Raw genomic sequence first — 72089 nt, forward strand, 5'->3', positions numbered from 1 at the left:
TGGTATACATTCTGTCAAAGTATACCTTTCCTCCAGAAACCAATACTCTCCAGTCCATACTGCTCTGGAGCTGTTTCGCTCGTGACGTGTGAAACCTCGTTAACGAACACTTTGATCGCTGACGATGTAACTATGCCCCGACACAATCATTATTGACAACAGTCGAGTTTGCCATCAACACGCAGGACGTCTCGACAACATCCCGGTGCACTCGTTCACACCAGCTATTGAGAAGCGAGAACCTTCATTATTGCGTATGAGGGTGCTATGAACAATGTCAGTAAGGTTTCATATAATATTCGTAAGCTGCTTGGAAAGAGAATAATCGAGTCCCAGTTCGAAGTACCAGGATACTTTTATATTAACCGCGAAGATTGCATACAGTAAAATCTTCAGCAACCCATGGTTTTCGTACGAGTCGACAAACAGGACCGGGTCGACAGCATGGTTAAAAACACATCGAACATGCATATCCACAATCAACGATGGTGCCTTCTGCCACAGAGCCCTATCACACGCTTCTCTGTGGAGTCATATCTTCCATGCACCAGGTGCTGGACCTCCACTCACCGGGAGTCCCAACAGGACATAAATAATAGGGTCACAATTCCCTGTGTACTCAACTCAACTTTTTATCGGCGTTATGGAAGCAGCTTTTCAAGAGATGAATTGCCAAAGAGAAGCAGGTGATAAATGATCTCACCCTGAAAACGAATATAATGGTGGACCAGTCATCAAAATAGAATTGAATTGGGATTTGGAACAATAACCAGCGGCAATTGGAAAAGGTGTAAAGATGTTAGGGAAGACTGAAGAAGCCATCTCTCTCTCCGAACATCGCATTGCCATCTCTTATCTCCAAACCGAGGGGTTGCCGTGCTGTAAATGTCCCCCTTGTAACCTATACTTGCAGTCAGAAATGAATGGGTCGTTACTCTTAAATCACTGGATCGTCTGACCTGGACTCGATTATTTACAGGCCGCGGTGATACAGCTGGGGATACAGCTGGAATATTGCAGATTGTAACGTACACCGACAAAAACCAACACGGACATCGGCTAAACCTCGCCATGACAAATAGTCTCACCTCTGTGACAGCATGGATCAAACATGGATGACGCAAAGCTATTTCCATGTGTAACTGTCGAGTCTGTGTCACACATCTGTCTCCATCTGTGACCACAGAGTCCATGTGACACATCTATCAGGACACACTTACGTTCCCACAGAGTTACACAAAGACAATTGGAATGTTATAGAATTGTAACTTTATTGATATATTCATGTAAAACAATACGAGACATAATCACCTCTGGCAGTGAATATGGAATGTTAAAAAAAGAGCAAACATCTGCCAACATCCAACAGCAGATAGGTGGTCAACACACGCACCTGTCAGCCAAGACACACACACACACACAGTCTGTGAACATCCACACCTGGCAGACAGCCTGTGAACACCCGCACCTGGCAGACAGCCCGTGAACACCCGCACCTGGCAGACAGCCCGTAAAAACCCGCACCTGGCAGACAGCCTGTGAACACATGCACCTGGCAGACAGCCTGTGAACATCGGCACCTGGCAGACAGCCTGTGAACACCCGCACCTGGCAGACAGTCGGGAAACACAAGCATCTGGTTGACAGCTAGTCAACACACGCACCTGTCAGCCAAGACACACACACACACACAGTCTGTGAACATCCACACCTGGCAGACAGCCTGTGAACACCCGCACCTGGCAGACAGCCCGTGAACACCCGCACCTGGCAGACAGCCCGTAAAAACACGCACCTGGCAGACAGCCTGTGAACACATGCACCTGGCAGACAGCCTGTGAACATCGGCACCTGGCAGACAGCCTGTGAACACCCGCACCTGGCATACAGCCTATGAACACACACACCTGGCAGACGTGTGAACACACACACCTGGCATACAGCCTGTGAACACACGCACCTGGCAGACAGCCTGTGAACACCTGCACCTGGCAGACAGCCTGTGAACATACGCACCTGGCAGACAGCCTGTGAACACCCGCACCTGGCAGACAGTCGGGAAACACAAGCATCTGGTTGACAGCTAGTCAACACACACACCTGGCAGACAGCTGTTCATCTGGCCGAGACCCAGTGAAGTTACACACTTGGCAGAAAGACAGTGAACACACACATATCCTTGTAGACAGTCTGTCAATATGCACACCTTGCAGAGAGCCAGTGAACACACGCAGAGAGCTGAACTATTCACACCTACAGCTGGTCAACAGTCAAAACAAACCCAGAAATCTTAAACATGTACTCAACACACACCCATGACATAAATCTCGCCTCCACCCAGCCACAGCAGGTAGCTGCAGTACCCTGTGCTGCTCCCTGACTCGGATCTGTCACTACTTACAGCCTTTTGGCTGTTCCTCAATACACCTTAAAGAGATTCCAAATTCTTATCATTCTGCACTAACAACCCCACATGAAGTACATCAATTGTGAGCCACGAATACTGCAACACAACTTGCACCATGAAAATTGCCCCAGAGATGTCTCCATCAAAATGGAATCATCAAATAGACACCAATTTTTGGGCCCAATGACCCTTGCTGGTCTGAATTCTAACTTGATTAGTAAATATACTGGTGATCAATTCATAATATGCACATTTATATTTTAAGGCAAATGTTTTACAAAATGAAGTATGTTCAATTTGCCATAAGGTCATGATGCATGCATATGAAGTACAATACAAATTTCGAGCGATCTTAGGAAACATCCATGGTACTTAGCTCTGTGCAGCAAGCCAAGATCCCTCCGTGTGTAGGGAGCAGCACAGAGTTACACAGTTACCCCTGCAGCAGCAGCAGCATCTCAACTCATGGCACAAGTGCCAGCTCTCACACCTCACCCCGCCTACTAAAGTCAACGTTCTTGAACACAACAATATTCACCTGGTGAAAACAATGAGTAGCAAGTGTCTTCAGACTCAAAAGAATAACCTCAAAACTTCAGCAATATCTTCAAAGTTCATGTGAACCTTTTTTTAAAAGAAACTATTTCTCGTAAGGGCAACTCTGGTGACACTGGCCAGGGCCTCACTGAACACCATCCCTCTACAACGTCTGTACAACTGTCAGGATGAACTATACCTTGCTTGACTTATAATGTAAGACATGTCAACTGAACACAGTCATAACAGTCTTGATGTTAATATACTATGTACAAATCTGATAATACTATTATTACAAGGGGCAATAACTTGTAACATTGACAAAACATTACAAAACTTGCATCATCACAATTCTTCTCACTATTCAGTTCACACATACTTTGAGAAACCCACTATTGATTAGGTTCTCTTCAAGGAAGGTGTTTATATCATTATTTCTTTTCACAGTCTGTACGTAGCATAGCAACTGAGTCAGCCTGTAACAGTCAGTAACATAGCCTGATGCTACTGGGGCCAAAATCTAAATATATTAAACATTTCATGGCAGTGACTATTTACTGAAGTATTGACATTCATACATTGGTATTGACAAATCATCCACATTAACAATTTACCAATACATTGATATTGTGACATGGCTTCCCTAACAAAACGATGCTTGTAGTCATGTCGTCTGGTGAACGACTGCTCTGAACTGTGAACTGTGAACTGTGAAAGGAAACCAAAATGTACTGCACATTACATTACAACTGAGCCATGATCATCATTCCCCTGAATTTCACTATTGATCTTTACTGGCAATATTTAATGCTCTGAGTGTTGAGTATTGTCAGATTCGTTGTCTATTAAACAGAACATATCCAGGGCTTGATGTAAGAAAACAGAGCCTTGTTGCACCCTGTGTAAACTTAGGTATTAACCTTGTTGCACCCTGTGTAAACTTAGGTATTAACCTTGTTGCACCCTGTGTAAACTTAGGTATTAACCTTGTTGCACCCTGTGTAAACTTAGGTATTAACCTTGTTGCACCCTGTGTAAACTTAGGTATTAACCTTGTTGCACCCTGTGTAAACTTAGGTATTGACCTTGTTGCACCCTGTGTAAACTTAGGTATTGACCTTGTTGCACCCTGTGTAAACTTAGGTATTGACCTTGTTGCACCCTGTGTAAACTGACCTTGTTGCACCCTGTGTAAACTAATGACCTTGTTGCACCCTGTGTAAACTTAGGTAATGACCTTGTTGCACCCTGTGTAAACTTAGGTAATGACCTTGTTGCACCCTGTGTAAACTTAGGTAATGACCTTGTTGCACCCTGTGTAAACTTAGGTAATGACCTTGTTGCACCCTGTGTAAACTTAGGTAATGACCTTGTTGCACCCTGTGTAAACTTAGGTAATGACCTTGTTGCACCCTGTGTAAACTTAGGTAATGACCTTGTTGCACCCTGTGTAAACTTAGGTAATGACCTTGTTGCACCCTGTGTCAACTTACGTAATGACCTTGTTGCACCGTGTAAACTTAGGTAATGACCTTGTTGCACCCTGTGTAAACTTAGGTATTAACCTTGTTGCACCCTGTGTAAACTTAGGTAATGACCTTGTTGCACCCTGTGTAAACTTAGGTAATGACCTTGTTGCACCCAGTGTAAACTTAGGTAATGACCTTGTTGCACCCTGTGTAAACTTAGGTAATAACCTTGTTGCACCAAACAAAAATCGGTGGTACCTGCTGCTCAGAATAAAATTATGTATAATGCTTGAGGTTTGATATTTATCACTAGGAACATGACTATAACAAAATAATTATCAAAGATCAAAGATCATTATTTGGTCAAAGATCATTTTATCGTACTTCATAAACTTTCATGACCTGAACAGAAAGTTATTCAATCACTGCCCCTTTAGTCATCAGAGTCACTGTTCCAAGCCAATTCCCCATTATTCAGTTTTCCAGCTGAAGTCTGTTTTATTTGAAAAACAAAATATTAACATGGTATAAGTTGGTATAAAAAGGGAGGTTGCATTCTGAGTTTCATGTTGCACCAGTGCAGGTTCTAAATGCTTAAATCAGGCCATGGTACCTATTCAATACTCACAACTGTCACTCTCAGTTCAGTCTCACTGAAAATAGGAATAAATTACTGAAAGTCAGTCTATATCCTTGCAGCTCCAAGCTGCACCAAATCACTTCTTGCTTCTGAAATAACGCAGTTACTTTACACTTCGGTCTCCTGTCCTCAACATTAATACCGGTAATTTTAATGTGCATGAAAACATCCAAATACCTCCATTATTAATAGGTCAGTATTCAATGGATGCAAAACAAATATATAACATTGAGCAGTCAGGAATGTGACAGAATCAAGAATTGAAATGAACGTCTCATCATCAAGAACATATGGAGACAGACAAAGAGGGGACCTTCAATCTGTACTCCTCCATTACACCCTGACATGCCTGCTTCCTTTCATGTACACACACACAAGTCAATTCTCAAACACATACACAAATAATACACTAAAACTACAGATAAAACTAACAGTAGAATACAGCAATGAATAAAACAAACAAATGCCAGTAAATCATGATAAATGGGCAAAAAAAGACATCATCCAATAAAACATGTTCTTAAAATAGATGCCAGCCATTGATCTCTGTAAGGGAGGTAACTGTGATGCCTGTGATCAATCTGGATATTCTGTGAACTTTGTCAAGTAAAAATTTCATCAATATCTCATTCATTATTCATGAGAGTGCAAACAGTGCCAAGTCATCCCAACCAGCTAATGGTTACAATAGCAACCACAAATGTTTAGCTTAATATCTGAACTTGACTTACTTCAAGAAAGCAAGGACTTTGTTTATCAGGACACACACTGAGGAAGAAGATGCTAATGCCACAATTACTGAATCTTAATTGACCAGCTATGCATGACATTACTGCATATGCTACAATTTGGTTGCATTAGTTGGACCTGCAGTTGACCTCCTCCATTCCAAAAGAATGCCATCTACATGCAGATCACTCCTCCATTCCAAAAGAGCCATCTACATGCAGATCACTCATACATTCCAAAAGTAAGACATCTACATGCAGATCACTCCTCCATTCCAAAAGAGCCATCTACATGCAGATCACTCATACATCCAAAAGTAAGACATCTACACGTTTCTATGGCCAAACTCTCTATACTGAACAAAAATGTTAGTTATTATGAAAACTTTGTATACACCATACACCACGATAAAATCAGTCTTCACACCATAAAATACTCTTAAAAACTTTCTTTGTTTAGTGTAGAAAACCATTGTGAAAGCACACCATGAAATCTAAAACATTGTTTGATTTCTCCACCAAAACAAAACACAGTAAACCTTCAAGCAGACACAAAACACAAGCAACCTTGTCAGCTGAAATGGAGACCGATGGAGACAATATGTAATCAATGAAGGATGATTTAGTTTGACTTATTAGCACCAAATAACATTTTGATATGACTTAAATGAAGCATGTAAAACAGAGTCGAAATGATTTCCTACCCTAAAATTCAGATCCAACATAAAACAGCATCAAAGGTACACACAGCACTTTGCAGCAATCACTGTAAACTCTAGAGTTAAAGTACTGTCGGAAATAGAAAAAAACTGTTGTTTTGCATATATATCTACAATTTATGTAGTTAATATGTGAAAATGTGAAATATCTGTTAAACTAAGTTCGGCCTAACTACAGTCTCAGTGGTAGGGAGATGGGAAATGTAGAAAAAGGACTTTACTGAGGAGAGATTAGTGCAGAAATGAGCAATGCAGGTTTTTTCTAAGTCGAAAGCGACTTATTTGGAACAGACCATGGCTTTATGCAAATTAGTGTGCGATGATATTGTATTACAAATGAAACTTTTTAAATGCCCATTTTGAGATTAAAATTAGTTTCATTATAAACGAAAGCTGACATAAAAAATAACAACTTTAAGACTGAAACTATTAAGGGTGCAGCTACCAAGGAATCTCTCTATCACTATAAAAAGAGGCGCCGTCTCAAAAGCAAAACCAGGACAGGTGTTGCAGATGGTGGTGGGGGTCGGTCTAGGGGATAGAAATATCCGCTAAGATGAGACAATCCTTTAGGGGACTTAAACTGGGGAAATAAACGGAATATCATAACAATTTACTAATAACATCCAGTCCTGTCGATCTTCGGCTGGTCATGTCACCTATATTTTTAGACATTTAATACGATGGCTAATTTATTCTTTTCTATGGGTATCATACTCTTTTACATATCTCAACATAAACTTTATTAAAGAAAGACACGTAAGATGTTAATCAATAGATGAGACATATACAACGCACATGTAAAAGCATAAAATATCTTTGAGATGACCCCTTGGGCCTGTATGCAGCAAATGTACTTCATGCCAGGTGAGTCAACGGTCCATCGTCATACCTGGCTGAGCAACCTAATTGCCATCTATAGTCTGATCTATTGTTTTCAGCAGCTATTCATATTTTTTCTAAGTTTTGCACGATGTTACGAGTAAACATGCTTTTCTGGATGTCCTATTACACATCCTACTGAACGCTCAGTTAGGCCGATGTGGGTTATTTCGACATATGCTATTTGCAATTGTGTAAATTTTTGGGGACAATTTTCGACAGTACTTTAGTTGACACACTCACACTTGCTACATGATATCCTGCCATTACTGAATTGTGTCATACCTCTAGACAGATTGATATACATATCATCACATTGTTTCATTAACCAAGGCACTCCCCTCAACGCTTTCACCATCAGGATGGTGTCATTAACCAAGGCACTCCCCAAGATACTCTATCAGGATGTGACACATATCTTCATATTGTGTTATGGTCTATGGTGCCCCGCTAGCTGCTCCACACCCTCAGGACTTCTTCCACATGTAGGCCACATGCAGCGATGGAGACCACCACACTTCTTCTTTACTTTCTGAAAACAACTTATCCACTGCCAATGCCAGGGAAGAAGAAAAGGTGAGGCTTTCTGAGGGTGCTCATGTACTCCGACATCTGTGTCATGCGGTCCATGTCAATCTGTGGACAGCGGGACACCTTCTTGGACACCAGGTGGTTCACCTGAAAGTAAACAGTCTGATCTTGAGATCTCATGCTCCACAAGTTATCCATGTTAATACAGGCCCATTTGCACTGAGCAACTGTAGTAACAATCTTTCTCAGGCACACCTATCTTGTGAATTAGGACCTACATTTGTGTGTGATTGAGTTTAGTTTTAGCAACATTTAGTTTTTAGCAACATTCCAGTTATATTTCGGCGGGGGACACCAGAGATGGGCTTCACACATTCTACCCATGTGGGGAATCGAACCCGGGTCTTTGGCGTGACGAGTGAACGCTTTAACCAACGGGCTACCCCACCACCCCAGGACCTATATGAAGTCTCTCACCAGACACCTGTCTGTATATAATAGGACCTACATTAGGCCTCACACAAGACACCTGTCTGTATATACTAGGACCTATGTCAGGTCTCACATCAGACACCTGTCTGTAAATACTAGGACCTACATTAGGTCTCACACCAGACACCTGTCTGTATATACTAGGACCTATGTCAGGTCTCACATCAGACACCTGTCTGTATATACTAGGACCTATGTCAGGTCTCACACCAGACACCTGTCTGTATATACTAGGACCTATGTCAGGTCTCACACCAGACACCTGTCTGTATATACTAGGACCTATGTCAGGTCTCACATCAGACACCTGTCTGTATATACTAGGACCTATGTCAGGTCTCACATCAGACACCTGTCTGTATATACTAGGACCTATGTCAGGTCTCACACCAGACACCTGTCTGTATATACTAGGACCTATGTCAGGTCTCACATCAGACACCTGTCTGTATATACTAGGACTAGGACCTATGTCTAGGTATGTCTCTCACATCAGACACCTGTCTGTATATACTAGGACCTATGTCAGGTCTCTCACACCAGACACCTGTCTGTATATACTAGGACCTATGTCAGGTCTCACACCAGACACCTGTCTGTATATACTAGGACCTATGTCAGGTCTCACACCAGACACCTGTCTGTATATACTAGGACCTATGTCAGGTCTCACACCAGATATACTAGGACCTATGTCAGGTCTCACACCAGACACCTGTCTGTATATACTAGGACCTATGTCAGGTCTCACACCAGACACCTGTCTGTATATACTAGGTCTCACAGACACCTGTCTGTATATACACCTAGACACCTGTCTGTATATACTAGGACCTATGTCAGGTCTCACACCAGACACCTGTCTGTATATACTAGGACCTATGTCAGGTCTCACACCAGACACCTGTCTGTATATACTAGGACCTATGTCAGGACTCACATCAGACACATGTCTGTATATACTAGGACCTACACTCACACCAGACACCTGTCTGTATATACTAGGACCTATGTCAGGTCTCACACCAGACACCTGTCTGTATATACTAGGACCTATGTCAGGTCTCACACCCTATGTCGACACCACCTGTCTGTATATACTAGGACCTACATCAGGTCTCACACCAGACACCTGTCTGTATATACTAGGACCTGTCTGTATATCAGGGTCTCACACCAGACACCTGTCTGTATATACTAGGACCTATGTTAGGTCTCACATCAGACACCTGTCTGTGAGGTGAGGTGAGTGAGGGGTTTTAGGACGACACATGTCTGTATATACTAGGACCTATGTCAGGTGAAGCTGGTTTTATAGTGCTAGCAGACACCTGTCTGAATATATACTAGGACACATTATACTGTCGAGTTGGTCAGTCCTTGTTGTTCCACATTAATGCGAGAGCCAGACAGGGACCAACAAGTACCATATTCTCACATCTTTTGACACCTGTCTGTATATACCTTCCACTCTATGGGCGGGGTCTCACACCAGACACCTCTCACTGTATATACTAGGACCTATGTCAGGTCTCACACCAGACACCTGTCTGTATATACTAGGACCTATGTCAGGTCTCACACCAGACACATGTCTGTATATACTAGGACCTATGTCAGGTCTCACACCAGACACCTGTCTGTATATACTAGGACCTATGTCAGGTCTCACACCAGACACCTGTCTGTATATACTAGGACCTATGTCAGGTCTCACACCAGACACCTGTCTGTATATACTAGGACCTACATTAGGGCTCTCACCAGGCATTTGTCTGTATATACTAGGACCAACATTAGGTCTCACACCGAACACCTGTCTGTATATACTAGGACCTACATTAGGTCTCTCACCACACACTTGCTGTATATACTATGACCTGCTGGTCTTACACCAGACACCTGTCTGTATATCCTAGGACCTACATTAAGTCACACAATGTAGAAGATCTGGTCTGGATTTCAGCAACCCATGCTAGTTGTACGAGATTACTCATCAGATTGTTTTGTCAGGCCTACATGGTAAGGTCTCTCACCACACACATGTACTATGACCTAAGGGTCTGATCACTAGACCTATCACATTGTGTCTGTATATCTGTTTCAGGCAACCCAGACGCTTTGTCAGGCTCACTGACTAAGATGATGCATGACATCACATTCAAACTGTACGCATTGAAGCACATGATGCAAATCACTTGATTTTACTAATTGAATATATATACTGGAATATTGTGGAGGCATTAAACAACAATCAAACAAGCAGCAGAGATCTTAATGTTATACCTACCCTATTCAGCATAGTGCAGATGTCCTCATTCTTGGCATGCCTCATGAAGATCTGTACGACGGCCTCAATGTACCAACTCCCTCGCTCCCGATTACGCCACGCATAGTAACCTGCCCACATCAAACATTAAACAGTCAACTGACTTCAGATAAGGTCCATGTGTCATTGGGTTTTCAAATCAACTGCCAGGCAAGCCTGGAAGAATCATACCATACAGACTCATCATCCAATCAAAATTCCCATCTTCATGAAGTCTGCAGACGGTAGCAGGGATCCTTCAGTTATCAACAAGAAACAGAACCAGAATTCTGTGTAGCTAACCTGAATTATGAACAATTGTTTTATGATACTGACACCATCATTTCTCGACAAATTTCTGTATGAAGAGAGGTTTAACTGAATCAAGTCAAACAATAAAAATCCTTTCTGTTGCAGCATTGTCTACAACACTGAAGTGGACAACCAGTCAACCAGTCAACCTTAAACAAGAATGATGGCCATTATCATTCACACAAACTTTCAGCCTGTGGTGTAAGCTACTGTAAGCTACTCACCATACTGGGTGGGGTAGCAGATGACCATATCGGACATGGTGGGCAGCTGTTTCCAGGGCTCGGGGCAGACAGGAGGACCCCCATCTGTCTCGTCTGCCTTCTCCAGCCGCACCCCAGGGTCCAGAGCCCCTGCAACAAAAGAACATCATCTTTACAAGATGTATGGATGGATCTATGGGAAAAGGTTTCGGCCAGGTTTTTGCTCTTCTGTTTAATCAATATCACTCAATATCACCAAATGCAATCCCAACAAAAAATAGTAAGTCTCATGCATTCAGCTAAAAGAGAAAGGAAGCCACAAGCTATCTAGTGACCATGACCTTGCACTGTGGTCACCCACAAGATGTTGACATTTTCATGAAGACAAATTTTATTGTGCCAAGTTCATGTTAAGTGACTTTGACCGTCAATATTAACCAATCGTATGTCAGGGGTACAACATGCATGCTTATCATGTCTCTACCAGCTATCACAACTAGGCTGACAAGTCTGCAACACAAACCTCCACGGCACGCTTGAATGAAGAAAACTTTGGGTTTGCCAATCAGTCCTCTACACTGGGTGTTGTCGAACATCATGAAGATCTCATTGAGTGGGATCTTCTTGCCATCTGTACCGAACACATACCCCTCTTCCCCATGGCTCAGGAGGCAGACAACGCAGCAGTTGGACTCAGCGTGCTCAGGCAAGGAGGAAAACAGCTTCAGCTTTGTCACTATACCCTGCAATATTGTACAGGAGTCATTGAGATGACACCATGAACCAGGCATCCTGCATTCAATTTCTAAAAGAATACAATATTTCAACCAACATGTCTGAAAAATCACTTCACTTGCAACATCATCACATTCTATCACTGACATGAACCATGTCATTCAGAACACCAAACACCCATATTGAGCATATGATGACAACAGTCACGTCAGTTACTGAAACACCTAGTTGCACTGATACTCAGTCAGACTGACTCACATAGACGCTGACAGACTCATACACTCAGTCACACTGACTCACATAGACACTGACAGACTCATACACTCAGTCACACTGACTCACATAGACACTGACAGACTCATACACTCAATCACACTGACTCACAGTCATGCTGACACAGTCACACTGACTCACAGTCATGCTGACAGTCACACTGACACACAGTTTAACTGACTCAGTCAGTCATGCTGACAGTCACACTGACACACAGTTTAACTGACTCACAGTTTAACTGACTCAGTCACAGTCACACAGTCATGATGACAGTCACATTGCTGACACACAGTTTAACTGACACAGTCATGCTGCCAGTCACAGTTTATGCTGACAGTCACACTGACAGTTTAACTGACTCAGTCACACAGTCATGCTCAGTCACACAGTCATGCTGACAGTCACATTGACACAGTTTAACTGACACAGTCATGCTGACAGTCACACACAGTTTAACTGACTCAGTCAGTCACACTGACACACACAGTTTAACTGACTCAGTCACACAGTCATGCTGACAGTCACATTGACACAGTTTAACTGACACAGTCATGCTGACACAGTCACACACAGTTTAACTGACTCAGTCACACAGTCATGCTGACAGTCACACTGTTTAATTGACACAAAGTCACACTGACTCACTATCAGTCAGTTTAAGAGACCTCCTATCATTAACTCACCTGTGCACTGAGGCCATCTTTATCATTATACACCAGGACATCGAAGTGAAGTTGCTTGAGCAGGTTATGGAGATTGTCACGATCGATGTCGGTCCCTCGACGTGGAGGTTTGTTGATGACTTCATTGACGTTGATGATGAGGGCCTTGCCTCGAGGTAGTTTCTGCATGGGGTATGACTGGGAAGAAGGAAAAGGGCCTTTCAAACAAACTTTAATGTTCCCATGGCAACAAATGTTTCTAACTTTGAATATACTTTTGGTCAAACATACTACAATCCTCATGACACCAGAATTGCCCTATTTCAGTTAAGCACATATTCCTTTCGGCAGTTTAACCTATTCAACACCGTAGGCTGGAAAACCGGCCAAACGTCACAAGTCCCTTAGACACCATAGGCTGGTAAACCGGCCAGGCAGTAGTCGCATCAAAATGATACATAATTTTAGGAACCTAATTAACATATGATTCTTTTATCAAATCTTATCACTTTTCACAATGTCTGAAAACACTTATTAAATTTCAAATGACAATATATTATCTACAGGATTAGAATTATAAACTATTTTAAGCAATGTTATTGAAAAAAAACAATTCTCGGACACATGCTTCAGCAACGGGTCCACAGCAAAGTTGTCAAAGAGCAAAGTAACAATGTTTCGAGGAAATAATTAAACACACTGAATAAACTGAAGAATAAAATCAGCAACAGTACTCATAAAAGTTGTCAAACGTGCATTATAACTTACTATTTCCATCCTTTTGAGCGATCGTGTAATGTAATTCAAGTGACATCTCGGCTTTCGTTGCCTCGAACTTTACACTCGGACACGATGTTTAATGCTAAAATATATGCATGAAGCATTTTTGTCACAGGTCATAACCTAGCACGATACATCCACTAAGTTCCATAATATACGTATAGGTAGTGACTTTTTGCGTAACACTCTCAGAATAGCGTGATTTTACCCAAAACTTTCGTCTGAAACTTTAAGTTTTTGTTTACGAGGATGGTATCCATTGCTGCAATATGATTGGCTGCCTTAGATCACGTGTACAATTTTGACCAATCACGATCCTTATAGCAGATTGTGGCGAAAAAAGCATCATTAGAAACCAATCTTTATCCAATAAAATCACTTCTTACAACTGTGAAAATACTCTTGGCAAGGGTACAGTGATATTGTTGATGTAGAGAGCTTTCAAACGATACCTGCCATCAAACGAATTGCCTCACATGTTACTTATACGAAGCTTCGAAAACCGAGGTATTTCCCGCTGTTGTATCACGTAACCGAGCGGAAAGCCACTGATATCGGGAAATAGACGACCATACACATTATTTGAGAAATCTTTTTGAAAATAATTTTCCGATTGTGTTAAAATGAAAATATAGAAGAAAAAGGTAAGGGGATATTATTACATGTTACAAATGGAAAAAAATCGCCACATTTTTTGCTTCCTTCGTGGTTTATCTGGACATTATAATGTTAAAGCTTGCAATTTCATTAAAAATTAACTTATTTAAGTTGTAGTTGGATTATGTGAATAATATCATCAAAAAAATATATTTCATATTTATAAACAATAGGATTAGACCTTTCAAATGGTGTATGATATGTAGTACCAATAATGTTTTACAAGCTGATATTTTCCTTGATAACCATAGGCTCCAACCTCAGTGTCTCTGGGAACTCGGTGTCATGGCAGTAAAAGCCTCTGGTTGACTGGTGTTGAAAGAGTTAAGCTACAACCAAAGGTCACTACACAGAATTTAGGGGTATTTCCTAAGCACTGACTTCCTTGTTGCAAGAGACTGATTATTTATTACAAGGGGATGGTGAGTTAGCAGACTTATGCGAGTGTCACCAAACCTATTACCATTGCCAGGGGTGGTTGTAAAACATAACACACATTTTCTAAGAAGATATATCCAGGGAGAGCTGTTCATCAATATGACAAGCATTAAACCTCCGATCACACCTTCAGTTCCCCTACCCACCCATCATAAATCTCCGATCACACCTCCCGTCCCCCTACCCACCCATCAAAAACCTCCGATCACACCTTCAGTTCCCCTACCCACCCATCAAAACCTCAGTTCCCTCCCTCCTTCCCCTACCCACCCATCAAAACCTCCGATCACACCTCCTGTCCCCTACCCACCCATTAAAACCTCCGATCACACCTCCTGTCAGCCTACCCACCCATCAAAACCTCTGATCACACCTCCCGATCACACCCTCCCGTCACACCTTCCTTCCCCTACCCACCATCAAAACCTCCTACACCACCTCCGATACCCACCCATCAAACACCTTCTCGATCACACCTCCTGTCGCCCTACCCACCCATCAAAACCTCTGATCACACCTCCCGTCCCCTCCTACCCACCCATCAAAACCTCTGATCACACCTCCCTCCCCCCCACCCACCAATCAAACCTCCTGTCAGCCTACTCACCCACCTCTGATCACACCTCCTGTCCCCCTACCCACCCACCCATCAAAACCCTGTCTGATCACACCTCCTCCACCTCCCTGTCGCCCCCCACCCATCAAAACCTCTCATCACACCTCCGTCCCCTACCCACCCATCAAACACCTTCTGATCACACCTCCTGTCCCTACTCACCCATCAAAACCTCCGATCACACCTCCTCCTCCCCCTACCCACCCATCAAAACCTCTGATCACACCTCCTGTCGCCTACCCACCCATCAAAACCTCTGATCACACCTGTCTCCCACCCATCAAAACCCCCGATCCACACCCCCTCCCCCTACCCACCCATCAAAACCTTCACCACCTCCTGTCCCTACCCACCCATCAAAACCTCCAATCCACCTCCCGTCCACCCATCAAAAACCTCCGAATCACACCTCCTGTCCCCCCACCCACCCACCCACCCTCCCTCGTCCCCCTACCCACCCACCATAAACCTTCGATAACACCTCCTGTCCCCCTACACACCCATCATAACCTTGAATCACACCTCCTGTCCCCCTACCCACCCAATAATACATCAATGGCTCCTGAAGTGATCCAGAGCAGGGTGAGTTAATCAAATGGTGTGTGCGAATTGTGTCAAGTTAGGAGCGTCAAGAGTGCAGTGTAACAAATCACAACATCCCCTTTATAACAGCCATGTTCTTGTGTTTACCTTTCGATGACACGCAAGGAAGAACTGCCGGGATGTATGGTCGACCTTGACGTTGACTGGCCCATCTGTAAGGTCAATCTGAGCATCCTCGGTCTCATCAAAGGTGCTAGCTAGCTGGACTGCTTCAGAATCTGGGGACAAGGATCAACACTGGCTCAACATGCACACATTAGTGAGTGAGAGACTATTGCTTAGTACCTCAAAGTGGTTCTATTAAGCAGCGGACCATCTGATAGGGATTCTAATCTTCTTACTATAGGGGCATTGTAGACAGTAACTGTACTGCTGTCATCTGTGGCGTGTCTGTGCCTTAACCAGGAAACCAGTGGGTGACAGCATGAGCATCTCACTGTGCAGTACATACAAAAGCCAATAGTCACATCCAACAGGTGGCCCCCCACACAGGGGCTACCTACCCCCTTGTTACCTCAAGGTGGGTAACATACCCATGTACAATACAATGTACACATAAGCTGGCATATACAGATATTTAATAATTCATCTGACAAAACACATCTGTCCATTTTGTAATTCTTTATAATGGAAACCTAATACTTTATAACACTCACAGCTTTTAGTGAATAAGATGCTAATGAACTAGAAATGATCAAGTCCTTTTTGCAGACAGACTTGTGTTTTATCAGGAAGGTTTCCCCGGGATATGGCAGACAGAACATATGAATAATAAAATAGTTCAAATCCCATTTGAATTGAATGGTAGTCTATATGATGTTCTGTCACAAGTGCCATTATTTTAGAAAGGGCAAAAAGCATTTATCTGGCATTTCCACCAGAGCTTTGTTGATATTGACAACTTTCCAACAAATGCACAGATAACGAGTAACATGCACACAATTTGGAATCATAGATTATCTATCCATCACCATATTTTCTTGAGTATAGTGTACACCCAAACATAATGCACTACCCCATCTATAGGAGGCAGTATTTGTGGAATTTCTATACGAGTATAATGCACAAACATAAAACTACATCAAAACTACATCATATCCCTTCAGTGAATTCAGCTATGATGTATTAATAAACTTTACCTAAATTTTTTTTTTTTGAAATTTGGTATTAAACATTGCAGGACATGATTTACTGTCTACATTTCATGTCCATATCTCCTGTTCATTTTGGCAATGTTTCTTGAATTACAACTGAAATAGATGTCACACTTTAGGATGGACACAGTACAAGAAACGTGATCAGAGAACCCAGCAATACAGAGCTGCAGACAGGAGTGGTCACCTGTTGTATCACTGGACGGCTGGTGTGGAGAGGACACCTGGACAGGCCTCTTGTTCATGGCATCTGAAAAGCGAGATTTCAAAGGAAATGATGTCATCCAAAATTTGAAAGCATTCTCCCAACAAACAATCTGTTAACCTGATGATAACCTGGTATGGGATGCTGTTTGGAAAACTTTTGTGCATCAAAATTCACAGGAGGTTTTTAGCCATGAATGGATGTGTTGCCACTGCGAACCAGTTAGATCTTATTAACTAAGACTTATTATTACCTACTGAGGGCGAAAAATATCGTTGGGTACATATTTTTCATACAATGCCCTAGGGCAAAATATTACTTTGTCATGGTGACGGATGTCATGAACAATGCTATGACGTCATGTTTCTTATATGATCGTTGCATTCTACATAGGCTGACGGCAGGTAGCTAGCCTATGTTTGAAAGTATACTCCTCACAAAAAGTTAAGCAACACAAATTTGTAGTCTCATTACATTTTCATTTATTGAAATTTCAAATCATGGAATGATGCAATAGAAAGGTTAAATATGTATACACACGATTAACAAAATGAAATGAAATGGTATTGAGCAATAATAGACTTACAAATCATCAAAAGCATGTACCCGCGAAACAGTCGTGCAAAATGTGCTGCATTGATGGAGCAAAATGTTATCATTAAGGTTCAAGTCAGTTTTGGACAGTGAAGCAGTGTTCAGTTACGCGTATGACCACCATGAGCACAAATGCAAGCTTCTACACGTCTTTGCATTGACCAAATGAGCCTTTAAAGTTGCTGTTGTGGAATGTTCTGCCATTCTCTGTAACGCCTGCTCAAGGTCATCCAGAGTCTGGGGTTCACATGGAGACCGTAAACACGACTTCCAATAATGTCCCAAGCATGTTCAATGGGATTAAGATCAAGTGACCTTGCAGGCCAGTCCATATGTGTGATGTTGTTGATCTAAACAACATCGCTAACAACTCATTCTCGCCATTATCATCCATGGACGGGCATTATCACCCATTAAAATGAAGTTAGGACCCGCTTGTTGTGCCAGAGGAATGATTACAGGTAGGTTTACAATGATCAGGGTGCATGTGTGAAGAGTGGTGCACATTCATCCCACACATTTTGCATGTTGTTTCTGAGTGTGGTTGTGTTCGGGTTATGTTGTCAATGTTATCAGATAAATTAATTTGACAGTCACTAAAGGTTATGTATTCTTTGAATATTTACCTTTCAGTAACATGTCGGCAAAAATTGCTATCGAAATTGATAAAGATATTACACTGAAAATACTTGTTGCTTATTTTTTTGTGAGGAGTATAGATTTGGGTGTATTTTTCTCAATTTAACGACTTCGGTAATAAACAGAATATTATGTTCGTGCCCAATATCATACTATGTTTACGACACTCGTGCCTCAATATAGGTATATCCCTCGCTCTTGCTCGGAAAATACCAACATTTAGGCATTTGTGTCGTAATCATAGTATGATATGGGCACTCATATAATATCCTCTATTTAGTACCTAGATAAATACACTGAGCCCTTGTAGGCTTCTCACCTAGGCTGTCACATCGGGAGAGATGATAAGGGGTGTATTTATCCCCTGACAAGTTTGCTGGAGGGACCATGTAGTTCTCAAGGTGGTCGACCGGCACAAATCGACTGATGTGGACAACCCCAGGTTCAGATATCCAGTGTTTGAATATGTGCCTTGGCTCCCCTTGTTCATAGCCTTTATGTCCATCTGTAAACATTTGTTTCTTCTTCTCAGCACTCTCAGAGTTTTCCTCACTGGATAAATACTTGATCATTAAATTCTGACTATCCTTGTCTTTGATACACAGGACTTGGGGGGATGGTGAATGAGCTCGTTTACGTGAACACTCGCCCGATTCTGATGTGGATGACTTTTCATCATTTGATGATTCACATTTATTATCTTCACATTTAAGGAAGTCCAGCACATGTTCTTGGTCATCTTCTTTCAGTGCTTCACAGAACTTGGAGAAGGCTTCAGGTCCTCGTGTTGGAAGAACATTGAGCAGTTCCTCCACCTGCTGGTCGGGTGGACGGTTGTACTGAAACAGAACACAGGGAGACTTAGATAACCTGCTGGTCGGGTGGACGGTTGTACTGAAACAGAACACAAGGAGACTTAGATAACCTGCTGGTCGGGTGGACGGTTGTACTGAAACAGAACACAAGGACACTTAGATAACCTGCTGGTCGGGTGGACGGTTTGTACTGAAACAGAACACAGGGAGACTTAGATAACCTGCTGGTCGGGTGGACGGTTGTACTGAAACAGAACACAAGGACACTTAGATAACCTGCTGGTCGGGTGGACGGTTGTACTGAAACAGAACACAGGGAGACTTAGATAACCTGCTGGTCGGGTGGACGGGTTTGTACTGAAACAGAACACAAGGAGACTTAGATAACCTGCTGGTCGGGTGGACGGTTTGTACTGAAACAGAACACAAGGACACTTAGATAACCTGCTGGTCGGGTGGACGGTTTGTACTGAAACAGAACACAAGGACACTTAGATAACCTGCTGGTCGGGTGGACGGTTTGTACTGAAACAGAACACAAGGAGACTTAGATAACCTGCTGGTCGGGTGGACGGTTTGTACTGAAACAGGAACAGATAAGGAGACTTAGGATAACCTGTACTGAAACAGAACACTAGGACTTGATAACGGCTGGTGTACTTGTACTGAAACAGAACACAAGGACACTTAGATAACCTGCTGGTCGGGTGGACGGTTTGTACTGAAACAGAACACAAGGAGACTTAGATAACCTGCTGGTCGGGTGGACAGTTTTAGAACCGTTCAGATTCCTGAGGTGGAACTGCACAAAACCCCTCACAGGTCCTGTGAGTCACAGGACCTGTGAGAGGTTTTGTTCAGTTGGGACACAACCTATGTTGAAGCAGTGATGACACCTGCACTTACCTGGATGGTACGGACATTTCTAGGGTTGAGAACCTTTCTGGATATCAGCTGGGTAAACAATCCGTCTCTGGGGTTGACATTTTCCACAAGGTTGGCACGCTGCTTTATTAAAATTTCTTTATGTTTTTTCTCCATCCTGCTCTCCCACTTCCTAATGCGCACCAAGAGGATGTAACATCTGCAACAAACGCCACGACATGTGGATGACAACCCAATACGATACAAGGCCTAGGAATAATCTCCTCCATTAATAATAGTAACTGAGTTGGCTCCGACACCAAGTAGAACAGTATTACAGTTGTATTAAGGCATATCTACTCATTGTGGGAGGAAAGCCCACACTGATACAGGTATGCCACAATCAGCTTACTGGATGTGCCCATGGGATGTGATCAACATTTACCCATCATGCTATCATTATATCTGTAGGGCAGAAACATCATGTTGACCCCAAATGAAGGAGTAAAACATGAGGCAGAGGTCTAGGAGTCTGGATGGCATTTAATCTGGTAGGAGAGGCATCCTTCCATGCTAACAGTTCTGTATCAAGGTTTAAAATGGTATTGTTTAAAGGGAACATTGCTGTATGTCAGTAATCTTATAACATGTGATCCCAATTCCATGGCAATCTAAAACACATCCTTCATTAACAGTAGTGTGCCAATACAAAGGTAATATTTGTGTATTTTCAGTTATTTCTTGACTTTGCTTTTGTGAATAAATGAATGTGTCAACTCTTTTCCTTGCTGCTGTCATGTAAATCAGCAGAAGTGTCAATGGCCAGGGAACTGGATCAATCACACGCACTATTGGAGCCATACCATCACTCATCATACATCTAGTCCCAGTTGTTTTAGCCTATTCACTTCCCCACCAGAAGCTAATGGCCTCTGATGTGAAGGTTGAGTGTTATGTACCTTCTGAAGACTAGCTCATAAAGAAGGGACAATATCCATTTGTTTACTGTGGTCTAAATATTTCTAACGTCATTGTTGATGCTGATTTCATGGCTAAATCCTCATGGCTATGTCCTCTGTAATATACGTTGTCCTTCAGCTGTACTAGCTGACTGTCTCAATGTTTAGTGAATTCTGAGATAAACAACTGAATAAAATATGATAGTGTCCCCATCTAGTGTGAAGTACACGAGTGGGATATAGATGATCACATGTAAACATGACAGATGCAAATTGGTTATTGCATCAAACATAAAACTGCCAGTCCTGTATTATTTAGAAATTATAATGACCAACACAACTAGCTGTTGTGTGGGGAAACATGAAAATGGAGTCTAACCGTGCGCACAGCAACTGTTCGATAGTGATGCACCTTAATCCTCATCACTTTCTTTTGTTTTGAAAAACATCTCCGCAAGTTTGGACAGGTCTGAAGGGTTTCCCTAGCTATAAATAGATCATTCACGTGATCAGTTACCATGGTGAAATACCTGTTGAATCCAGCTATTTCTCAAATTCGCACACATTGATAAGAAAGTGGTAATGTAAAAACTCACACACTATCAACTAAATTTTTGAATGGACACAGATCAAGTTATATGGTGCGGTTACTGAAATAGTAAATAACGGCTTTTTTATGAATTTTCAACCATTAATTTCGTTTCGGCTAGTCAGGAAAATAGAGCACGGACTTCCAATTCCACGCTCATCCACATAATGTTATATAATTATTGTTAGTCAGGCACTACTGTTGAATAATTCGAAGATATATTGATACTCCAACACGTATCAAACTCATTATTTGTCATACTAAGAAATGAATTACCTTGAAATTTTCGCGGGAATACGTAGGTAACGGAAGTGCGGCTCTCTATCGGGTGAGTACAAAAACAGTTACCTTTTGAAACGGGAAAAGATTACTGGAAATAATGTACTGCTACGATTGTCCTTGACCCACATGTGCAGGACCGCCTACTTGTTTTAATCTGAAACAATGCAGTAATTTTTATAGGTAATATCTCATATTATTTACTTTCAACAACAGTATCTGCACGCCAGTAATACGTGTATACATGCGGGGAATGGGAAAATAGTATAGCCGATAGGTATGTGTAATGTATGCTCTTCAGTGCCATGTTATGGCATTAGTCATGAAACAGGCACGGTGCTTCATGGGCGACAACTGCTTTGTTACATTATGATTCAATAAAGAAGTTGTCATCCAAAAGTAGTTTTTGAAAGGCATTTAGAAGTTGGATGAACATGAATACATGACACGTTTTATGGATAACAACTTCTTATTTATTCTTTACACGACGTTTCAGAGCTAATTCTTGCTCCTTCATCATCCAACAGTATGTTGCCTTTACCATGTAATATATGTGTTTATATATGTACCTGGTGGGTAGAGGGTATAGGAAGGTTTATGCCTCCATCTATTACACGAAACAGAAAATAACTACTGTTTCTCACAAAAAGTATTAAATTTGTAACTGATACTGTTTCGCATGGACGCCTGGGAACAGGTCAAGAGGGTCAAAGGACAAAAGGGCCAAAATTGAAAAAGTCAAGAGGGCCAAAGAAAAGTAAAAAAGGCCAACGAAAAGTCAAAAGGGCCATAGACTTAAGTCAAAACATCCTAAACAGATCAGAGTGTCTCAGTGTTGTTTATTTAAAACATCTCAATTGAAAAATGACTCATATATAGTGAACTTTAACTGAAGTTAAAGATGTGTGATTTAGGAATCTATGGCCCCACCACCTCAGTGGAATGATGACGATGTCTATTGTGAACTTTAACTGAAGTTTCAGTTTTGGCCCTTTTGTCCTTTGGACCTTTTGACTATAACCCGGACGCCCAATATCGTGCCATTACGGTCATACATAATCTGTAAAAAATGAAGTAAATTACAATTCTAAATTCTTTTGTTCATAATTTGCACGCTTTTAGAACCAAATTCATATCCCTATTCACAGGTAACCTGCCTGGTATACTTTGTTCTGCGATGGTTTCAATATGGGACAACATGAACACCAAGTCAAACATGTTCACTGTAATAAATACATCCACAGTCCTTCACGGACCGAAGCACACAAGGGCGTTTATCAAAACAAAACGATACAATGCTCAGCGAAGCAAGTATTTATGTCCTATTGTGTTGAACTGTACATGACATAAGACTCTTTGTGAGATTATTTGTAATTATTTATTTATTTATTTATTTATTACGACGGGGCACATTTATGAAGACATGTACGTACCTCATGTTGAACTAAGGACTGTAGCTACTACCATTTTCCAACCTTTTCCTTTTTTAGTAGTTAAAGCATTCGCTCGTCACGCTGAAAACCCGGGTTCGATTCCCCACATGGGTACAATGTGTGAAACCCATTTCTGGTGTCCCCAGCCGTGACATTGCTGGAATATTGCTAAAAGCGGCGTAAAACTAAACTCACTTACGCAACGCGTGGATACGTGCCCATCAAACAGATGTGTTAGGGCCTGCATGATCGAGAATGTTATCAGTTTGCTTAGCGGGATACAAATACACCCTGACAATGATACTTTTTTCTAAAACTATTAATGTCACGACCACCAAGTAAATATATACGCTTACTTGAATACCACCAGTTATTCATGAATGTTAATGTGTGGGTTTTTTCTTTACGATTAGTCAGCAGTTTTAATGTTGTGCATTCCTATTCGTATAGTTTTGTGCATTCCGGTCATTGCCAAAAAATGTCAGTGAAAATTTGTCTTCTGATTTTCACTGTTCACATGGGACCGAATCAATCTTGGAAATGTTTTAACGGTGACAAAACACTTTGTTGACGGCTTAAGGTCGTGAAAATTATGGCAAGCCTACATGGAAATGATCGTGGTTTTGAGTGTAGTTGGAATACCTGTAACTAAAAGTGCACCAAATGTTGTTGCTGGGCATTTTGTTGTTCATTGTAAAATAAACATTCCTTCCGGGGGCGGTGCCAACAAAATAGCAATACAAGGGCCACGTGGTTGTTGTGGACGTCAGGTGGTAATTAACGTTGTGTGACGGGATGCATTTGACTGTGTTTGCGTAATGGTATGAGGAGACATCGTTGCATATTACAGGGTCGCTTTCAGGCAGCAGGGAATGTGTGTCAAGGGAATGACCGAAGTCATCTCATCTTGATGTCCCTTCTCACCAATGGACGTCACAGCTGCACAACGCACGCCCCACGTTGCTTGTGTTCAGAGATTTCATTGGACAACAGAAGTTACAGAACATAGCCGCACTCCCTCGACTGCTGTTTGGCCAGATCTGTCGCCCTTTATGGTAACAGTATTTCAATTTCCAAACTTTAAACATTTACATAGATTATTTCCCCTGCGAAAAAAGATCATTATGACTTCCTTGATGTGCTGGGTGGGTGGTTCAAGTGGATTTTACTATTCAGATGTGAATGGCACCAGAAATGAATGAGGGTTTGTATTGTATTCTGTATTCAGTAAGTAGAGGAAGACCCAGAAACAATGCAAGTAATAATGATGTATAGTAGATAGTTCATGTAAAATGTACCTGCATACCAATGACATGTCTATAGTCTATAATATTCACCTCATATCTAAGATGCCAGTGGCCTAGTTGTTGGACTGGAGGACTGTTAGCTGGATACACTGATTACGGGTTTGATTCCCAGATAAATCCTGATGTTGTTCCTAAGCTGTAGTGCCATACCAGTGCTTCACCAGGAGGAAGACCTCCCACACCTGGCGCACACACAGCAACCTGAGAAGACTTGGCTTAATAACTGAAATACAGTTGTTCAAAGGAGGCAACACACTTTGTCCAGGGATTAGATGAGGGACCTAAACATATCAGAATGTTGATATTTGGTCTGTATTTGATATGCTCCTTACAGAAACAATCTATAAAACAATGGCTCAGTGCAGATACCATCACTATTTCTTTAGCTTGTGAAATATATTGCTATGACCATGCAGAAAATAAATTCAGAACTAGTAAATAACATATTTTTGAAACCCCAACTTATCTACCTTTTCACCCATATACTTTAGCAGAATGATGTGGAACAGACCCTATTTGTTCAAAGATTGGTGAAGATACCTACAGTTGTATCCATGTACAAAGTCACGTGACACTTGCACAGTATGTACAGAGTTCAAAGAATATCCACATCTGAAGCTTCTACACCTTGTATATCTCCATTACAACAGATGGGAGAAGTAACTGATGTCTTTCAAAGAAATGATTCAGCGCGCGCTCATAATTATCATTTAACTCCACTCTCAGCAATATTCCAGTTTATGGTGGCAGTCTGTAAATTGTTTGGAGCAGACAATCCAGTGACATCATGAGCCTTGATCTAAGTAATTGGGATACAATGACGAGTGTCAATCAAGTCAGTCAGCCTGACCACCCGATCCTGTTAGTCGTCATATACAAAAGCATGGGTAGATTGAGAATAATTAAAACCCGGATCTTCATGGGTCTCAAAATTTATAAAGAACACTTTCCTCTTGCATTTATTTCAGAAAAAGTGTTTCAAATTATAAACAGGCAAGAAGAGATTGCACCCGCAACACAGGTAACAACAGCCACTCCTTAACACCTGAAAACTGGAGTCACAGATGAAGAACCACGTAATGAAGACGAACCCTTCCTGGATTGTAATACACAAAGACGTACTGAGTGAAAAATGTTTTATTTGACACTCCATTCACAACCATTTTCAAATAATACCCCTTCCAAACATACTGAGGGAAACAAATAAGGTAACACCACTTCATTGCAGTGTGCAGATATTTTTAGATTTTAACCCAATACAAAGCCTTTGAGGAAACCTGAAAAAGGATAAATGAACACATGCTTATTTGTTTCCTCAGTACATATTGGAAACATTTGTGCAGCACTGTTTCTGTGAAAATAATAGGCAGATTACAACTGGATACACCATCTTATAACAAGCAACTCTCAGCTACTACCTTGTTTCGAACACAGGTTGCTGAATGCTCATAAGTCCCATTCATAATACTGGGGATGGAAGCATGCCTATCTGAGTGTATTTGTAAAGGACCGTTCATAATTATAGCTGGGAGCTGCTGCTGATTTTTATGGAGAAACATGTACAATGACCCCCCCTCCCCCCAAAAGTAAGTGACCCCCCAGCACCCCCAATGTCATGTACAAAATTAACTTCTTGGAGAGGCATTTAGAAGTTGGAGCAGTAAGGAAGGATAACGATATATGGCTAAACAACAGCAATAAAGAAGTTGTTCATCCATATATTGTTATCCTTCCTTATGTACAAAATTGCTGACCCCCTAGTATATGTGTACAAAATTGATGAATCCTCCTCCCTCCCCAGAACAAAATGGGTGACCCCCTTAAAACCATATCTCTCTCTCACACACACACACACACACACCAGTCATAAATTACGAATGGCCCTAAGAAAAAGAATTTAATTCATCCTCAAACTTAATGAGGGTTATTTAACCTTGAGTTTACTTACAGTCCAAAGTTCAGCTGTAATTTAGTACAGCTGTCCTCTCCTTATCATTGCAATTGACAATATCACATTCAGTTTCTGTCTCCAATGTATATTTCTGATACTATGTGGTAAACAGGTTTGTATGTTAAAACATATGTTAGTTTGGATAAGTTTCAGAAAGAACATGTAACACTGGTATTCTGAAAAAAGGAGTTGTTTTGGTGCGCATTTCCTATAGTTCAGGCCCCGGGAAGCTATTTCAATATTCATTGTTATATGTTGGTATCAAAACACAATTTCAAAATTTCAAAGTCTGCATGTACCAAACAGTCTTCTATATCTGCCTGCATTTCACAAAATAACAAAGTCTTACACACAATTAACACCGTCTGCTGTGATTATGTATTGTTGAATAAGGGTCACAGTTCTTCAGGATAAGCTGTTCAGAGACATTAAAGCCATATTGGTGGGCTTGCTACTTCAACACAATAGTGCATGGAGGTTTGGTAGCCCAATTGACCCCATTGGCTCGATGTAAAACAAATGTTAACTGTAACCAGATCTAACATTAGACCATAAACATGATAACCATGTATATTTGTACAGATATGCATCTGGTTGCAAGAAGGGACCAGACAGATGAAATGAGTGGTAATTATAACTTTGTTCCTACCCTCCCTGAACACACAAGAAAGTAAACACCCCTACAACAACAGCATGAATGGCTTGTGAGATGGGCCACAAACACATACCACCTCTCAGTTGTATTCACAGCTGGTCACTGAATTGCAAAATGTGCATCTCTTGTGCTACATATTTTGGACAACTAATACAGTTTAAGTTTCTCTGGAACACAAATTCTCGTAACAAAACAACTTAATTTGAACACACCATAGCAATACACATCATTCACATGAACACTTTCATTAAGAAGGAACCTAGTCCAATACTTTGAGATTGTCTGTCCAGTACTTATTGTCATGGCAACCAAAATGCTATGACAGATTATCACATATGTGCAACAACAGAAATATAAAACAGGAAACAGGAAACTGAACATGTCAGAATGTACATGAGTGAGTGGAGGCTGCAAGGTGGGCTGGAATGTCGGAATGGTTAACGTTTTAATAATGATTAAAATTTCAGTTATTACAATTCCTATTTCATTCTGGCATACTGTCATACAAATTGTTGTACCTCAAAGTACAACCACAACAAATACTTGATACCTTTTTTTTCTGACTTCCTTCAGAACAAATCAAAATAAATTACTTTTATATGTGTTAAAGCTCACCAACATAAAAAGTACAGAATGCAGAATAAATCAGAAAACTATTTCCAAATATTGACAAAGATGCCTTAATAGTCCACAAAGAGTTATCTCCCTTTGACTACCACGCTTGGTGGATGAAACATTCTGAGTCAACCTGGAGTGTGCTGGAGTTGGTTCCTAGCTGTATTTCTATACAATCACATAGGCTGATCCAGAAATTTCCAAAAGTGTGTGTGTGTGTGTGCGTGTGTGTAGAGGGTTCTATTCTGTTAACTTTGAAACAGCTGAATGCAAACGAAAATTACACCTGAAATTGGATTCAGCACACACTTGTAAGTCCAAATGGGTTTGGGTTGACATGTTGAAACAAACATTATCAAATAAGTTTTCTGTGACAGCATAAAAATCCTAAATTTGACAATAACACATGCAGTTGATAATATGGGTTAAGAAGTAGAGTAAGTGAGTTGGGTTTAACACTGCCTTTAGCAATATTCAAGCAATATCACAATGAGGGGGGGGGGGGAGGGAGGGGAAAGGACACCAGAAATGGGCTTCCCACATAGTACCCATGTGGGGAATCAAACCTGGATCTTTGGCAAGCTTTGGAACCAGTGGGCTACCATACTACCCCTCAGAAGCAGAAACAAAATGTAAAATTAAGACTATGCACCCTAAACTATCCTGCCATTCCCCGTGTCTGCCCCTGTTCCTACCAATATCTTCTTGTTGTGCCTACATATATACAGGGACTTGGATAGAGAACTTTGACTTTGGGCCATTTTCAGGATTATTAGCCATTTTCTATATTTAGAATGGGCCACTGCCCTTGAATCAGTAGTAAACTTGAACAATTTTAATGGCCCATTCTTTTTTTCTAATGTGCGAAATGACCCATGGCCCCTGCCTTTCCCAATCCCTGTATATATGCTGGCAATATTATGTACAAAAAACATTGTGTGATACTAGTCAGAGCCAGACATGTTAGGACTATCACATACAAAAATTCTCTGATGTTAATCAGAAGTGGCCAAACAGGTTAGTAAGTAATGGTAATGATAGTAAAAAATAATATTACATAAACAAATAATAAATGGTATAAAAAATATCTTTCACTTGATTATGATTGACAAAAGGTTTCAACAATCTATTGTCCTGATTGAAATGCACTACCATCAGCAGGTATATTAAACACAATAACCCATCTGACAGATCCAATTTGTACATATCCTTCAACACAAGTAAACAAATATCACAGGCAGCGGTCAAGGAACATATCTCACAATTATACATAAACCAAGGGCAAGGAAATGTGAAAACATATGCATATCAAGTATAATAAATGAGAGTTGATGAATACATTGGGGTAGTGAACATTCTAATCTTACTTCTTGGTACGCAAATAGGTGGACCATCAAATGAATAACTATGGTCAGTACTGATTTTCCTGTCTAAACTTCAAAATTGTTAAATCAAGGTTACAAGACACACATGAGATAATGAATAAAACTGGTTTCCGAAGGGCAAAGTTACCAGTTAGAGAGTGGTCTTTGTTCAGTATTATTTGTTGATTACAATAATGCTCAAAAGTTTCAAGGAATGAAAGCGAAAAGGAAGCAATTAAATAACCAGTTCTGTCACTCGGTTTGATGTCATGCAGTTGGATTTCAACGTGAGTGAGCGAGAGAGCGACCATTTACCACTAATAGCAATTTTCCATCAACGCCAGCATGATCAGGGATCACCAGAAATAGGATGAGGAGACATTTGTTGTAATAGCAAGTGCTTCAACTACGGCGCTACCCCACCACCTCCTAGTGACATAGTTATTCTTTTTAAATGTACATACACAAAAAGTCATACACAAAACAAAATCTGCTCTTGTCAGATACTTTTCTGGTTTTCCACCGGTGAATTTCCAAACATATGTTTTAGCTCATAGGATATGTAACCAAAACTATATTGGGGCCTACTATTGACAGTTTTTGACAATTAGCAACACCAAAGAATGGTAATAATTAACAGGAAAAACACTTGTCCACATTATGTGGGCAAATAAACAACCACACACGATACAATCCAATCGTCCCAGAATATCTAAATTAGCTCTGAAGATTGTAACTTCTGCAGCGGTACAAGGAGAGTGAAGAAGCACGCTGAGATTCATGATACTAACAAGTCCTTATTTCGAAATTTGAAATGGAAAAGAGCACAAAACATCTCCAGCCAATACTTGTTTGGGACCATTTTTGGCTTATGACAAAACCTGTAATTACCAGCTCGTGATAATACTGGTGCAAACTCTGATAAGGAATACACAAATGTACTGAGCAATTCTGGGTAAATACAATAATGTTATGTGTACAAAACAACACCCCAAACATTCTCCAGGCATAATTGACAGTCCTTATTTTGCCCAGAATTATTGTCCTGAAGACAGAAGATTTGCTTACTAATAAATTTTCATTCATGACAATCACAATCAGTACAATGAACCAGAACTGAAATGAGTGTCCTGTAGAGATTTTTTGCAGGAAAAGGACAAACATTATAATTTAATACAATATTAAGGTCCTATTCTATAGACTTTGGATACATGGTCAACCTACAGCATTTAAAATAGCCATGCATTAAATAGCACCATCACGTAACCCTTGGATCACGTAGCACAAACAGGTTAAACAGTCAGAGACATATTCAAATCAGTCAACATAATAAATGGGCCAAAGTATGGGATGGTAGTTACAGATAGAGGTAAAACATGGGTAGTTATGAATTGTTGCCTTCTTTCACACAGCTGGCTGCTTAGGTGAAGAGTTGTCACTAGAGCTGTTCTTTGACGGCACTGGTGACGTCTCAACCTTTTGGCTCCTGGTCTCTTGAAACTTGGTGTAGGTGTAGACCCCAATACCAAACAACACAAGGATGTTACCAAACCACCAGAATGCAGTTTTATGTTCATTGTTCCATAAGATAGCGATGACAGTCTGAGTAATGGACTTGGCATTGATGCTGATCTGATGGGTGACCGGGGAGGTGTAGCGGATCTGCAGGGCACTTGCCCAGCCAATGGCGAGACTGAGAACACCCGAGGCTGTAAGGAACAACCACAACTGGGGCTGGGTAGCTATGTCCGAGTTCATGATATGTGACAGCTGATTTGTGCTGAGTACAAGAGGAAATATTATCACCATGCTGTTAAAGTTATTGACGTAAGCCAGCTTCAGAGCACTTCCTCCAACAGCATATTCTCCCTTCTTGAAATATATACCTGTTAAGGCCGAGGTAAGACTTGCTAGTAGTCCGTAGATAATTCCCCAAATGGTGATGGAGCCTGATGCCTCTTCTTGGTCCACCCCAATAACAAACCCACATATGATTAGCAGACAGGCAAATACTACTTTGTAAGAAGGAGCTTTCGCCAGCATGCAGACTGACAACAGTATGGAGAAGATGAGAGTCAGGGATCGTGCAACTTGATAAAATGACACACTAATATGTTTCAGCAGGAGGTTGTTCATTGTGAGACTGATGACAAATGAGAAGCTCAGTGAGAGCATGTCACTGTTAAGAATAGTTTCTTTATCCAGGGAAGGAACACTGAATCCAAACTTGAGGAGTCTAGATGCAGCTGACATGGCCAGAATGAACACAACCACAGAGGCACTCTGGTACCATGTGACGAAGATGGTGAGGTCCTGGTTGCCGTAGCTACCGCTCAGCAAATGTTTCATGATAAATACCATGGATATGGAGATGGTCCAGTACATGACCACAACTGCGCCCACCTTGAGTGGGCTGCGTCTCTTCTCTTCAGCCATCTTGGAGTACGGTGGGAAGAGAAACTGAAGTTGGAAAAGTCACATTATAAATGTATTGTTAAGAAGTTGAACAAAATCAGAAATACAGATAACTTTCGGGTCATTGCGTTATGTTCTCGCTTGTGTTAATCTCAATTGGGTATCCTAATTTTCCTTTGAGTAACCAAATAAATTGTACCCACCTCACTCAAACTCAATTGGGTATTTTGCCATTTTCCATTAATTGTAAAAATATACTTAAATTTAAATGTTGGTTTATGTGTTTGTTATTTATTATTTTATAAGATGAGAAACAATAAGGAAGACTGCAAGTTGCCAAGTTCATGTTCTGAAATAGATAAAGTAACAGAGGAATATTGAGAGGTTCTATCCACCAGTACGCAAGCTAAGATTTGACATTTGTGTGTGTACGCATGTAAGATCTTAGCTGTACCTGACAAAATGTTTGCCCACATTTTCAGAATTGGACAAACAGAAGTTGGAAACTGAGGAGGGTGAAGTGGCCAGAAAGGCAGCTTAAGGTGGAGATGGTGTCTTGTAAAGACCTGAAATTGTTTGGTTATCCAGTATTGCCAACCTGTCTGGACTAGGATATTTCACTGAATGTATGGAACCACAATTTCTCAATCAGTAATGATTGTAAACACTGCTAATACAAACTCACAGCTAAGCTACACTTTTTAAAATTTCACAGCATTTGGTAAAACTGTTTCCATTGTCAACTGTCCAAATTTCATGAACACCACCAACAATTGCCATTGCATGCAACAATGGTGGTGCCAAAACATTTAAATGATGATCACACACAAGTATTAGCTGGATCACTAGGGTATTTTCTGGATACTGATTACTTTGAAATTAAAATACATGTCACATGATGTGTTACCGATAACTCTGAACACCCATTTGTACATAAACATCAGTACCATGAGCCTTTAGGTTTCTGATACCAGTGAAGGTCCGGGTTAGAATATCGATCTTCAGTAACCCATGCTTGTCGTAAGAGGCGACTAACGGGATCGGGTGGTCAGGCTCGCTGACTTGGTTGACACATGTCATCGTTCCTGCTGATCCATTACAAATACTGGCAAACAAGTGTGGTAGTTTAGGATATTTTGGGTAAAGTTTTAGTTCTTTTTGGTGTTGGGTTAACCTAACATGGGTTATTAGTGTGTTCTCGGCTATGCTGGTATAGTGTGGTCTGCCTGGCATGGGCAGCACATGGACTGCCTGCCTCCAGCCCTATAAAGGGAGTAGCTTCACAGCACTCCTTGTCTTTAACCCACTGGTTCACCAGAGGTGAGGACATTTACGTAGCGTGCTTCAGTCTTTGTAATCCAGACCAAGTAGATAGGCTTTTGGGGGTTATTGTTTTACATTCATTGACTTTTACATAGGAAATTAATATACACTAAGCAGCAAAAGAATGTCAGTTTGGAATTTTCCTTCGCAGAAACGGATAACTAAAAGCTCATTTAATGTTTTTATTGTATATTTTTGACAACATCTCCAACTTTATCTGAGCAAAGACATTTCTTCCCAAACTCAGAATGGAACCCAGGAAATGGTCTCAAAAACGCAACCTGATTTCGGAGATGGTACGGTGTTCTCCATGTAACTCATGCTGCACGTGCTGTTCACAAGGACCAGCCCTATAAAATGCACCCCCAAACCTGGTTGAAACATTCACATTGCGTCAGCAGGATGCCGCGACTCACGACAGCTGAGAGGAACCAGGCGCTAGGAAGATTTGAAGCTGGCCACACTGCACAAGCCGTTGCCAACCACTTCCAGGTCAACGTTCGGACCATCTACAGGCTGCAGGAACGTTTCCGGGCCAGCAACACCACAAATGATCGCCCCTGTACTGGCAGACCAAGGGTGACCACAAGACGACAAGACCGCTATGTTGTGCGACAGCATGTACAGAATCCCCTCATGCAGGCATCCGAAACAGCACGCCAGACAGTGGGAAAACACTGAAGACCAATCAGTACTGATACTGTACGCCGACGTCTTAACAGCGGGAACATCCATTGCTGTAGACCTTACCTTTGACCTATCCTCATCCCTCGTCATCGGCGTGAACGTCTACCGTTTGCCCTACAACACCAAAACTGGCGATACAGGCAATGGAGAACTGTTCTGTTCACAGATGAGAGTCGGTACTGCGCATCAACTGCAGATGGCAGAACAAGAATATGGTGACGACGTGGCCAGCGTTACTCAGACCAATGTGTTATGGAAAGAGACTCATGGGGAGGTGCAAGCATCATGGTATGGGGTGGAATAGGCCTGAACCAGAGAGTGGGTCCTGTGGTGTTCCAGAACCTTAGTCCAGGGAGAGGAGGCGGCATCACAGCGGTGCGCTACATCGACCAAGCTCTCAGACCCCACGTCGTACCACATTTTGCACGTCACCGGAACAACATTTTCCAGCATGATAACGCCCTGGACCATACTGCCAGAGCTACAAGGGACTTCCTACAGCAGAACGGTGTCAACATTATGCAGTGGCCAGCCCTTAGACCTGATTTAAACCCAACTGAACATCTTTGGGATGAAATTCAGAGGAGACTGAATAATGTCAAACCAAGGCCGAACACAGCCGATTTATAGCGCCAGGCCTTTCTCTGAGTGTGGTTCCAGGTGCCAATGGCTTTCATCAATCAATTGGTGCACTCCATGCATAGACGCTGTGCTGCAGTTATTGCCGCTTGTGGTGGTCACACTAAATACTGAAGTCAAGAGTCTGAATGGACTGCAAACGTTCACGTAATGTCTTGAAATTCTGCTGAGATATTCATTGATGTGTCAAGATATTGTACACAAAAAATGTTTTTGATCCGCTTATTATGTCAATTTCTGTAATGATTTGATAACAGTGCCTATCTTATTTTTAATTCGTACTGATGTTATTTTTGCTGCTAAGTATATTTATTTTTGGACATAGGCTCTGAAATCAGACATTAGGTTAGGTTAGGTTAGGTTGTTAGGTATAGCTTAGGTTAGGTTGATAGGTTAGGTTGTTAGGTATAGCTTAGATTACGTTGATAGGTTAGGTGTAGGGAGTGAGAAGTTCACTGTATTAAGTTTTGTAAATACATTATATAGTTTCTATTTCTATTTGTTATGTTTTGCCAGCAATGAGGCCTGATACATAGAGCCTACTTGAAGTTGGCTACGTTACCACCATCACATGAAACAGTACACAACGCAAAGTCCTACCAGCAATGAGGCCCGATTCATAGAGCCTACTTGAAGTTGGCTACTTTACCACCATCACATGAAACAGTACACAACGCAAGGTCCTACCAGCAATAAGGCCAGATTCATAGAGCCTACTTGAAGTTGGCTACTTTACCACCATCACACCAAACAGTACACAACGCAAGGTCCTACCAGCAATGAGGCCTGATTCATAGAGCCTACTTGAAGTTGGCTACTTTACCACCATCACATGAAACAGTACACAACGCAAGGTCCTACCAGCAATGAGGCCAGATTCATAGAGCCTACTTGAAGTTGGCTACTTTACCACCATCACATCAAACAGTACACAACGCAAGGTCCTACCAGCAATGAGGCCTGATTCATAGAGCCTACTTGAAGTTGGCTACTTTACCACCATCACATCAAACAGTAATGGCAAGCACCATTGTTTGCCAGTACCTTGTATTAAGCACTGAGACCTGCAGAAATACTAAACATCACAAAACTATGACATGGAATTTAAAGTGCCTCATGATGATAATGCATTTGTAAAAACTGAAATCCATGATCAATGTCATTTCACCCTAAACACATTACTGTACACCTATGGTTGGCTTGGCATTCCTCTTACACTGAGACAGAAGTCGAACTGAAAGTCTATGTTCATGTACTCTAGGACTATAAACATTACATGCTGTGTTATGTGGACTCTGGGACAAACCTTGAAATTATCGGTCAAAGCAATAAGTTAATGGGCAATATCCTGCATAAAGCTAAAACATTGTCGCAGGTGAAACCTGACATAATTATATTCCTGGAATATTATCACACTGAATGAATTATCACTTTATAAAACCCTTCAAATACTGACAGAAATTAATAATAATAGAACTCCAAAGCACTGTTTCTCCCAAAATACATTCTAAAAATGAGTGGTTTCCTTTCAATAAACAGATAAACAAAATATCACTGGTGTACATACGGAAATACCAGATGTAAGTTAATGTTCAAGATAATAGGAAATGAGATGTGTTGATCAGAGGGTAGAGTCTTGTACATGAAATTCTTTGCTATAATTTGTGCAGAGCGTGTCTGTGTTTAAATACTGGTTATCCTATACACAGTCGGTGACATCATCAACAAATGTTTTGAGTAATCTGTAGTCAGAAAATATCATGACATGAACTTCTTCCTTTCTTCATTTTCCTGGTGTTGATGAATCATGATAAATATGAAACATCAGGATAAAATATATAGGTCATAAAATCTTACTTCCTTGGCGTGAAACAGTATGTAACTGTGGTCCCAATGAATCCTACCTGTAATAAATATTTGACAAACATCAAGCACTCCAAAGCACTAAGTCAGAATGAGTTGTCTCCCTTATACATTGGTATTCCGATAGCATTCTCCATTTTTGTTGAGATCAGACTTAGTCGTAGAATGTTATCTATTTCAGAGTGAAAATATCCATGTTCAGAATTTACTAAATCAACCCAATAAGCCTTCAGTGGGGCCAACAGTATTTTTTAGACTAAGTCAGAGAGCAAAGGGTCCTAGGCCCCGAAGATATACATCTTTACTCTTGAGTAAAGATACCTCATGTGGTGTAATTCAGATATTATGTTAGCTAATATGATTTCTTTTAACGATGTTAAGTATTTCTCAATCCTATACGAACAATTTAATGTCCCCTGTACGTAATCATGAGTAGTGCAATTGTGACTGTTCATTTGTTGTACAGTATTGAGTTTTGTGACATTCTGTAGCAGAACAAATACAATTATGAATGATAGACTGTTTTTTTCATGCAAGGGGAAGCAAAATATGAAATATTGATAATATTAATTGATAAGTGGTGTTTGGGTGCTGTCAATGAAGGAAGAAATTGATCAGTTTCTAATCAAGATGGAAAGGTATATAATGTAAAAAAACTTGAAACATTTTACATTTACAGCAATGACCAAATGGATTTCACTGGATATGATTCTTCTGAAAAAAAACCCCAGACATGGCACAGTGTCATTATTTAACCATGTTCTAGCCTTTAACCAACAGAATTCGGAATTATTCAAAAAATTTTAGCTGTTTAGCTTTTAGTCTATCCACTTTTTTGTTTACTTCAAAAGTATTACATCCCAAGTATCAATCATGTGCCTAAAGACAGCAACTTATTTTGAAACTCCGCTGGGCAAACACAAAATTTAATTTTGATCATCATTGTCAACTGGATTACTTCCTGCATTGACACATTTCACAAATTACTATCCCCCCAAAATTAGAAGCTGTCTGAAGCTACCTAGTTATGTGAGCAATCCAGCAACTATAGAGCATTAAGGACTAACATTGTATTGACCAGTATCAACACTAAATATTTCCCAAAGCAATGTTCACAGCTAACTTAAAAAAAGACATTGCTGTGTGATTATGGAATATGTTCGGCACCTTATTTTGTTACTATTTTACCATGTTTACCAATAATCATTTCCTCAAATTTTCCTCAGGGTTAGGTTAGCCTTTCTTTCATTTTCTTTCAGGGTTGCGAACATATCCTATAGCGTCACGAAATTGCAAACAGTAAAATATATAACTGGTGCATGTGAATCATTATTTCACATACTCAAATCTTACATATACAGTTTCCAAACTGTCACTGGGGTTTTAAAACCAAGTCCAGGTCTTCTTTTTTTATATTATTTTATGCATCTAGATATTCTTGTACCTGCTCAATTGTCTCAAGACAATTTACATAAATGGGTATTCTTCAAGTCTGTCACACATACATTTGATAGTGCATTCCAGCAGACCCATCTGTCGTCCTTTAATATTCTGGTTCGATTCAACTTCCAGGTGTGTCTGAAATGCAATTGGCCTTTCCTGTAGAATAGCCCATTTCTAACACTCGTGAAATTGGAAGACCCAGGAACTATAATCCAGCGACGCAAGACGCTGTGTACGCGTATTGGCCGGAGATAAAAACAGTATGTTTTCCAAAGATGCATGAATATTGTGTTGATATAAGGAACAATACAAATAATAAGCAGATGATAAGAGCTTTGACTATCATTCTGGCTAACTAACAACTGACAGTATGTGTGTATTTCAAATGACAACTTGTGTACACACCCCTATAAGTGCGGCGCGTAGCGCACTGCTGTACGGTGTCGGAGTGCTTCGTATTTCAAATTCGCCCAATATCGTACCGGGAAGCCCAGTTGCCAGGACCGAGATGTATGATAAACGGAAATGAGTCAGGCATGACGAGGGACAGCCGGCTGGTTCGTGATCGACGCACTTCCTGGTATATTAGCGCCATCTATTTCCAAGGGCGATAATGTCGCAGGACGGTGTCGCAGCAAATTTGTAACCCTCTGGTTTCACATTCTTTTACTGTCAGTGATTGATGAATTCGTCCTTAACACTTCCTCCATCGATGTCTGACTGTGAGTCACAGTAACAGTATGGAACTGAGGGGAACTGATAATGTGACTGTTCGTATTCACGAATTCCGCATGAGATAAACTACACTATGCACAGGGGGGATCTAGACTAAGGCTTAGTCTCTGAATATATATAATTTTGATAGTAACAAACAAGCCCATTTATATTGAAAAGGAGCCCTAAGGAGACCAGAGATTCAGAACCTGAGGAAATCTAGACTTGCTTTATTTAGGGCTTTAGCACTGCAGAGAGGGCTTGGCAGTAGGGAAATTAATGTGGTTAAGGGACTGTGAGACAGACTAAGGGGGATCCAGTGTGTGTGTGTGTGTGTGCAGGGTTGCCTACCCACCTTTTGTCCTGAAAGTTTATTAAATGACAATTGAAACTCTCGTGAAAACGGGTGAAATTGTGCACGACCCCTTTCTCAAAAAAGCTGTATCTGCCCCAGCTATGATGTACCACGGCCGAGAATATACGTGGGAAATGTGTAAATTTAACGCGCAGCCTATATGTGTCTGTCTTTTATACACGACCTGCTTTAATAGTAAACCGACGTCACTAATATTACAGATTATGCTATTGGTTGCAAGATTTCAAGACTATTGGGTCTTATTTTCCCGATTGGATCATATAGTTCATAGCTTTTGTGATGTCAGTCATTTTGTTTACAAATACACCAATTATCCTATGGAAAGATGCATGAAGTGTAACAGTGTTATCTGCTGGGTTGTATGAATATATAACATCGGGATTCTCCTAACTTGAATGTATAGATAGCTTTCAAGTGTGTTTACTGGCGTGTTTGTAAATTGAACGTACCACGCCCCGATTGAATTGTTAAAAATATGCCCAACATACTTCCTGGTGTAGAGGTGACATGATGTCTATGTATAGTGGACCAATTATGCACAGCGAATTGTGTACGACATTACCCACACCTCTTTCAGTTTTCTGAATACTACGACCTGATTCCACGCGCCCGCGCGCGTGTGCGTGTGCGTGTGCGTGTGTGTGTGTGTGAGAGAGAGAGATGCGCCCTTTCATAATCGCGTGACATATGCAAACCCACTGCACATAGAAACTTTAGTCTGTCATACAGACCCTGAAACAAATATATCGAAGAAAGCCCATGCAAATGGTAGAGAGAGTGGCGTGGAAGAAGGGAGAGTGGGGTGGAGAGAGTGGCGTGGAATAAGGGAGGGTGGGGTGGAGGAAGTGGCGTGGAAGAAGGGAGGGTAGGGTGGAGGAAGTGGCGTGGAAGAAGGGAGGGTGGGGTGGAGGAAGTTGCGTGGAACAAAGGAGTGTGGGGTGGAAGAAGCGGCGTGGAAGAAGGGAGTGAGGGGTGGAGAAAGTGACGTGGAAGAAGGTGGGGTGGGGTGGTGGAATTAGCGTTGAAGAAAGGGGGTGGCGTGGAAGAAGGGAGGGTGGGGGGAGGAAGTGGCGTTGACGAAGGGAGGGTGGCGTGGAAGAAGGGAGGGTTGGGGGGAGGAAGTGGCGTTGACGAAGGGAGGGTGGCGTGGAAGAAGGGAGGGTTGGGGGGAGGAAGTGGCGTTGACGAAGGGAGGGTGGCGTGGAAGAAGGGAGGGTTGGGGGAGGAAGTGGCGTTGACGAAGGGAGGGTGGGGTGGAGGAGGTGCCGTGGAGGACGTGGCGTGGAAGAAGGGAGGGTTGGGTGGTGGAAGTGACGTGTAAGAAGGGAGGGTTGTATTATGATTGGTTTTCTTTCCCTGAACTATTTTATGTCATCCGTGCTGTAGGACTTTCATTTCAAACACTTGGACTCTGCTCAGCGAGTGTGTTTTGAAATTGCTATAATTTTGAGGAATACTACCGTTTTATATCGAATAGATACAACGTGTAGAGCACTCATCTATGTCTGAAATAATGTGAATATAATGAAACACCCATATATGTTTTTCTTAAAACTTTTGACATGTCGTCACTTGAGTAGTACGCAATGCAAGGGTTGTATTACGATTGGTGTTCTTTCTCCGGATTACTTTATGCGATCTGTGCCAGATAGATTTTCACCTTGAACTCTGTTCAGTGAGTACGCTTTGGTTTGGTTATTATTTTGAGGAATACTACGGTAACCGTTCTATACCGAATTGTTCTTTTACTTTTGATGGAATTCAAATCAACAGAAATGGTTTCTTTTTTTTTAATTTAGCTTTTTAAAATTTTGCAATAATGGCAGGATTATACTCTTTACATTCAAAATTGAATGATCCTGAGGGAGGGTAAATGTCCCCCATTTCTTCTTGGAACAATGACGGAGGTCAATGTGTCCTTTTTTTCATTTCTTTATATCTATGTTGTTAAACCATATATGTTCACTTTCATTTCTCAAAAGATGTTTCTATGACAGCCAAAATTGGGTCAGCTATTGGCATGCCATTATATTTTGATCAGATTTATGTTATTTGCCACTCTACTTTTAATGACTCGATATGGCACATAAACTTGACATCTTCTCTGCAAATTGCCAAGGTTCGAATAATGAAAAGAAGAGGATTGATGTGTTCGAAAACATGAAAAAACGAAAAGGCAACATTTATTGTATCCAGGATACACATTTTACTGAAACCATCGAACAAAACATCAAATTAGAATGGGGCTCTTCAGAAGCCCGATTTAGTTGGTACACCAGTCAATCGAGAGGAGTAGCTATCTTATTTATAGATAACTTTAAATTTGAAATTCTTAAAGATATAAAAGACAGTGATAGTGGCGACTCTTTGATACTTAAAACAGAGAAAGAGATATTAAGCATTACAAATGTTTATGGTCCAAATGTAGATACGCCCGACTTTTATCATGAAATTAAAAATAAAATACTAAGTCTAGAAGCTGAAACTAATATTATATGCGGTGACTTTAATCTAGTCCAAGATCAATCAAAAGATACTTTCTATTACTTACATATAAACAATCCCAATTCAAAAGAAGCTGTACTTGATATGATGGATGAACTTAACCTTTATGATCCCTGGCGGGACTTACATTTAGATGTAAAAAGATATACTTGGAGAAAACCCAAACCCTTGAAACAAGCACGTTTAGATTTAGAAATATGGACAAATCTATCATTAGTTCTAAAATAGAACATAGTTACAGATCAGATCACTCAGTAATATCGTTACATATTGAATTTACATCTCTTGAGAAAGGAAAGGGTTTTTGGAAATTTAACAACAGTTAGTTACATGATCCCGAACATGTGTGAGAAATCCAAGGTATTATTAACGAGACTGTAGATCAATATCACACTCGAGACGAAGATGGAGATAAAGTACTAAAGATAAATGAACAACTGTTTTTCGAAGTACTTATGTGCAATATTCGAGGCCACACAATAAAATATTCATCTCAGAAAAAGAAAGAACGACTAAAATTAGAAGAAGAATACAATGAAACACTTGAAAGTCTTGAAGTAAAATTAGACAGTACTGACAGTGAACAGACTAAGTCAAAATTGATAGAAGAAATTAATATAATAAAAGATCAGCAACTTGAATTAAATAAATACAAAACTGAAGGAATTATATTGAGATCAAAAGGAAAATGGTATGAAAAAGGAGAAAAACAAACAAAACATAATTTCTTAAACAAAGCAATAACTAAGCTAGAAACTGATGACGGACAATTAAGCGAAACAAAGGATCTTATCAACCATGCAAAGACCTATTTTCAAACTCTATATACCAGTAAACATGTCAAAGATGTCGATCTAGAATTCTTATTCAAAGATAGTGAAATACCTAGATTATCTGACAACCACACCCATTCTCTTGAAGGCGAAATACAATGCGATGAAGTGCTTTCAGCACTGAAAAATATGAAAACTGAAAAAAGCCCTGGTCCATCAGGTTTTACAGCTGAATTCTATAAATTATTTTGAAAAGACATCAATAAATACCTAATCAATTCATTAAATGAAGCATGTAGGAAGGGTGAGCTATCTATAAGTTAAAAACAACGTCTCATGACATGCATTCCCAAGAGAGATAAATCTAAGGATCATCTGAAACATTTCAGACCCATTTCACTATTAAACATATCATATAAACTAGCCTCAGCCGTGATATCAGCACGTATTAAAACATACTTCCTAATATAATAAGTGAAGACCTAAAGGCATTTATGAAAGGCAGATACATTGGAGAATGTACAAGACTGGTTAACCACATTATGGATTACACAGAATATACGAATAAAGCAGGCCTTTTGATACTTATAGACTTCGAAAAAGCATTCGATTCGGTGCAATGATCCTTTATCGAGAAATGTCTTGACTTCTTTAATTTCGGACCATCTATCCAAATTTGGCTAAAAACATTCTACAATAGCATAAACTCTAGTGTTCTTGTAAACGGGTTTCCATCAGAATTCTTTCAAATTACGCGGTGTTGTAGACAAGGTCATTCCCTCTCGCCGTATATATTCCTCATAGTAGCAGAAATCCTGGCCCACATTTTACGACAAAACAAAAAGATAAAAGGAATAAGGATGATTGATCTAGAATACCTACTAACTCAATTTGCCGATGATACCATTATAGTTTTAGACGAGTCTAAACGCTCATTTAGGGAAACATTTACTTGAAACATAAGCATCCTTCTCTGGACTTAAAATAAATATTGACAAAACTAAAGTTATTTGAATAGGTTCGAAACAATATTTCAAGTTTGCAATACTGTAGAGAATACAACCTTGACTGGACTCAAAAACCCTTTGTACTCTTGGGCATTCTATATTAACATAATAAAGCAGAAATAGTGGAAAAGAATTATGTAGATAAAATTAAACAAATTGACAAAGTAATGAAAATGTGGACTCTGAGAGACCTTACACCTTTAGAAAGAACAACTATTCTAAAGAACTTGATTTTACCTACACTTAATCATCTTTCACCTTGCTAGCAAACCCTAAATTAGAAACGATAGTGAACCTTCAAAAGAAATGTTTCTCCTTTATTTAGAAAGGTATACCTGATAGAATAAAACGATGTCTAGAAGGTGGTCTAAAAGTACCAGCAATACTTGAAACAATTAAGTCCCAGAAAATATCATGGTTCAGAAGATTATTCGTACATGACTCAAACTTAAATAATCTTTTATATACTTCACAACCAGTGAGCAAACTAAACCCCATAGAAATGGGACCATTGTATCTGAAGACACATTATATTCCAAAACTCATCAGCCCATTCTGGAAAGACGCATTTGATGCCTGGTCTGAATTACAAGGACAAAGTAAATCTGATAATGACCATCTCAGCAGACAGTACATGTGGGCAAATGATAAGATAACAATAGGGTGAAAACCAGTAGTATATGACCACTACCTACAGTCAAATGTAAAATTTATAAATGATTTGCTAAAGGGTGACAATACATTTCTTTCTTATAAAGAATTCGTAGAACTGAAGGGGGTTAAAACAAATTTCCTTGAATATACAGGATTAATATCTCATTGAAAACATATTCAAAACAGAGTTCGTTCAAAATTATTATTAAGGAAGATTTACCTTTTATTCCTCCTAATTTGGAAATACTACTCAAAGCTAAGAAAGGATGTATCATATTTTACAACAGGCTTCTTCACAAGGAAGCTATAAACCAAAAACTGCTTTATCAAAGTAAGTCGGAAAAAGAATTGAACATAGACATCACACAAGTTTAATCTTTGGAAAACACATAATTTTATACCATTTCGAGCATCATATAGTGCTAAGCGCAGATCGCTTCAATACCGCATTCTCCATAAGAATAAATACAAACTAATAGAATCACCACTTTGTACATTTTGTGATGTTGAAATAGAATCGATCATTAATTTATTATAAGAATGCAAACATGTCAAAAAGCTGTGGCAAGATCTACCAGAATGGATTGAAAATGAAACAGACATCCATTTGAAATCAAACCCAGAAACCATTATTCTCGGATTCAAGGAAAGAAGAAATGATGTACTGAATTTCATTTTCATATTAACTAAAGAATACACATATTCTAGAAAGGTAGCAAACATTGCACCTTCTCTCGCTGGTCTGAAACCACAATTGAATTACAATTACAAATCACACATATTCACACAATCTATTTACATAGATAATGACTTTGTAATTTGACTTGCTATGTAATACAACAAATATGCTGACTTGTTTAATATGCTTGAAATGCTGTAACCAGATCAAAAAGAATTAAGTGATTAAAAATATAAATATAAGAAGGGAGGGTGGGGTGGCGAACGTGACGTGGAAGAAGGGGAGGGTGGGGTGGTGGAAGTGGCATGGAACGAAGGGAGGGTGACGTGGAAGAAGGGGGTTGGAGGAAGTGGGGTGGGGGAAGAAGGGAGGGTGGTGGAAGTGGCGTGGAAGATGGAGAGGGTGGAGGGTGGAAGAAGGGAGTGGCGTGGAAGAAGGGAGGGTGGGGTGGAGAGAGCGGCGTGGAAGAAGGGAGGGTGGGGTGGAGGAGGGAGGGTGGGTGGGGTGGAGGAAGGATGGCGTGGAAGAAGGGAGGGTGGGTTGGAGGAAGTGGCGTGGAAGAAGGGAGGGTGGGGTGGGGAGGTGGAGGAAGTGGCGAGGAAGAAGGGGAGGGTGGGGTGGAGGAAACGGCGTGGAAGAAGGGAGGGTGGGGTGGAGGAGGGCGTGGAAGAAGTGGAAGAAGGGGAGGGGTGGGGTGGAGGAAGTGGCGTGGAAGAAGGGGGGTGGGGTGGAGGAAGTGGCGTGGAAGAAGAAGGGAGGGTGGGATTGTGGAAGAAGGGATGAGCGTGGAAGAAGGGAGGGTGGGGTGGAAGGAAGAAGGGAGGGTGGGGTGGAGGAAGTGGCGTGGAAAGAAGGAGGGTGGGGTGGAGGAAGTGGCGTGGAAGAAAGGAGGGAAGAAGGGAGGGGTGGAGGAGGGAAGTGGCGTGGAAGAAGGGAGGGTGGGGTGGAGGAAGTGGAGTGGTGGACGTGGAAGAAGGAGGGTGGGGTGGAGAAAGGGAAGGAAGTGGCGTGGAAGGGGAGGGGGTGGAGGAAGGGGTGGAAGAAGGGAGGGTGGGGTGGAGAAAGGACGTGAAGAAGCGTGGAAGAAGGGAGGGTGGGGGAGGAAGGGAGGAAGGAAGAAGGGAGGAAGTGGAGGGAAAGGCGTGGAAGAAGGGAGGGTGGGGTGGGGAAGTGGCGTGGAAGAAGGGGGAGGGTGGGGTGGTGGGATTAGCGTGGAAAGAAAGGGAGGGTGGGGAAAGGGAGTGACGTGGAAGAAGGGAGGGTGTGGGGGGTGGAGAAGTGGCGTGGAAGAAGGGAGGGTGGGGTGGAGCGTGAAGTGGGAGGGTGGGAAAATGAAAGAGGGAGGGTGGGGTGGAGGAAGTCGCATGGAAGAAGGGAGGGTGGGTTGGAGAATGTGACGGGGAAGAAGGGAGGGTGGAGTGGAGGAAGTGTGTGTGTGCGGGGAGAGGTTGAAATATATATTGTTAAAGACAGGAAATGTTTCTATTCACACGAGTGCTCAATGGTTTTGCTTGTGGCAAAGAGCAGGACGTTGTTGTCGACACAATGCAGGAACTGATCACCACTTTCCGTGTTGAGCCACTCGTCCTTCAGCCTTATCGCAGGTGTGTATGTAGGGAGGCATGGTCTTGTGGCGCTGTCGGTAGACCATGGTCTTCTTGGACCTGAATATAAAGGAAGGAACCCTTCTGGAACGTCTCGTCTCATCTCCCACCTCAAACTCAATCCTCGCCAGACCTCTCCTCAACGCCCTTCTTAGATATCAACACCCCTCCCTCCTCCTCTACCACTCTTCCTCCACCTCAACGCTTCTTCCTTCACGTCTCTTCTTCCACCTCCACCTCCCTTCCTCAACGCCCCTCCCCACATCTCACCCCATCACAACACCCCTTCTACATTCCCCCCCTCTCCACCTCAACTCCCTTCTTCAACGCCACTTCTTCCACCTCAACTCCCTTTTTGAACGCCACCTCTTCCAACTCGACCTCCCTTCATCAACTCCCTTCCTCCCACCTCAACAACCCTTCCTCCATTTCAGGCTCCCTTCCTCAACGCAACTTCGTCCACCTCAGCTGCTTTCCTCAACCTTGGACTTAACGCCGCGTCTGTCACGTCACCCCCTTCAGCAGTATTTAGGATTAAGCCGACATACTTCCCAACCCGGGCGAGGACTACAACGACATAAGCGCCAAATAACAGTTGAATGCGGAAGTACGTAGCTATGGTCGGAGTAATTTTCACAAGCAATGACCTGAATTTTAAAGTATACCACATTATCTTCCTTATCTATGCTAGTATTGAAGGTGATGTGAATGTGGCAGTTACTCACATATACCCAATTGGTTCAAATCTGTACCAGATAAAACACCTTCCACTTGCCCTGCGATGATGCTAGAACCTGACGAGAGGATGTTGATTGACTTCTCTGTATCTTGTCTCGCAGTGCTAGTCTGTTGGTCATTATGAACGAATCTCAATGACATTTTAAAATGAAATATGAGTACAAAAATCGTCGACTACTGCCTGGCCGTGTGAGTGCGTGCGTGCGTGCGTGCGCGCGCGCGCGACTGTCTCTGTGTTTGCTTCTGTGTGACGGTGGTTTGCAAATACTCAAAGTATCTGGGGAACTCGTACCTGGAATCTCCACGGTATCAGTTGTATTGAGATTCGTTTGCCAGTGGAATCAAAGTGTTGGTATACTTGGTAGAAGGGTGCTGGTTGTACAAGGGGTGCTGGTTGTACATCAGCGTTGGGATTCGTGTCAGTAACAACACTAGGAGTGCTGGTTGTACAATAGTGTTGGGATTCGTGGCAGTAACAACACAAGGGGTTCTGGTTGTACAATAGTGTTGGGATTCGTGGCAGTAACAACACTAGGAGTGCTGGTTGTACAATAGTGTTGGGATTCGTGGCAGTAACAACACTAGGAGTGATGGTTGTACAATAGTGTTGGGATTCGTGTCAGTAACAACACTAGGAGTGCTTGTCGTACAATAGTGTTGGGATTCGTGTCAGCAACAACACTAGAAGTGCTTGTCGTACAATAGTGTTGGGATTCGTGTCAGTAACAACACTAGGAGTGATGGTTGTACAACAGTGTTGGGATTCGTGGCAGTAACAACACTAGGAGTGATGGTTGTACAATAGTGTTGGGATTCGTGGCAGTAACAACACAAGGAGTGCTTGTCGTACAATAGTGTTGGGATTCGTGTCAGCAACAACACTAGGAGTGCTGGTTGTACAATAGTGTTGGGATTCGTGTCAGTAACAACACTAGGAGTGCTGGTTGTACAATAGTGTTGGGATTCGTGTCAGCAACAACACTAGGAGTGCTGGTTGTACAATAGTGTTGGGATTCGTGTCAGTAACAACACTAGGAGTGCTGGTTGTACAATAGTGTTGGGATTCGTGTCAGCAACAACACTAGGAGTGCTGGTTGTACAATAGTGTTGGGATTCGTGTCAGGGAGTGCTGGCTGTACAATAGTGTTGGGATTCGTGTCAGCAACAACACTAGGGTGCTTGTCGTACAATAGTGTTGGGATTCGTGTCAGTAACAACACTAGGAGTGCTGGTGTCAGCAACAACACAAGGGGTGGTACAATAGTGTTGGGATTCGTGTCAGCAACAACACAGAGGCTTCGTACAATAGTGTTGGTTGGTTGTACAATAGTGTTGGGATTCGTGTCAGTAACAACACTAGGAGTGCTGGTTGAACAATAGTGTTGGGATTCGTGTCAGTAACAACACTAGGAGTGCTGGTTGTACAATAGTGTTGGGATTCGTGTCAGTAACAACACAAGGGGTTCTGGTTGTACAATAGTGTTGGGATTCGTGTCAGTAACAACACAAGGGGTTCTGGTTGTACAATTGGCGTAGGGAATCGTGTCAGTAACAACATAAAGAGTGCTGGTTTTACAACAGTGTACAAGGGTACACACCCACACCTGCTGTGGTCCTACTGTGGCACCTATACTATCTGCGACACACACATCAACATTTATAGCCGTCTCACCGTCATTCCTGTCCTGTCAGATACATTGGCTTTATGGCACGAGCATAATTATAAACTGGTAGATAGAAGTGGATAATAGAATTAAGTCTGGTGGGCAACTTTATTCAAGCAGGCTGTAGTTTTACAATTGGTCAACTTCAGCAAAAATGAGGAGGAAATATGCCGATTGATTGCCTTTTCTTCCGCAAATGTCAACCGTAAGATCTGTGAGCCGTGGCAGTGCATGGTGTGTTCTTCAACTATATTAAGCTGTCATTAAACAGTGGGATCAGTTTGTGACCATGTTTAGGTCGGTCACAATGTGAACTGGTGGACTTCCGTGTAAAGCCCAAGGCCTCGTGTGCAGACGCAAGTCCCGAGTTCTACATACAGAGTAATCCCAGGGCGCTGATCCTGCAGTCGGGAAACACATCGATCTCCGCGCAGGGTAAACACGTGCTGCTTTGGGCATAAACCTAGAGATCCGGTGTCTTGCACAACACAAACAGATAACGCTATATATATATGTATCATTGCCAAAATTGTCAATGTTATTATGATCATGTTCACGTATTACATTTGTGTCATGACCTGCAAGAACCACTGTGTCATCTGTGACACACAATCAGGTATATGCATGCGAACATGTGTCGTACAATGTATGCGAGGGGGTATAGACTCTGCCAACTAGGTGACAATGTATGCATCATCAACCTGCTGTGTTCGCGGGGTGGGGGGGAACTGATCCTGTAGTCAAGGTGACAACATATGAAGCAGTAAGACTGATGAGACACCTGTGTTGGGGGAGACTAGCCACTGTAGTCAAGGTGACAACGTATGAAGCAGTAAGACTGGTGAGACATCTGTGTTGGGGGAGACAAGCCACTGTAGTCAAGGTGACAACGTATGATGCAGTAAGATTGGTGAGACATCTGTGTTGGGGGAGACTAGCCACTGTAGTCAAGGTGACAGCGTATGAAGCAGTAAGACTGGTGAGACATCTGTGTTGGGGGAGACTAGCCCCTGTAGTCAAGGTGACAGCGTGTGAAGCAGTAAGAATGTTGAGACACCTGTGTTGGGGGAGACTAGGCACTGTAGTCAAGGTGACAACGTATGAAGCAGTAAGACTGTTGAGACACCTGTGTTGGGGAGACTAGCCCCTGTAGTCAAGGTGACAACGTATGAAGCAGTAAGACTGGTGAGACACCTGTGTTGGGGGAGACTAGCCACTTGTATTCAAGGTGACAACGTATGAGGCAGTAAGACTGGTGAGACACCTGTGTTGGGGGAGACTAGCCCCTGTAGTCAAGGTGACAACGTATGAAGCAGTAAGACTGGTGAGACATCTGTGTTGGGGAGACTAGCCCTGTAGTCAAGGTGACAACGTATGAAGCAGTAAGACTGGTGAGACATCTGTGTTGGGGGAGACTAGCCCCTGTAGTCAAGGTGACAACGTATGAAGCAGTAAGACTGGTGAGGCATCAGTGTTGGGGAGACTAGCCCCTGTAGTCAAGGTGACAACGTATGAGGCAGTAAGACTGTTGAGACACCTGTGTTGGGGAGACTAGCCCCTGTAGTCAAGGTGACAGCGTATGAAGCAGTAAGACTGGTGAGGCATCTGTGTTGGGGGAGACTAGCCACTGTAGTCAAGGTGACAACGTATGAAGCAGTAAGACTGGTGAGACACCTGTGTTAGGGGAGACTAGCCACTGTAGTCAAGGTGACAGCGTATGAAGCAGTAAGACTGGTGAGACACCTGTGTTGGGGGAGACTAGCCACTGTAGTCATGGTGACAGCGTGTTAAGCAGTAAGACTGGTGAGACACCTGTGTTGGGGGAGACTAGCCACTGTAGTCATGGTGACAGCGTATGAAGCAGTAAGACTGGTGAGACACCTGTGTTGGTGGTGACTAGCCCCTGTAGTCAAGGTGACAACGTATGAAGCAGTAAGACTGGTGAGACACCTGTGTTGGGGGAGACTAGCCCTGTAGTCAAGGTGACAACGTATGAGGCAGTAAGACTGGTGAGACACCTGTGTTGGGGGAGACTAGCCCCTGTAGTCAAGGTGACAACGTATGAGGCAGTAAGACTGGTGAGACACCTGTGTTTGGGGAGACTAGCCCCTGTAGTCAAGGTGACAACGTATGAGGCAGTAAGACTGGTGAGACACCTGTGTTGGGGGAGACTAGCCCCTGTAGTCAAGGTGACAACGTATGAAGCAGTAAGACTGGTGAGACACCTGTGTTGGGGGAGACTAGCCCCTGTAGTCAAGGTGACAACGTATGAAGCAGTAAGACTGGTGAGACACCTGTGTTTGGGGAGACTAGCCCTTGTAGTCAAGGTGACAACGTATGAGGCAGTAAGACTGGTGAGTTACCAGTGTTGGTGGTGACTAGCCCCTGTAGTCAAGGTGACAACGTATGAGGCAGTAAGACTGGTGAGACACCTGTGTTTGGGGAGACTAGCCCTGTAGTCAAGGTGACAACGTATGAAGCAGTAAGACTGGTGAGACACCTGTGTTGGGGGAGACTAGCCCCTGTAGTCAAGGTGACAACGTATGAAGCAGTAAGACTGGTGAGACACCTGTGTTGGGGGAGACTAGCCCCTGTAGTCAAGGTGACAACGTATGAGGCAGTAAGACTGGTGAGACACCTGTGTTTGGGGAGACTAGCCCTTGTAGTCAAGGTGACAACGTATGAAGCAGTAAGACTGGTGAGACAACCCCTGTAGTTGGGGAGACTAGCCCCATCTGTGTATGTCAAGGTGACAAGGTGAACGTATGAAGCAGTAAGACTGGTGAGACAACTGTGTTGGGGGAGACTAGCCCCTGTAGTCAAGGTGACAACGTATGAAGCAGTAAGACTGGTGAGACACCTGTGTTGGGGGAGAGACTAGCCAAGGTGTAGTCAAGGTGACAACGTTGGGGGAGAGGCAGTAAGACACACGTGTAAGAGACTGGTGACCTGTGTTTGGGGAGACTAGCCCTTGTAGTCAAGGTGACAACGTATGAAGCAGTAAGACTGGTGAGACAACTGTGTTTGGGGAGACTAGCCCCTGTAGTCAAGGTGACAACGTATGAAGCAGTAAGACTGGTGAGACAACTGTGTTGGGGAGACTAGCCCCTGTAGTCAAGGTGACAACGTATGAGGCAGTAAGACTGGTGAGACACCTGTGTTTGGGGAGACTAGCCCTTGTAGTCAAGGTGACAACGTATGAAGCAGTAAGACTGGTGAGACATCTGTGTTTGGGGAGACTAGCCCCTGTAGTCAAGGTGACAACGTATGAGGCAGTAAGACTGGTGAGACACCTGTGTTTGGGGAGACTAGCCCCTGTAGTCAAGGTGACAACGTATGAAGCAGTAAGACTGGTGAGACATCTGTGTTTGGGGAGACTAGCCCCTGTAGTCAAGGTGACAACGTATGAGGCAGTAAGACTGGTGAGACACCTGTGTTTGGGGAGACTAGCCCTTGTAGTCAAGGTGACAACGTATGAAGCAGTAAGACTGGTGAGACATCTGTGTTTGGGGAGACTAGCCCTTGTAGTCAAGGTGACAACGTATGAGGCAGTAAGACTGGTGAGACACCTGTGTTGGGGGAGACTAGCCCCTGTAGTCAAGGTGACAACGTATGAGGCAGTAAGACTGGTGAGACATCTGTGTTGGGGAGACTAGCCCTTGTATTCACAGGTGACAACGTATGAGGCAGTAAGACTGGTGAGACACCTGTGCGTGAGGAAGGGAGATTGAACTGATGTCGATTCTTTTGTTATACCGGTATGCTCACGAGTGCACTAATCAGGGACACTGCATGGTGTTATATAATCAGCCAGTTTAATATTAACGACAGTGCTGCAGGTATGCTGGGATAGCCTGGCTTTCCAAGCTGTTCATGGCACAAAAGCCGGCGGTGCACCCCGGTAGTTACTGCATGCGATGGTGTATGTGCACAGTTACTCTCTCATCATTTGTACGAGATGCGCTAAAAAGGAAAATCGTCTTCCTTCCTTTATATACGTTTTTTGTGAAAAATGTTGGCAAATACTGAGAGTAGAGTTATTTGTAGACCGAACACAAAACAGAGTTAGCATGTTGAAATCTCTCAGCAACAGCCAGTTGTGTGACAGTCCCGCCCTCGTGCTTTCTAATCACGAGAGTTGTGCTCCAGTAGTAACATGACACGCACAGTAACGTGTTCGCTCTATAAGGTGATTACCCTAGAAGTAGCCACGCACAGTAAGGTGTTCGCCCTATAAGGTGATTACCCAAGTAGTAACATGGCAAGCACAGTAAGGTGTTCGCTCTATAAGGTGATTACACAAGTAGTAACATCACAAGCACAGTAAGGTGTTCGCTCTATAAGGTGCTTACCCAAGTAGTAAATAACATGACAAGCACAGTAAGGTGTTCGCTCTATAAGGTGATTACACAAGTAGTAACAACGACAAGCACAGTAAGGTGTTCGCTCTATAAGGTGATTACCCAAGTAGTAACATGACAAGCACAGTAAGGTGTTCGCTCTATAAGGTGATTACCCAAGTAGTAACATGGCAAGCACAGTAAGGTGTTCGCTCTATAAGGTGATTACCCAAGTAGTAACATGACAAGCACAGTAAGGTGTTCGCTCTATAAGGTGATTACCCAAGTAGTAACATGACAAGCACAGTAAGGTGTTCGCTCTATAAGGTGATTACCCAAGTAGTAACATCACAAGCACAGTAAGGTGTTCGCTCTATAAGGTGATTACCCAAGTAGTAACATGACAAGCACAGTAAGGTGTCTGCTCTATAAGGTGAGTACCCAAGTAGTATACATGGTAGTAAGCACAGTAAGGTGTTCGCTCTATAAGGTGATTACCCAAGTAGTAACATGACAAGCACAGTAAGGTGTTCGCTCTATAAGGTGATTACCCAAGTAGTAACATCACAAGCACAGTAAGGTGTTCGCTCTATAAGGTGATTACCCAAGTAGTTACATGGCAAGCACAGTAAGGTGTTCGCTCTATAAGGTGATTACCCAAGTAGTAACATGACAAGCACAGTAAGGTGTTCGCTCTATAAGGTGATTACCCCAGTAGTAACATGACAAGCACAGTAAAGTGTTCGCTCTATAAGGTGATTTACCCAAGTAGTAACATGACAGCACAGTCCAGTGCTCGCTCTATAAGTTGATTACCCCAGTAGTAACATGACAAGCACAGTAAGGTGTTCGCTCTATAAGGTGATTACCCCAGTAGTAACATGACAAGCACAGTCCAGTGCTCGCTCTATAAGTTGATTACCCCAGTAGTAACATGACAGCACAGTCCAGTGCTCGCTCTGTAAGTTGATTACCCCAGTAGTAACATCACAAGCACAGTCCAGTGCTCGCTCTATAAGTTGATTACCCCAGTAGTAACATGACAGCACAGTCCAGTGCTCGCTCTATAAGTTGATTACCCCAGTAGTAACATCACAAGCGCAGTCCAGTGCTCGCTCTATAAGTTGATTACCCCAGTAGTAACATCACAAGCACAGTCCAGTGCTCGCTCTATAAGTTGATTACCCCAGTAGTAACATGACAGCACAGTCCAGTGCTCGCTCTATAAGTTGATTACCCCAGTAGTAACATCACAAGCACAGTCCAGTGCTCGCTCTATAAGTTGATTACCCCAGTAGTAACATGACAGCACAGTCCAGTGCTCGCTCTATAAGTTGATTACCCCAGTAGTAACATGACAGCACAGTCCAGTGCTCGCTCTATAAGTTGATTACCCCAGTAGTAACATCACAAGCACAGTCCAGTGCTCGCTCTATAAGTTGATTACCCCAGTAGTAACATCACAAGCGCAGTCCAGTGCTCGCTCTATAAGTTGATTACCCCAGTAGTAACATGACAGCACAGTCCAGTGCTCGCTCTCTATAAGTTCATTACCCCAGTAGTAACATCACAAGCACAGTCCAGTGCTCGCTCTATAAGTTGATTACCCCAGTAGTAACATCACAAGCGCAGTCCAGTGCTCGCTCTATAAGTTCATTACCCCAGTAGTAACATGACAGCACAGTCCAGTGCTCGCTCTGATAAGTTGATTACCCCAGTAGTAACATCACAAGCGCAGTCCAGTGCTCGCTCTATAAGTTGATTACCCCAGTAGTAACATCACAAGCGCAGTCCAGTAGTAACATTGACAGCACAGTCCAGTGCTCGCTCTATAAGTTGATTACCCCAGTAGTAACATCACAAGCGCAGTCCAGTGCTCGCTCTATAAGTTGATTACCCCAGTAGTAACATGACAGCACAGTCCAGTGCTCGCTCTATAAGTTGATTACCCCAGTAGTAACATCACAAAGCACAGTCCAGTGCTCGCTCTATAAGTTGATTACCCCAGTAGTAACATCACAAGCGCAGTCCAGTGCTCGCTCTATAAGTTGATTACCCCAGTAGTAACATCACAAGCGCAGTCCAGTGCTCGCTCTATAAGTTGATTACCCCAGTAGTAACATCACAAGCACAGTCCAGTGCTCGCTCTATAAGTTGATTACCCCAGTAGTAACATGACAGCACAGTCCAGTGCTCGCTCTATAAGTTGATTACCCCAGTAGTAACATGACAGCACAGTCCAGTGCTCGCTCTATAAGTTGATTACCCCAGTAGTAACATCACAAGCACAGTCCAGTGCTCGCTCTATAAGTTGATTACCCCAGTAGTAACATGACAGCACAGTCCAGTGCTCGCTCTGTAAGTTGATTACCCCAGTAGTAACATCACAAGCACAGTCCAGTGCTCGCTCTATAAGTTGATTACCCCAGTAGTAACATGACAGCACAGTCCAGTGCTCGCTCTATAAGTTGATTACCCCAGTAGTAACATCACAAGCGCAGTCCAGTGCTCGCTCTGTAAGTTGCAGAAACCATTTACTGGTCACCATTAGGGTGAATTTGTACCTTTAGCAATAGTTACTTGTAGGGCTGTGTACCGACAAATAAATTGTACTGCAATATATTGCGATTCAGGTATTGCGATACGTATTGCGATATATTGGGAGTTTAAGTGTCACTAACTGTACATGTCGATCCTATTTTCTACATTATACGTCCGTAAACATATATGTTATGGTTCTGGTAACAGCAATCTCAAAATAAGGTTGCATAGCCAGGGATTCTGTTTTCTTTTGTGTATAATTTATAGCATTACAATATGCTGTTTTGTGTATAATTTATAGCATTACAATATGCTGTTTTGTGTATAATTTATAGCATTACAATATGCTGTTTTGTGTATAATTTATAGCATTACAATATGCTGTTTTGTGTATAATTTATAGCATTACAATATGCTGTTTTCTTTTGTGTATTATTTATAGCATTACAATATGCTGTTTTGTGTATAATTTATAGCATTACAATATGCTGTTTTCTTTTGTGTATTATTTATAGCATTACAATATGCTGTTTTCTTTTGTGTATTATTTATAGCATTACAATATGCTGTTTTCTTTTGTGTATTATTTATAGCATTACAATATGCTGTTTTCTTTTGTGTATTATTTATAGCATTACAATTTGCTGTTTTGTGTATAATTTATAGCATTACAATATGCTGTTTTGTGTATAATTTATAGCATTACAATATGCTGTTTTGTGTATAATTTATAGCATTACAATATGCTGTTTTGTGTATAATTTATAGCATTACAATATGCTGTTTTCTTTTGTGTATTATTTATAGCATTACAATATGCTGTTTTGTGTATTATTTATAGCATTACAATATGCTGTTTTGTGTATAATTTATAGCATTACAATATGCTGTTTTGTGTATAATTTATAGCATTACAATATGCTGTTTTGTGTATAATTTATAGCATTACAATATGCTGTTTTGTGTATAATTTATAGCATTACAATATGCTGTTTTGTCATTGAATAACTAAGGAAAACATTGGTTGTGAATGACAGTATGTGTATAGATTGCAATTTAAACCATAAACATAACAATAAAAACTTCATATATGTTCTTTACCCAATATACCGGTTCTCGGAATATATATTGCAATACGTATCATCTGACAAGCGTATTGCGGTATACCGGTAATACCGTGATGTACTAGCTACCCTACAATACCTCACCGGTGTCCAGTCTCCGTTACATCACAGTGTATGCTGGTAAATGAGCAGTTCGTGTAGCTTGGTGATCACATGTACGGGACAGTATGTAAATAGATTCTTAGTGTTCCCCGTCAATATCATAATTCACAGCAATTTGAGAGGCCAAATAATGATTTTATTCCAGGATTTGAGGCATCAATCATGGCTTCTTCATGCAAAGCCTCAAACCCGTACAGACCTGAATCCCAACAGATTTGCTACATGGCTGATTATCACCCTCTTTCAATCGGTCATAATTTGTGTTTGTGCCGCTGGTGGGTGGCAGTCGCCATGGCCACCGACCTCTGGTATTGATTACATTATGCAATACGCAGATATCCCCTGCTGAGTAGTGTAAGCGACTTTCCCAACACTGCCACTGTGCATGTTCTGTGAGGCTCTGACAAGCGGCGTTATGTCTTAATGTTGAACAATGCTGAATAACGATCTCCGATTATGCCTGTGTTATAAAATCAGCCTTTATGACATATGGTAAAACATGTGGTTTGGGTTTCCTGGCCATACGAATACGCAGTCTTACAATGCTTTCAGTAGCCTATATCCAACTGTGCACGATAACATCGCTAATCTTCAGGGATTAATGTGACGCCATCGCATATAAAGGGACACAACTATGTGTTGTCAATGTCCTGTATGCTGACATGTGTTGTCAATGTCCTGTATGCTGACATGTGTTGTCAATGTCCTGTATGCTGACATGTGTTGTCAATGTCCTGTATGCTGACATGTGTTGTCAATGTCCTGTATGCTGACATGTGTTGTCAATGTCCTGTATGGTGACATGTGTTGTCAATGTCCTGTATGCTGACATGTGTTGTCAATGTCCTGAACGCTGACATGTGTTGTCAATGTCCTGTATGTTGACACGTTGTCAATGTCCTGTATGCTGACATGTGTTGTCAATGTCCTGTATGCTGACATGTGTTACCAATGTCCTGTACGCTGACATGTGTTGTCAATGTCCTGAACGCTGACATGTGTTGTCAATGTCCTGTATGTTGACACGTGTTGTCAATGTCCTGTATGCTGACATGTGTTGTCAATGTCCTGTATGCTGACATGTGTTGTCAATGTCCTGTATGTCCTGTATGCTGACATGTGTTGTCAATGTCCTGTATGTCCTGTATGCTGACATGTGTTGTCAATGTCCTGTATGCCTGACTGACATGTGTTGTCAATGTCCTGTATGCTGACATGTGTTGTCAATGTCCTGTATGCTGACATGTGTTGTCAATGTCCTGTATGCTGACATGTGTTGTCAATGTCCTGTATGCTGACATGTGTTGTCAATGTCCTGTATGCTGACATGTGTTGTCAATGTCCTGTATGTCCTGTATGCAATGTCCTGTATGTGTGCTGCCAATGTCCTGTATGCTGACATGTGTTGTCAATGTCCTGTATGCTGACATGTGTTGTCAATGTCCTGTATGCTGACCAATGTCCTGTATGTCCTGTATGCTGACATGTGTTGTCAATGTCCTGTATGCTGACATGTGTTGTCAATGTCCTGTATGCTGACATGTGTTGTCAATGTCCTGTATGCTGACATGTGTTGCCAATGTCCTGTATGTCCTGTATGCTGACATGTGTTGTCAATGTCCTGTATGTCCTGTATGCTGACATGTGTTGTCAATGTCCTGTATGCTGACATGTGTTGTCAATGTCCTGTATGCTGACATGTGTTGTCAATGTCCTGTATGCTGACATGTGTTGTCAATGTCCTGTATGCTGACATGTGTTGTCAATGTCCTGTATGCTGACATGTGTTGTCAATGTCATGTATGTCCTGTATGCTGACATGTGTTGTCAATGTCCTGTATCCTGCTGACATGTGTTGCCAATGTCCTGTATGCCGACATGTGTTGTCAATGTCCTGTATGCTGACATGTGCTGCCAATGTCAATGTCCTGTATGCTGACATGTGTTGTTGTCAATGTCTGTATGCTGTCCTGTATGCTGTCACATGCTGTGTTGTCAATGTCCTGTATGCTGACATGTGTTGTCAATGTCCTGTATGCTGACATGCTGACATGTCCTGTCAATGTCCTGTATGTCCTGTATGCTGACATGTGTTGTCAATGTCCTGTATGCTGACATGTGCTTGTCAATGTCCTGTATGCGACATGTCCTGTATGCTGACATGTGTTGTCAATGTCCTGTATGCTGACATGTGTTGTCAATGTCATGCTGACATGTGTGTCATGTCCTGTATGCTCATGTGTTGTCAATGTCCTGTATGCTGACATGTGTTGTCAATGTCCTGTATGTCCTGTATGCTGACATGTGTTGTCAATGTCCTGTATGCTGACATGTGTTGTCAATGTCCTGTATGCTGACATGTGTTGTCAATGTCCTGTATGTCCTGTATACGTATTGTCAATGTCCTGTATGCTGACATGTGTTGTCAATGTCCTGTATGCTGACATGTGTTGTCAATGTCCTGTATGCTGACATGTGTTGTCAATGTCCTGTATGCTGACATGTGTTGTCAATGTCCTGTATGCTGACATGTGTTGTCAATGTCCTGTATGCTGACATGTGTTGCCAATGTCCTGTATGCTGACATGTGTTGCCAATGTCCTGTATGTCCTGTATTCTGACATAAGTTGTCAATGTCCTGTATGCTGACATGTGTTGTCAATGTCCTGTATGCCGACATGTCTTGTCAATGTCCTGTATGCTGACATGTGTTGTCAATGTCCTGTATGCTGACATGTGTTGTCAATGTCCTGTATGGTGACATGTGTTGTCAATGTCCTGTATGCTGACATGTGTTGTCAATGTCCTGTATGCTGACATGTGTTGTCAATGTCCTGTATGCTGACATGTGTTGTCAATGTCCTGTATGCTATGCTGACATGTGTTGTCAATGTCCTGTATGCTGACATGTGTTGCCAATGTCCTGTATGCTGACATGTGTTGCCGCATGTAAAGAAGTACGTAAATAATGGGATGTTCAAAACCTTAAATTTCACATTCAAAAACGCTGAAACAAATTTCTGTTGAACCCCAAGGACATTCGTGTGCTCCATCTACGTGTAACTTAAAACGATAACCACATTTTAGTTCGGCATAGTGTAAAACCTGGCGTCCCATTCGGCATAGTGTAAAACCTGGCGGCTGGGTTGAAGTTACAATCTATACACAATCTATACACATCTATAGTGGTGTGATTGGCATTCAGCATATTTTCACTATTCTCGTAGCTACATTTCCAAAGTAAACACATGTTGCGAGCACTAAAACGCATATTAACTGACATGAACCATGTACACGTACTTCCTTTCATTCAGGTATATGCAAAATACAAAATATGAAATACTATTGCTGAAACATGTAATATTCAAAATTATCATATTGTTTTCGGTTTTTACAATATTTCTAAATGCGCTTGTGTCTGTGTTTTCTGGCCCATCACTTGTTTTGTCTGGTTTGGTTCCAGGATGCCACCATGTGAAGTATGTTGTACAGTGTCGGCAACAATCAAGCAATAGTTATTTTTTTTAAATCCGTTCTTAAAATTTTAATGATATATTTTTCCCTTGGTGTTCGATGCAGCGGGGGATGAGTGTTCTGTTGTTGGATAGATAACATTATAATGTCAGTGGCTGTATTTCCATTATGAGTATAGCGTTTAAGTTAAACACATGTGTCATATTATATATATTTACAATTTTACTTGTACCAGGGTTATTCTCCGCAACCCGGAGACAATTAACGGCCACCTACCACCTAGTTGCTGCCACTCACTGCGGTATCAGACTGGCTATCAAATCATCTCTAAATAGTTGTTGAGGGCAAATTCCTACCTATGGTAAAATGCATTTAAAGTATGTAACTAACAGCCAAACGCCAACCATCTGACCCCAGTCGAAAAAAGCCAAACGCCATCCTACAAGAGCCAGGTTTTACAACATGCCCAGGCTAACAAGCACACGTCAGTCAAGGAAATATATTTTTCATTACAAATCAAATTATAATTTAAAAAGAATAATTTAAAAAACACACGAAGATAATGAAGTATATGTTAAATCTATGTTTTGTTGTCAAGGAATAAGAGTAAAATGGACTACCTCACCTAATATATTTTTAAACTCTTTGATTCGCAGATACAACCAATAATGTTATATGGATCTGATATTTGGGGTTATCAAAGATACGATTGTTTAGAAAAACTTCACCTTTTAGCATGCAAAAGATATTTATCCGTTGGATTATCTACACCAAACTGTATGATTTACGGCGAATGTGGAAGACACCCAATATATATCAATTCTCAGATTAGATGCTTGAAATATTGGATAAAACTTATTGGTATGCATGAAAATAGAATTCCAAAGCTGGCTTATAATATGCTTTTACATTTAGACAATATCGGTAAAATTACATGGGCATCCCACGTAAGAAACATTTTGTTCTCTCATGGTTTTGGTTTTATTTGGATGAGCCAAACTATTGGGAATGTCAGTCTCTTTTATATAATTTTAAAACACCAAGCCATTGATATGTTCTATCAGAATTGGCATTCTACCCTTCACGACAGCTCAAGGTATGACTGCTACAGGACATTTAAAAGTTTACTCCAGTCTGAAAAATATTTGTCTGTTTTATATTCTAAAGATTTAAGAAATATTTTTATCAAATTTAGACTTGGTTTGTTAAATTTAATGATAAATGAAGGCAGGAAAATGTCCATAGATAAGAACAGGAGACTTTGTCCGCTATGTAAATCCGCAGTTGAGAATGAAATCCACTTTATGCTAGTCTGTCCATCCTACTCCATTCTCAGAAGCAAATATATTCCACACCCTTTTTGTCAAAATCTCCTGCTCTAGCTTTCTCATCCTTGATGTCTTCTCAAAATGATAATGTAATTTTAATCTGTCATTATTTATCAAACATAGTATGAGACTAAGAAATGTACTGTTAAATAGTTTAAAACGCAAGAACGAAAATTTCACAATAGATTGTCATCTTGTTCTTCCACTATTATATATGGTATTCTGTATATTATTTGCAAATGTATATTTGTATGTGGGCCGGAGGCCTTAAATACAATAAACTCTTTGACTTGACTTGACTTGACTTCAGCACTTCGTTATCTTCTTGTGTATTTAAATGATTCTTTCTACTTTATAATTTTATTTGTAATGAAAGATATATTTCCTTGACTGAGGTATACTTCTTAGCCTGGACATTTGGACCCCGGAAGTGTTTGGTGTAGGAAATGGAAATATATACAACCAATTGTATACCTTCATATACAACACACACGCACACATGTATAGAATTTACAGGTATATGATTGGTTGTCATGGCCTCGTCGGTATCATGTCGGTATCATGTCGGTATCATATATGATGAACATCAGAACAACATTAACTCACAAATAATTGGATTAAGCCAGATGAGGAGTTAGGAAATACACAGCGCATATACAGGTGATATGAGGCCAGATGCTCGGCTTGGGTTACCAGGTTGAACAAGCATTATAGCATCATATAGTCCAGTTAAAACAATCATACTTTCTTTTCATTCTGTAACCTTGATCAGTTAACAGTATGAAGCAGTCGGCTTTCTAAATAGTGTGGGTGCAGTTTTGAATTTAGTACACGATCCGTCTCAACTAGTACCCGATGATTTCTGCACCCGTTTGGGAAATATGAGTCTGTATATACAGGTTGTCTTGGCCGCGTCGGTATCATGTTACACATGTTTATATAGATTCTATCTCGGTGTACGTGTATCTTAGTGGAGTTTCGGTATATGCCGATTATGTTTCCGTGTACGGGTTACAAAGGCTGTTTCAGTATACGCGTCTTGGTCGTATACATGCAGGAATATACTATGTTCCGATATAAAGCTATCTCGCAATTTATAACCATAGCACTGAGAACATCAAAATTGTATATATACGTATTACATTTCTTTGTTGATACACAGTGTCTGTAAGTCCCTCACTATAAGAAAAAAAGACATGCACCTTCCACAAAACACCATTGCTAATTCTCTTGAAAGCTAGTACAAACTTCTAGTTATGTAAAAACGATTTTCACAGGCAAATTTGAACTAGTTACCATGGAAACGAAAAAGTAATGAAAACCATCTTCATCATGGGCAAGGGAGATCTCAACAACATACATGCGGCGGGTAGCTGTATATAACCATGGCATACATACAAAGTAAACTTATATCTAAAACGTATTTGGTGACGATGATAATTGATGACATTAGAGCCCATCTATATGATACAGAAATCTATATACCTCTGTATAATCTCCCACCGACATGTGATTGCAGGGTAACAATGTAACCGGGGCACAAGATATTATTCAGCACAAAGCTCACAATAAATATAACAGCTGTGTTGCACTGAAATGTGGTACAGTGTTATTTACATGACTTGTGAGTGAAGTTTGTTTGTATGTTCAAGTAAGTAAAAGTTGGGGAACGACACTGCATAGTTAATCTTTACCCAATGATACTCCGATTAGTTCCGTCGCCTTGCAAAACGTCCACAGCTGTTATGGTGCGAGTGTCGTATCGATTACATACCAGATTGTTCAGTTTTTACTGTCCTACAGATCATATTTAATATACATTCATGCATGTACATGCACGACCGCGATGTCCATGAGGTGGCAAAATATTCAATGTTTAGCACACATGTGAGGCACTTTCGTCAAGAAATTAGTTGCCAGGTTACTACACTCGACCAACAAAGGGTGCGTCATTCACAAGCGGGCTCAAAGCTGTAACACTGCATTACCTTGCCATTGATTTTCTTTAGACATTGCTGTAGGGAACCTATCAAAATTAGGAAACACATTTATTGTCAATATTGTCTTACTTTTGACTAATAACATACGCAATATTTTACCCACATGTAAATACGTAATGCTGTTTTGTCCATTCCATTGTTCTTACACAAAACACAAATATTTGTATTGATGATGACAGCATGGTTACTGTCTATAAGAAAGGTGAACCGTTTCTTTTTGAACTGGTCCCTAACACCGGATCTTATTTCCATGCGTAACTAAGAAGGCGCACACCGCTTTTGCACACGAGCTTATGATTCATTTCGCAGTCGGTATCACGAAGCAACAGCCAGACTCAGCATCCGCCATTTTGGAAAGTGCCGCTCAGGCCCTTCCTTTTTCAAATCGAATCTAGTTGTTGAAGAATCGCCGATCGCTTCACATTTCGACACTTCTGGTGGAGATTGCCAGAATGACTGACCAGGCGAAAGAGTTTGACGAGTTGGTGTACAAGGCCAGATTGGCAGAGCAGGCTGAAAGGTACGATGATATGGCCGAGGCGATGAGACAAGTGACAGAGCGTGATCAGAAAGCGCTTACCCCCGATCAGCGAAATCTACTGTCAGTGGCATTTAAGAATGTTGTCGGCGCTAGAAGATCGTCGTGGAGGGTTGTTTGTATGATCGAAAACAAGCCAGAAACAGCGGACAGGAAGAAGGAAATTGCTAAAGAGTTTCGACAAAGTATAGAGAAAGAACTGAATAAGACATGTAATGTTGTTTTGGAATTATTGGACAAGCATCTCATCGAGAAAGCAGAGGACGACCCAGCAAAAGTATTTTACCTGAAGATGAAAGGCGATTACTACAGGTATATTGCTGAATTCTCCGAAGGCGGCAGCAAGGCAGAGGTCCAGCAGAAAGCTCAACAAGCTTATGAAGAAGCATACGAAATCGCAAAGAAAAAAATGGAAAAAACGCATCCCAACCGTTTAGGCTTGGCACTGAACTTTTCTGTTTTCTATTATGAAATTCTAAATTCTCCAGACAAGGCATGTGCTTTGGCAAAGGAAGCCTTCGATGACGCCATAGTAGAGATAGATCAACTTGGCTGTGAGGACTATAAGGACAGTTCACTTATAATGCAACTCCTGCGTGACAACCTGACACTGTGGACGTCTGATGCTGCCTGTGAGGACGAACAGGGGCAGACACAGGAGTGAACACTGAAAAGAAACTGTGCGAAAATTGGTTGAATGTGAAGTTGGAACAGTCTCAATAGTCACTCTTGTTCTCTCGTTTGTCCCATGGACTCCAAAGCTTGGACTAGTTGAATTTGCTGCTTGCACACTCTCCAGAATGACAGTATCATGTATGAATTACAGAGTTGTGCCAGGAAAGAGTTTTCGTATTTTGCTTGTTTCCTCTTGAGAAAGCTTGGACACCCATACTACTGAGTACTGACTCTTCATATCATGTTTTTTCTTGTCCAAAGTTATAATATGATATCTGTGAGGATAGTTTGTTGACATTTTAATAACACTGGACATTTTAGTGGCATACAGGTAGTGACGGTTTTGTCAGAATTTTTAAGTTCTCTACTTTAATTGCAGAAAGAAAGATAGGCTAACAATTTTTTAAGTGCTTGATAATATATAGATAAGCAACATGTCTTAAATTGTTATGTAATCTTGATCAATATTAAAGCTCTATGATACATCCACCCAAATAACTTGTGTTTATGTTTTTCCATAGAATAAATTAGGACATGACAAAATATACTGTCAGCAAGCACTGGTTCCATCTATTCCATTGGAGTTACCCCCCTTGTCTAGTGCATGTGCTAGGTCACCGCCACATTTGAATGATCAGAGTGATCCAGATATGACTCAATGTCTATTTACTGAGAATGATTGAAGTATTTGTGATAAATCATGACTGTTTTTAGATTAGTTAGTGTAATTCTGCTGTTAATCTTGGCTGTGGCATAAATTTGTACAATTTTCCATTTACAAATTGACTTCATCTATGATATGTATTGGCATCTGAATTAAAGTGATTTTCATGTCCATTTCTAAGCTTTTGAGAATTTTAATCTTGACTTTATGTAAATTGACACTTTTTATAAATCTTGTCACCTTCCACTCTCATGGCAACAAGGATTGTTATGAAACACAAGCTGTATTTTGTTGATTATTATTACCCTCTTCGTGGTAATGCATGTTAAGTTGCAAACAGTATTTATCTGCGGCAACCTATACTCAAATGGCAATTTGCTTTTGACATATCGCGAAAGTGTAACCTGTTCTGTATTGAATAGTGACAACTTTCAAGAAGTTTCGTAGCCAAATTGGAAATTTAGGACTAAATAATGGTAACGTAGCTAGTATAAGACATAAACATTGGAGTTGTCAGCTTGAGCTTGCCTCTGTGATATTTAATAGATGTGTGTGATATAAGGACTGTTTAGTGTTAGTAATTGACTGAAGTATTTTGTCGAGAATGTGCCAATGTAGGAGGTTATTTTTTTTGTTCCACAAATACAGTATCTAACTTTGGACAGCAGGACGATGTATAAGCAATTGTTTTCGATTTCAAATGGCGTCAACATTAGTATCTATCAGTTAATCAAATCTGTTAATCCATGAGTCTGACAGGCACTCCTACCTCACTGTTAATTGAAATCTTGTGAGTTGTACTTTGTTTGATAGGTGGCAATACTTGAATTACTGCCAGACCAATCACTGCCTTGCTTTTGATTGACCAATTTTGTAGATCACATTCTATGGTAGCTCACTCACAATCTTGCTGGTTGGCTAAATGCTTGTAACATTTAATCTTTTGTGGCATGGGTACAACAAAACACAAAGTAAATATGTTGAGGGATATGTATCTTAAATATTTTACAAACTGTCAAACAAGAAAATATGCTGATAAACTAACAATACTCTTGAATCATTGTGCATGACCAGGGATTCTAATTTCAAATTAGAACTATATTAGATGCTTACAAATGATGTGTGAGTGAGTCAGGTTTTGTGCTGCCTTTAGCAATATTCCAGTAATGTTAGGGCGGGGGACACCAGAAATTGTACTGGCAGTTGCACAAATATCTACCTCTAGATCAAGAGAATAATTAATCCCAGTACATGTATTGAAATATTTTGACAGAACAACAAAAGTTTCAGTATATTTTGTGTTGAGGATCTTTGAAACTGCATGACACCAGGGAATATGCCTAAAGAGGAATGTTAATTCATTGAATAGGAACCAGTTGAATTGCCACTAGAATTATGGGATGAAAGATTTATGTTTATATGGGTGTTCTGAGGAAAACTGATCTAAGGTTATCTAATACGGATAATTTATAGTTTGTTAAATAACCCAGGTCAGGTGCAGAGGAGCCAGTGGTTGACACAGAGGTTAAGGTCTCAGCCTGTCAGGGGAGAATGACATGTTATCAATCAGATCACCTGGCATGACATAACAATCCTCTTCAGCACTTAGTACAAGATGCATGAGGGCTTTTCACGTTCAGCACCCAGCATGGGCATCATTACTAAACTGTTAATATCCTTACAGGCAAAACGGGGCGGTGGGGTAGCCTATCGGTTAAAGCGTTGGCTCGTCACGCCGAAGACCCGGGTTCGGATCCCCACATGGCTACATTGTGTGAAGCCCATTTCTGGTGTCCCCCCCGCCGTGATGTTGCTGGAATATTGCTGAAAGCGGTGTAAAACCAAACTCAGTCAGTCAGTTGCAGGCAAAACAGCATTTTCGTGTAGGGCAACATTTGGAATACAGCTAGCTCACATGTTCCTTGTATCTGCACTTAAGGGCAGGTAATGAAAGACATTCTTCATATTCAGGATAATAATGTTTCTAGTTAAGAACTAGACTGCAATATTTACATACATGTATTACTTGTAGCCATCCTAGCCAAGCCTTTAAGGGATAAAGATCGTGTTTGTTCCACATTCACCATTATGCTAAAGATGTGATGAGTGCTTGTGAATCAAGTCTGAACCAGACAATCCGGTGATGATAGTTGTTGGGGCTGTTGGACACTAAGTCTACAGTTTTTGCCAACTGATCCATGAAGTTGACTGTCCAAGCAAAGGCTGTTGCTGACCAGATCTGGGGGCTTTCAAAACTAAACAATGACTAGCTTGCAGGTCCATGACTTGAGGTAAAATTCTTATTCCTCTCCCTCGACTTGAACTACTGCATACATTGGTATCTGTGTTTAGCCAGGTGCTATGAAGAGAATTAAATGAAAACAACGAATGATGTTTTAACCTATTACAGTTAAATGGCAGTAATCAGACACTATATGTAGTTTGTACATGGGAGTTGACATCACATTCCAAGTCAAACACAACTACCAAAGTAAACTGTTTTGTATGTGCACAGATGCTCCCCAGTTTTAGCACTCCTGACAAAGTCTAGTAACTCAAGAGGCCTTGTTCCTCCACCCATAACTCAAGTGTGACAGACATGTTCTGTTTTGTTTTCTGTGCCTGTGCCATTGAAACTGGGTATGCACTTTCAGGGCTACAGTATCCCTAAAACAGACAACCATTCCAATTCGTCTTTAAGTGTTGCAGACTGCCCTATTGAAAATGCCAATGTCTTTTTCTCCATTTTTCATGTAGCATTATGAAATCTCACATACAGCAAAATAATGTGTTGTTTGTAAACATGGTAAAATAACATACTAGTATATGGCTTTGGCATATTATGATGCATGTCCCCTCTACGACCATGATCTTCACACAGTTTTACCGTGTTGCTGCCGTTTTCACATCTGTGATACTACCAGGCCTATGGAGCTAACTACACATGTATTCCACTTGTGAGATGTTTAAACATCAGGGCCCCGTTTCACAAAGCTATCGTAGTACTAAGCAAGGTCGTAAGTCTATGTTACAGTATAGGAGGTACGACAGTCGTAGCGCTACGATAGCTTTAAACATGTTGCCTATTCTGTACAATAAAAAGCGCGCTATAGTATAGCCTCACGATTCTTCTTTTTTAAAGTATTTGACTGTCTGGACATTATTACACATGTTCACAAATGGCGTAGAAGATATATCCACAATGCGAGTAGATTGTGTGCCAAGCCAGATTAGGACACAATAAGTGCACAGATATATTTTGAACTTGTTGAGTGAGTGAGTTTAGTTTTACGTCGCTTTTAGCAATATCCCAGCAATATCACGGCGGGGGACACCAGAAATAGGCTTTATACATTATACTCTTTTGGGGAAACGAACCTGGGCCTTCGGCGTGACGAGCGAACGCTTTAACCATCAGGCTACCCCACCGCCCCTTTAACGTGTTTAAATGTGCAGTGTCCACAGAAATGATTATCTGATTCAGATGATGGTGACGATAACACTGATAGCAAATGTTCCACTTAGTGACACTGTACATTGTGCAGGTCAGTCACTGACATAGAGTCTCTGATATGAACATATTTTACAGAAACAACGGTTCCTAAATTATAATCATAAAATGTAATGAAAAGGAGTCCAGAGGCTTTCTTCCTGAAACTGTGGTAATCTAGACTTGCCATATATTATAGACTTGCATGGGCTTTCTTGGATATATGTCATTCAGACAGGGGCGTAGCTACCATAATGAAAAAAGCCCGGGCTTACACATGCTTGTTAAAAAGTTGGGCAAGGCCTCAATACTATCTAAATATCTAGGTTTGCAGCCTGTGGGGCTTACACGAAAAAACTGGCTTGCTACAGCCTGTCAGGCTCTCTATCAGTATGAGAGATTAGTCGGTTACATGCGCATTCCTTGTGTTGCAAGTAGCCTCTCACTGTCGTGACCGCTGATTGTGATCAGCTTTATTTTTGTTAGCAATTGCTCCCTACATGTTCGGGACACAAAACAATGATCATGGAAAAGTATGTTTGGAAAGCTTTATATTACAAATGCATTTCTTTCAGAACTTAACGAATTCCAGTGTGATCATCAGCGGTCAAACATGCAAGGATAAAAAACAAACGCGACGTAGCACTGCCAGCTGTAGCCCGCAACAACATTAACTCCTGTCCTCAACTGCAGCTTTAACGACAGATTTTGACAAACACGTGCGACATCATGACTCTAGAATATCAGCAAGGGGACAGTCCAGGAGTAAGCATTTACTCCTGTGTTTTCTGACAATTGGAAGAAATGCTTCTCGTTTTCAGTATATCCCGGTAATTAGCAGTCATGCCTAATGTGCTATTGAAACGCTCCACAGGTTAGCTGGTTGTTTAACGCCGCAGTCCACAATAGTCAAGCTATATGGCGGCGGTCTGTAAATAATCGAGTCTGGACCAGAAAATCCAGTGATCAACAGCATGAGCATCGATCTGCGCAGTTGGGAACTGATGACATGTGGCAACCAAGTCAGCGAGCCTGACCACCCGATCCCATTGGTCACCTCTTACGACAAGCATGGGTTACTGAAGATCGATATTCTAACCCGGATCTTCTGAGATTTATCGATAGCGTTCAGTTCCTGCTGTCGTCTCTAGACAGTCTGGTGAACGCCAACGACCCGGACGACTTCGACATCACCAATCGATACACCGACGCCGAGACTCGATCCCTGCTTCTGAGGAAGGGCGTCTACCCCTACAAGTACATGGACGATTGGTCTAAGTTCGACGAGACGCGACTACCTCCCATCGACCGCTTTTACAGCAACTTGACCGATTCCAATATCTCTCAAGATGATTACGCGCACGCGAGTAACGTGTGGGACAAACTGGGCTGCTAGAATTCGGGCGATTACCATGAAATGTACTTGAAAACGGACGTGCTGCTGCTGGCCGACGTGTTCGAGATATTCAGAAAAACGTGCTTGAAACAGTACGGCCTGGACCCCGCGTGGTATTTCTCATCCCCCGGTCTCTCTTGGGACGCCTTGTTGACAAAGACCGGCGTGGAGCTGAAACTACTGACGGATTACGACATGCACCTGTTCGTGGAGAAAGGCTTGCAAGGTGGGATTTCCATGGCCTCCAAACGATATGCCAAAGCCAACAACAAGTACGTTCCCGGTCACGACCCCGGCAAACCGACCAAACACATACTCTATCTCGACGCCAACAACCTGTACGGCTGGGCCATGAGTCAGTATCTCCCCACCGGGGGATTCGAATGGGTCTCCTCACCCGAGATGATTGACGTGAATAGCATCGCGCCGGATTCGAACAAAGGCTACGTGCTCGAAGTGGACTTGGACTATCCCGCAGAACTACACGAATCACACAACAGCTATCCGCTAGCTCCCGAACGATTGACGGTGAACCCGGACTGGATGTCTGAATATCAACGAAACTTGCTGGGAAACAATAAGCCGGCTAACGTTGAAAAACTCGTGCCGAACTTGATGAACAAGTCAAAATACGTCGTTCACTATCGCAATCTGCAGCTGTACTTGTCGCTGGGAATGAAGCTCATGAAAATACACAGGGCGCTCGAGTTCGATCAAAGTCCGTGGATGGAGCCCTACATCAGAATGAACACGGATTTACGAAAGCTAGCCACCAGCGATTTCGAGAAAAACTTGTACAAGCTCATGAACAACTCGGTGTTCGGCAAAACGATGGAGAATTTGAGAAAACGCGTGAACGTGAAGCTAGTCAGATCCAGCGAGGAAGAAAAACTCAGGAAACTCATAGCCAGCCCGGCGTTCAACCGAAGCAAAATATTCAACGACGACTTGGCAGCGCTGCACATGAACAAAAGCCACATCAAATTCAACCGGCCCGTTTACGTGGGGATGAGCATCCTCGACTTATCCAAACACTTGATGTACGATTTCTACTACAACGAGCTGAAAAAGCAGTACGGCGACAGGTGCGAAGTGCTGTACACAGACACAGATTCCCTGCTGATGGAAATTCACACCGAGGACGTGTACGAGGACATGAAGAAACACATGCACCTGTACGACACCAGCGACTACCCTAAAGATCACCCTATGCACAGCCAAGTCAACAAAAAGTGCTCGGCAAGATGAAGGACGAATGCGCGGGCACGCCGATCGCCGAGTACGTCGGCTTGAGACCCAAGATGTATTCCATCAAGAAAGCCGACGACGACGAAATCAGAAAGGCGAAAGGCGTGAAAAACATGTGGTGAAAAAACACATCAAGCACGCCAGATTCAAGGAAGCCCTGTTCAAGAATAAAACGTTCAAACACCAGATGAACATGCTGAGAAGCGACGGACACAGGATATACGGACTGAGAATCAACAAGACGTCGCTGTCTCCCATGGACACGAAACGATGGATCGCCATCGATGGAGTCACCACTTACGCGTACGGACACACGCACATATTAAATAATTAAAACGCACGCAATACATACATCATGGAGAAAATTTATTACAGCCCATGCGGGTACTGGAAAGGCGCAGACGCCATCCCGAAACTCGCCAAAGCCGCTCGAGTCTCGGAAGACGTCGCCAAAGCTTGGCTTAAAAACAAGCCATCTGGCAAGTTTACCTGCCGGCGCCTCGGTATACATCCCTGAAGAAAATTCGACATTTCAACGCCGAATCGCGTTCACCAAACCGACCTCCTGTTTCTACCTCACGACAGGGTGAGGCATAAAACCTACAAGTACGCCCTGACAGTCGTCGACGTCGCCAGTCGCTACAAGGAAGCCGAACCGTTGATAACCAAA

The 72089-nt window shown here is 41.7% G+C and overlaps 5 protein-coding genes across 16 annotated transcripts; 2 read left to right on the forward strand and 3 right to left on the reverse strand.

The window, feature by feature from the left end:
- Window positions 1-1251: 1251 nt before the first annotated feature.
- Window positions 1252-3971, reverse strand: LOC124279709 (multiple epidermal growth factor-like domains protein 6). Of its 10 annotated transcripts, none has more exons than XM_046715564.1 (4): window positions 2101-2263; window positions 1685-2044; window positions 1525-1602; window positions 1252-1468 (listed from the first exon to the last, which is right to left on the reverse strand). In XM_046715564.1, exons 1-4 carry the CDS (start codon window positions 2117-2119, stop codon window positions 1308-1310), a joined length of 618 nt encoding a protein of 205 aa, XP_046571520.1. In that variant the 5' UTR covers window positions 2120-2263; the 3' UTR covers window positions 1252-1307. The 10 variants fall into 10 exon arrangements, 9 of the variants coding, with proteins under 9 accessions (XP_046571520.1, XP_046571518.1, XP_046571517.1 ...); XM_046715562.1 differs by lacking the exon at window positions 2101-2263 and having other exon boundaries at window positions 1525-1608; window positions 1717-1739; window positions 1796-2092; XM_046715561.1 differs by lacking the exon at window positions 2101-2263 and having other exon boundaries at window positions 1525-1608; window positions 1712-1739; window positions 1796-2092.
- A 3623-nt stretch (window positions 3972-7594) lies between these two features.
- LOC124279710 (caspase-2-like) lies at window positions 7595-22259 on the reverse strand. 3 transcript variants are annotated; one of them, XM_046715565.1, is made up of 10 exons: window positions 22160-22259; window positions 20306-20483; window positions 18904-19423; window positions 17334-17396; window positions 16080-16210; window positions 12920-13096; window positions 11752-11971; window positions 11250-11378; window positions 10696-10805; window positions 7595-8060 (listed from the first exon to the last, which is right to left on the reverse strand). In XM_046715565.1, exons 1-10 carry the CDS (start codon window positions 22219-22221, stop codon window positions 7926-7928), a joined length of 1725 nt encoding a protein of 574 aa, XP_046571521.1. In that variant the 5' UTR covers window positions 22222-22259; the 3' UTR covers window positions 7595-7925. The 3 variants fall into 3 exon arrangements, with proteins under 3 accessions (XP_046571521.1, XP_046571522.1, XP_046571523.1); XM_046715566.1 differs by lacking the exon at window positions 22160-22259 and adding an exon at window positions 22088-22146; XM_046715567.1 differs by lacking the exon at window positions 22160-22259 and adding an exon at window positions 21602-21719.
- A 4872-nt stretch (window positions 22260-27131) lies between these two features.
- Window positions 27132-38344, reverse strand: LOC124279711 (GDP-fucose transporter 1-like). The gene is made up of 2 exons (XM_046715569.1): window positions 38191-38344; window positions 27132-31881 (listed from the first exon to the last, which is right to left on the reverse strand). Exon 2 carries the CDS (start codon window positions 31849-31851, stop codon window positions 30820-30822), a length of 1032 nt encoding a protein of 343 aa, XP_046571525.1. The 5' UTR covers window positions 31852-31881; window positions 38191-38344; the 3' UTR covers window positions 27132-30819.
- A 6454-nt stretch (window positions 38345-44798) lies between these two features.
- On the forward strand, window positions 44799-45890 carry LOC124279727 (glycine-rich cell wall structural protein 1.0-like). The gene has a single exon (XM_046715589.1). The coding sequence runs from the start codon at window positions 44799-44801 to the stop codon at window positions 45888-45890; it is 1092 nt and encodes a 363-aa protein (XP_046571545.1).
- Window positions 45891-63711: 17821 nt separating this feature from the next.
- On the forward strand, window positions 63712-65565 carry LOC124279712 (14-3-3-like protein 2). The gene has a single exon (XM_046715570.1). It carries the CDS (start codon window positions 63861-63863, stop codon window positions 64608-64610), a length of 750 nt encoding a protein of 249 aa, XP_046571526.1. The 5' UTR covers window positions 63712-63860; the 3' UTR covers window positions 64611-65565.
- Window positions 65566-72089: the final 6524 nt, after the last annotated feature.

Source organism: Haliotis rubra, unplaced genomic scaffold (assembly GCF_003918875.1).
Source record: "Haliotis rubra isolate DU_JTF1 unplaced genomic scaffold, ASM391887v1 Scf255, whole genome shotgun sequence".
In the NCBI taxonomy this organism is placed as follows: Eukaryota; Metazoa; Mollusca; class Gastropoda; order Lepetellida; family Haliotidae; genus Haliotis; species Haliotis rubra.

What these genes read in the sequence shown, in the direction of transcription:
- LOC124279727 (XM_046715589.1), top strand. Translation starts at nt 44,799, where the DNA reads ATGGAACGAAGGGAGGGTGACGTGGAAGAAGGGGGTTGGAGGAAGTGG.
- LOC124279710 (XM_046715565.1), bottom strand. Translation starts at nt 22,221, where the DNA reads ATGTGGGTCAAGGACAATCGTAGCAGTACATTATTTCCAGTAATCTTT. An exon ending in ATCTTTTCCCGTTTCAAAAG is followed by an intron (nt 20,484 to 22,159) that starts GTAACTGTTTTT and finishes CGTTTGTTGCAG; the next exon opens with ATGTTACATCCTCTTGGTGC. An exon ending in CTCCCGATGTGACAGCCTAG is followed by an intron (nt 17,397 to 18,903) that starts GTGAGAAGCCTA and finishes CTCGCTTTTCAG; the next exon opens with ATGCCATGAACAAGAGGCCT.
- LOC124279709 (XM_046715564.1), bottom strand. An exon ending in TGTTCACAGACTGTGTGTGT is followed by an intron (nt 1,603 to 1,684) that starts GTGTGTGTCTTG and finishes TGCCAGGTGCGG; the next exon opens with GTGTTCACAGGCTGTCTGCC. An exon ending in GTTCACAGGCTGTCTGCCAG is followed by an intron (nt 1,469 to 1,524) that starts GTGCGGGTTTTT and finishes GCTGTCTGCCAG; the next exon opens with GTGCGGGTGTTCACAGGCTG.
- LOC124279711 (XM_046715569.1), bottom strand. Translation starts at nt 31,851, where the DNA reads ATGGCTGAAGAGAAGAGACGCAGCCCACTCAAGGTGGGCGCAGTTGTG.
- LOC124279712 (XM_046715570.1), top strand. Translation starts at nt 63,861, where the DNA reads ATGACTGACCAGGCGAAAGAGTTTGACGAGTTGGTGTACAAGGCCAGA.